This window comes from Salvia miltiorrhiza, chromosome 1 (genome assembly GCF_028751815.1).
Source record: "Salvia miltiorrhiza cultivar Shanhuang (shh) chromosome 1, IMPLAD_Smil_shh, whole genome shotgun sequence".
Classification (NCBI taxonomy): domain Eukaryota; kingdom Viridiplantae; phylum Streptophyta; class Magnoliopsida; order Lamiales; family Lamiaceae; genus Salvia; species Salvia miltiorrhiza.
In genome coordinates, this window is record NC_080387.1 from 66,397,815 (window position 1) to 66,458,762 (window position 60,948).

General features: G+C 37.7%; 11 protein-coding genes across 14 annotated transcripts in view; 5 read left to right on the forward strand and 6 right to left on the reverse strand.

Moving 5' to 3' along the window:
- LOC131005158 (uncharacterized) overlaps window positions 1-2,315 on the reverse strand; it is a 3,326-nt gene extending 1,011 nt beyond the window's left edge. The window contains exons 1-4 of the mRNA XM_057931973.1: window positions 1,804-2,315; window positions 1,623-1,718; window positions 589-629; window positions 110-227 (exon numbers count right to left, since the gene is read on the reverse strand). Of these exons, the coding sequence (XP_057787956.1) occupies window positions 110-227; window positions 589-629; window positions 1,623-1,718; window positions 1,804-1,983 (435 nt within the window). The 5' untranslated portion in view covers window positions 1,984-2,315. The remainder of the gene's footprint in view (window positions 1-109; window positions 228-588; window positions 630-1,622; window positions 1,719-1,803) is intronic.
- A 5,920-nt stretch (window positions 2,316-8,235) lies between these two features.
- Window positions 8,236-14,977, forward strand: LOC131005159 (protein EXECUTER 1, chloroplastic). 2 transcript variants are annotated; one of them, XM_057931975.1, is made up of 12 exons: window positions 8,236-8,930; window positions 9,284-9,400; window positions 9,568-9,633; window positions 9,998-10,104; window positions 11,199-11,280; window positions 11,713-12,414; window positions 12,515-12,638; window positions 12,729-12,898; window positions 13,324-13,398; window positions 13,475-13,567; window positions 13,678-13,818; window positions 14,352-14,977. In XM_057931975.1, exons 1-11 carry the CDS (start codon window positions 8,493-8,495, stop codon window positions 13,768-13,770), a joined length of 2,067 nt encoding a protein of 688 aa, XP_057787958.1. In that variant the 5' UTR covers window positions 8,236-8,492; the 3' UTR covers window positions 13,771-13,818; window positions 14,352-14,977. The 2 variants fall into 2 exon arrangements, with proteins under 2 accessions (XP_057787958.1, XP_057787957.1); XM_057931974.1 differs by having other exon boundaries at window positions 14,484-14,977.
- Window positions 14,978-15,858: 881 nt separating this feature from the next.
- LOC131005162 (nicotinamidase 1-like) lies at window positions 15,859-17,653 on the reverse strand. Its single transcript, XM_057931980.1, has 5 exons — window positions 16,863-17,653; window positions 16,608-16,791; window positions 16,404-16,537; window positions 16,127-16,312; window positions 15,859-16,055 (listed from the first exon to the last, which is right to left on the reverse strand). The coding sequence occupies exons 1-5, from the start codon at window positions 16,986-16,988 to the stop codon at window positions 15,975-15,977; spliced, it is 711 nt and encodes a 236-aa protein (XP_057787963.1). The 5' UTR covers window positions 16,989-17,653; the 3' UTR covers window positions 15,859-15,974.
- A 4,178-nt stretch (window positions 17,654-21,831) lies between these two features.
- Window positions 21,832-27,501, forward strand: LOC131005160 (KH domain-containing protein HEN4-like). Its single transcript, XM_057931977.1, has 7 exons — window positions 21,832-22,820; window positions 24,087-24,518; window positions 24,601-24,873; window positions 25,350-25,640; window positions 25,732-25,814; window positions 26,622-26,736; window positions 27,168-27,501. The coding sequence occupies exons 1-7, from the start codon at window positions 22,212-22,214 to the stop codon at window positions 27,300-27,302; spliced, it is 1,938 nt and encodes a 645-aa protein (XP_057787960.1). The 5' UTR covers window positions 21,832-22,211; the 3' UTR covers window positions 27,303-27,501.
- A 23-nt stretch (window positions 27,502-27,524) lies between these two features.
- On the reverse strand, window positions 27,525-29,348 carry LOC131005163 (costars family protein). Its single transcript, XM_057931981.1, has 2 exons — window positions 29,068-29,348; window positions 27,525-27,932 (listed from the first exon to the last, which is right to left on the reverse strand). Exons 1-2 carry the CDS (start codon window positions 29,284-29,286, stop codon window positions 27,738-27,740), a joined length of 414 nt encoding a protein of 137 aa, XP_057787964.1. The 5' UTR covers window positions 29,287-29,348; the 3' UTR covers window positions 27,525-27,737.
- A 2,383-nt stretch (window positions 29,349-31,731) lies between these two features.
- On the forward strand, window positions 31,732-35,036 carry LOC131005161 (GATA transcription factor 24-like). Of its 3 annotated transcripts, XM_057931978.1 has the most exons (7): window positions 31,737-32,218; window positions 32,504-32,587; window positions 32,673-32,806; window positions 33,463-33,567; window positions 33,745-33,850; window positions 34,283-34,324; window positions 34,482-35,036. In XM_057931978.1, the coding sequence occupies exons 1-7, from the start codon at window positions 31,850-31,852 to the stop codon at window positions 34,557-34,559; spliced, it is 918 nt and encodes a 305-aa protein (XP_057787961.1). In that variant the 5' UTR covers window positions 31,737-31,849; the 3' UTR covers window positions 34,560-35,036. The 3 variants fall into 3 exon arrangements, 2 of the variants coding, with proteins under 2 accessions (XP_057787962.1, XP_057787961.1); XR_009095210.1 differs by lacking the exon at window positions 34,482-35,036 and having other exon boundaries at window positions 31,732-32,218; window positions 33,395-33,567; window positions 34,283-34,330; XM_057931979.1 differs by having other exon boundaries at window positions 31,732-32,218; window positions 33,395-33,567; window positions 33,745-34,972.
- Window positions 34,548-35,664, reverse strand: LOC131005164 (uncharacterized). The gene is made up of 2 exons (XM_057931982.1): window positions 35,382-35,664; window positions 34,548-35,280 (listed from the first exon to the last, which is right to left on the reverse strand). The coding sequence occupies exon 2, from the start codon at window positions 35,270-35,272 to the stop codon at window positions 35,069-35,071; it is 204 nt and encodes a 67-aa protein (XP_057787965.1). The 5' UTR covers window positions 35,273-35,280; window positions 35,382-35,664; the 3' UTR covers window positions 34,548-35,068.
- A 1,271-nt stretch (window positions 35,665-36,935) lies between these two features.
- On the reverse strand, window positions 36,936-38,055 carry LOC131005167 (sabinene synthase 1, chloroplastic-like). The gene is made up of 4 exons (XM_057931984.1): window positions 37,879-38,055; window positions 37,631-37,774; window positions 37,296-37,544; window positions 36,936-37,215 (listed from the first exon to the last, which is right to left on the reverse strand). Exons 1-4 carry the CDS (start codon window positions 38,053-38,055, stop codon window positions 37,081-37,083), a joined length of 705 nt encoding a protein of 234 aa, XP_057787967.1. The 3' UTR covers window positions 36,936-37,080.
- A 335-nt stretch (window positions 38,056-38,390) lies between these two features.
- LOC131005165 (beta-ureidopropionase) lies at window positions 38,391-41,088 on the forward strand. Its single transcript, XM_057931983.1, has 6 exons — window positions 38,391-38,762; window positions 38,904-39,011; window positions 39,595-39,783; window positions 39,852-40,079; window positions 40,154-40,378; window positions 40,486-41,088. Exons 1-6 carry the CDS (start codon window positions 38,643-38,645, stop codon window positions 40,849-40,851), a joined length of 1,236 nt encoding a protein of 411 aa, XP_057787966.1. The 5' UTR covers window positions 38,391-38,642; the 3' UTR covers window positions 40,852-41,088.
- A 1,101-nt stretch (window positions 41,089-42,189) lies between these two features.
- Window positions 42,190-51,768, reverse strand: LOC131005168 (dynamin-related protein 3B). The gene is made up of 20 exons (XM_057931985.1): window positions 51,072-51,768; window positions 49,735-50,017; window positions 49,590-49,618; window positions 49,392-49,493; window positions 48,879-48,947; window positions 48,730-48,789; window positions 48,395-48,508; window positions 47,966-48,014; window positions 47,299-47,408; window positions 46,728-46,820; window positions 46,502-46,594; window positions 46,282-46,419; window positions 45,402-45,512; window positions 45,220-45,315; window positions 45,075-45,117; window positions 44,419-44,567; window positions 44,168-44,314; window positions 43,320-43,372; window positions 42,939-43,038; window positions 42,190-42,825 (listed from the first exon to the last, which is right to left on the reverse strand). Exons 1-20 carry the CDS (start codon window positions 51,435-51,437, stop codon window positions 42,565-42,567), a joined length of 2,466 nt encoding a protein of 821 aa, XP_057787968.1. The 5' UTR covers window positions 51,438-51,768; the 3' UTR covers window positions 42,190-42,564.
- Window positions 51,769-58,088: 6,320 nt separating this feature from the next.
- Window positions 58,089-60,138, forward strand: LOC131005169 (uncharacterized protein C6C3.02c-like). The gene is made up of 5 exons (XM_057931986.1): window positions 58,089-58,316; window positions 58,881-58,937; window positions 59,126-59,209; window positions 59,331-59,503; window positions 59,835-60,138. The coding sequence occupies exons 1-5, from the start codon at window positions 58,295-58,297 to the stop codon at window positions 59,925-59,927; spliced, it is 429 nt and encodes a 142-aa protein (XP_057787969.1). The 5' UTR covers window positions 58,089-58,294; the 3' UTR covers window positions 59,928-60,138.
- Window positions 60,139-60,948: the final 810 nt, after the last annotated feature.

The window sequence follows — 60,948 nt, forward strand, 5'->3', positions numbered from 1 at the left end:
AACAGGCCACATGCTATGTTGAGAGGAAAAGGTTATTATTTCACTGTGTAAACAAAATTACAAAAGCCAAAGACATTTACTACTGACCGGAATATAATCATAAACTTACTGATATAAGGTAAACCACACCACATGCAAGAAGTAGGTAGCTAGCAATGCTCTGAAGAAGAAAAAGCTCTGAATGATCCTTTAAATACTCAGGGTAAGCTCGGGTCATCACTGCAACACTGGAGAAAATAGATGAGCACAAGCCACAAATGCAACAACCTAGAAGCAGTTCTTGAATATAAGAACAGAACTGGAAATGGGGCTTGTCAGTGTAATCTCCAGATGAATGCTACAGATTTCTTGCTAGTCACTATCCCATAAGCAATAACACAGTTGAAAGCTTAGTCTAGTCACCCAACAGGAAAACACAGGGAAACTTTGGGTGATTTTGGAGATTCGATAGAAATCTAAATCTGGAAGATGAATATAACCAACATAACTAGGTATGAGTAATCTAAAACTACATACGAGCATAACCAAGTAGAAGTTCAACCAAATGAGTCGCTCAGGAAATAAATGTATAGCAAAAGTTGGACGTACAAGATCTGCAGCATTCCCCTGCCTGCCCAATACTCCAAGACCTGCAACATGTTCGACAGTTAACATAACATATGAATTTGAACACAACAAATAACAGCTGGAGTGTTTTTCAAATACTATCAAGAAAAGGGTACTATGACTGAACTTCGATTCCCATCATATTAAATTATTTTATGCTTTAAAAGTCTATATTAAAGAAAACTGAATATGGGGAATGAAACAGTATCCATCAGCTACAGATACGTGACACAGATTTTCTTTTTTTATTTTCCACTATCTGCAGACAACTATTTAAACAGTTTTCGAGAAAGCTACATGGAAAGTTTAGCTATACATCCCTTCCGAAGGCCAAGCACAAAACAGGCAACCGATGAGCAACTGTTAGGGAAACCCGTAAAACGTTCAACTCCCAAGCTCTATTAAATCATAACACTTAGGCTCCATGAGTACAAAAGTTGTGCTAAAGACTATCTGAACCTCCAACATTCGAGAAACATTTATGTTCTTAATTTTTAAACAAGAATATGATAGAGATGTGTCGGGAGGGCCGGTATTTTCGGCATGAGAAGGGAGCAATCGCAGCAACTTCAGCGGGCTTGTTGGAATTAATCAATTAGCTTTGGATTATTTAGTTAATTAGTTATTTTTCAAACCAACACAGAATATGTGCTTTTCCAAACCTGCAAGCTTTCTTCAAGTAATGATGTCATGGGGGAAGAATTCTTCGATTTGGGGCTTGAGCTAAAGAACATGTTAAACATCTGAGTTCAAATTAAAAAACCTCTAGAATTGAAAACCATCTCAAGTTACCAAGTTTTCTTAATTAGAAAGCAGGAGGACAGAAAATGCAGATATTATATACTAGGTGAGTAAATTCTAGAAAGACGCCGCGGATAACACAGAGCATTAATTACCCTAAAACCAAGAAATTCAATTCCCAGCAGTGTAAAACTTCGTCATTTGAAATCGTTAATGCATACACACCAAATACAGAACTAAAAGCAGCGAGAGAGAGAGAGAGAGAGAGAGCGAACCTTGGAGAACTTCATGATGAATTCCCACTCGGTCTCGGCGACCACCACAAACACGGCAATAACCACCGCGTAACACCGGAATATCCCATCGAATATCTGCACTAGATCAAACGAATTCAAAATGTGCTGAACCCACTCGTTATCGAACGAATTGAAATTGCAGAGGAAGAGGAGCAAATACATCAGATACGTTCTTGAAAGATTGGATGGCGGAGAGGATGTTGACAGCGATGCAGAGAATGGCGGCGAGAGCAGTGATGACGCTGAAGAATCGGCAGGTTATCAAGAAGGGATCGTGCCTCGAACGGACCCGGGGGGCGGGGGATGGCGGGTCGGGGTCGTGCGAGCTCTGCGCCTCCATTTGCAGCTGAGATGGTGAAATGCAACTGCTGCCGCGTGGCTCAGGACTTGAGTTCCTGCACCTGCTCTGCTGCACCCAACCCAAATTGATGTCTTTAATTATTTATTCAACTTATACGGGAGAATATTTCCTTTCGTCCCCTATTATTTTTCTGCAATTCTAGAGTTTCGTGCCAACTTATATAGTAGATTAATTCATGTGAAAATTTATCGCAGATGTCAATTTCTTTTATATATATATATATATATATATAAATTATACTTATAAATAAATAAATAAAAATTAAAGACTGTACAACGAGAACTTGCATCCAAACCTCAAGCATATCAGCATATGCCAATCTCTTCTCCACAATAATGTACAGATGTCAATTTCTTGTCCACAGTTGAATGTACAATAATAGCCTTCACATGTGTACAATAATAGATGAGTAATGCACGTCGGCGGCGCGGACAATTTGTATCCATATGTAACAACAAATTTTTGTATTTCAATTTAAAAAAATACAAAAGCACGTTACAAAGATAATTTGATAGAATGTGATAGAGTTTTGCGGGTTGCAATTTCTAGGTGATCCTCTGATTCTTCTCTTCCATTTGATTCTTCGACGATAAATCCAAAGGGCTTCAAGCCATGATTTTGAATTGCACGTCGAAGTTGATTTGATTTGGAGAAGAACGTCCTTAGAATTTTGTAAGAACGCCTTGAAGCTTTCGATCTTGAAGATTTGAATGCTTGATTGTTTGAAGATTTGAAGGTTTGATCGCTTGAAGATTTGAAGGTTTGATCACTTGAAGATTTGAAGATCTTGATCACTTGAAGATTTGAAGGTTTTGAATTCTTGAACTCTTGAAACTTTGAAGAATGCTTGAATTCTTGATCACTTGAACTCTTGAAGCTTTGAAGATCTTGAAGAATACTTGAATCCTCCACTTGTTCCACTTGTGACACTAGAGAGAATTCTTGTGCTCTTCAACCTTGCACTCCTCCAAGATATCATTTATGAGCACCCAACACTTCTATTTATAGACTTTAAAGATGGGCCTCATGGGCTTTATGAGCTTTGGGCCTCCATGCATGGGCCTTAGGGCTTTAAGTGGCCAATAAGCCCATTAATTCATTATATTAAATATTAATTATATATATCTATTTAAATTAGGAATAAAATTCCATTTAATAAAATAGAAAATATAATTGAATATTTAATTCATGAATTTACACGTGGCACGATTTCATTCGACAACAAATTTAATTGTCTACACCATCTCGTATTCTCCTCAACTTTAGGTATAAATTGAAGATCGGTCGAAGTATGCATTATAACACAGTTCTCCCTTCGTTTCGTTATAAATATTTCATTATTTTTAAATATGGAAATTAAAAAATATATAATTAATAAATGAAATAAATTAGTAAAAATTACTCTCTTCGCTCCACGAATCTTGATGCATTTATTTTCGGCACGAATATTAAGAAATTGTAGATTAGTATTTTAAATGTGGAGATACTAAAGTAGAAAAGTGAGAAAGTAGAAGTGTGTAGGTAATAAAGTAGAAAAGTGATAAAGTAGAAAAATGTGTAGGTAATAAAGTAGAAAAATGATAAAATAGAAAAGTCTGTAGATAATAAAGTGATAAAGTTGGTAATTAAGAACCCTTATTTTTTATCTAATTGTTACTATATTTAGAAATGTATCAAAATTCGTGGGACGAAGAGAGTATTTAAATATTAAGTATAGATAGAATATGTTGCCAAAAAAGAAATAAGACATTTATAATGGGACATTCTATTATAGAAAGTCGGACATTTATAATGGGACGGAGGGAGTAATATATAAAGCAATTTGCATAAGTGAAATAATTATATAAAATAAGGTGTTTATTATTTATGTGAACTTTTCACACGCACTGGCGAAGCCAGGAATTTAATTCGGGAGCTGAACTTGTGTGAGGTTCCCCAATTTTTATTTTTATTTTTGAACATTTTCGTATATTTTAGGCATTTTTTATTAAAATATAAGAATAATTGTAATAGTAACACAATTTTTTTTAGGCATTTCGTACATTTTTTATTAAAAAAATAAATATAATAATAATGATAACGAACAACATTTTCGTAAATTATATAGTTTCAATATATTATAAACTAAAATTAATAGTAATAAAAGACAAGTATGATAGTAATAATATCAAACAATATTTTCATAGATTATATAGTTTTAAATAACACAAATAATCTTAAATTAAGTATATATGAAGACATATAACAAGCAAATCAACTTTGTAAAATAAGGTTATTTTATACTCCTTCCGTCTCTCAAACATCTTCCTATCTTTCTATTTTGGGTCGTCCTCACAATATCTTCTTAACATATTTTTGAAAATAATTGCATTCACTATTACTCTTACAATCCTTATTTTTTGTGGGGCCTATTCTCCACTCATCAAATAAACAATTAACTTTTATTAAACCCTGTGTCACCCTTCCTTAGAAAGATGTTTGAGGAACGGAGGGAGTAATAGGTTTAAACACACACACACGCGTATATATGAATGAGTTATACTAAGAATGTTATATTTCGTGAGAAATGAAAATGATTGAATAAGCCAGTATATAGTGTTGCATAAGCTGCTTGTAATGATTGAATAACATTTTTACCTGGGTTCGAATCCTGAAGGGAGCGAAAATTCTATCTAATTAATTGAATTTCGTTATTTAGTCATTACAAGCAGCTTATGCAACACTATATGCTGGCTTATTCAACCACTCTCATTTCTCACGAAAGATAACATTCTTAGTATAACTTTTTCCTATATATATATATATAGGGGCGCGCTCCAGTGAGACCCCCTATTTTTCGTGTAACATGAGTACAATGAATAAGACATATAATACTAATGAATAAAACGTATATCTAATGAACAAGATGTATATACTGATGAAAAGTAAAATTTAAAAAATTCGTAATGAATAAGAAATATATACTGATGAACAGGGCCGTATATACAGATGAACAATGCAATATATACTGATGAATAACAAAATTTAAAATATTCTGCTCCCTCCAGGATTCGAACCCTGCGAAAAAAAACCACCCTCCAGATACAATATCAGACATAGGATTGATAAAATAAACGCATCATATCGTGCCCTAGATCTCACAAAAATTAGGGGGTCTCATTGGAGCGGCCCCATATATATATATATATATATATATATATATATATATATATATATATATATATCTCAAAATTTGAGGTGGCTCTAGCCCCCAAGCCCCCTGGTTCCACCACGTATGATTTGAAATATGTGAAAAATTATACTCTTTCCGTCCATGAAAAGTATAGCAATTTTGTTATTTGGGTGTCCATAAAAATTATAATACTTTCCATTTCAAGACATGAACCTATCACTTTTTCTTATCTTTTATCTTTACAAACACCCATTATATACAAAAAAAAAAAATTATTAATTCAATCTCAACCGCTCATTTCAAATTTTGGTGGGAACCTTTCTCCACTACATAAAAAACACCACAAATTTTCTTAAAATTTGTGTCCACCAAAAGTGTCATACTTTTAATAGACGGATGAAGTATATATTAATTGTAACTGTCAAACTAAATGAATCAATAGCGATTATTAATTAGTTATTAGTTTTTATTAAAGATGTAATTATCATTTGATCCATCGCGTCCACGAGCATTTTAGCTATGTGATATTTCCTTCGTCCACGAAATGAGTACTCATTTAAGGGTGACACGGATTATAAGGAATTGATTAAGTGTGTGTGAGTAGAAAAATGGCTCACTTTTATTGTGAGCGGGTTGTGTGGAGTATGCTTACAAAAAAAAATTAATACTTATTTGGTGGACGAACCAAAAAGAAAACACGGGTATTCATTTTCGTGACGAAGTGAATATTTAGAAGTGTAATAGAGCATTGTAACTAGAGATGGCAATGGATCCGAGACCCGGTCCAGATCCGCGGATCTAGACCCTTTTTTTTTCGGATCTGGACCTTACAAATTTTGGACCCGTCGGATCTGGACCGGATCTGGAGCACTCTCTAAAAAACCGGATCCGGATCTGGAGTAGAAGATATAAAACCCAGATCCGGTCCAGATCCGGTCTAAATCCGAATCTGGACCCGGTAATATTAAATATATAATATTTTTATTATTTTATTTTTATCCTAACCCTAAAACATAAACTTCTACAATTACAATTTAAAAATCCATTTCAGATTTGGAAAGTGAAAACCCTACTTCTTCCATCCCACCTGCGCCGCTCGCCAGCCTCGCCTATCCTCCACCTGCACCTGCGCCGCTCAGCCCCTCCGGCCTTCCCCACCTCCGGTCTACTGCAGAGCAGAGCAGCGTGAGCAGCAGCAGCGCAGCGTGAGCAGAGCAGCGCACGCCGCACCTCCTTCCACCTCCGGTAGCAGCCCCTCCGGCCTTCCCCACCTCCGGTCTGTTGCAGAGCAGAGCAGCATGAGCAGCAACTGTGCACCTGAAATCTCCTTCCTTGAGGCAGTGGTTTGAGAGGTAGATCGTTTTGGGATCGAGGCAGACAATCCCAAATCACTTGAATTCTCAAGAAAAAGAGGGTAAACAAAACTCACATAGATGAGAACATTCTTCAAGAGTTGTTAGTTGTCTGAAAAGTTTTTGGCAGATCGAGCAAGTCAAAGGTCTCCTCATACTGCTTTGCCTCAATCCCGAATCCATCTCACATAATGTGTTTGAGAGACAGAGACATAAAATTGATTGTATGTCTCACAGAAATAATCCCAAATACATCTCACAGAATGTGTTTGAGGGCAGATCGTTTCAATATTAGGATTATTATGAATTTTATTTTAATATTTAATTAACTTAGAATTTATTTTGTAAAATACTATGGATCCGGGTCTGGACCCGAGATCCAGTGGATCTCATGGATCTGGGTCTGGATCTCATTTTTTTGGATCCAATGGATCTGGACCGGATCTGGATCTAAATAAAAAAACATAGATCTGGATCTGGACCAAGCAGGATCCGGTCCAGATCCGGCCCATTGCCATTCCTAATTGTAACTCAAGTTTGATTCATTAATTATGGAATGGGCTAACCGGACCCGGACTCAACAAAACTAGCTCAGACCGTTGACCACAGGCCAATTCTGAGCCGGAACCACCAACAGCCTTGGGCCGGTTCAGGTTTAAAATTTTTTGACCCGCGGCCCGGCGGTTCGGGTTAATTAGCATAGTTAGTTATTTAGTTAGTATTAGTTAGTTTACTTATTTAATTTTAAAGATTGTATTATTGTACTCCCTCCGTCCCCAAAATAAGTTCCTCTTTGGGGACGGCACGGGTTTTAAAGAAGAGTGGTAAAGTGTATTGATAGTGGAGAAAAATAAGTTATAATTAGTATTGGGAGTGATGAAAAGGTGAAAAAGTGTTATAATTAGTATTGGAAGTGGTGAAAAAGTGAAAAGTAAGAATAAATAAAGTATTATTAGTGGTGGGGTAGTTGTCCAAAAATGGAAAGAAAGAAAGAGGAACTTATTTCGGGGACGGATGGAGTAATATTTTTTTTGTACATAGAATAAATTCAATAAAGATATCAATTTTTATGCATTATTTTGATTGTCAATGTGTTAGAATTATTCGTAATTAGTAGTAATTTATACTACTAATTAAGATGGAAACAATTCCTAAAAATTCGTAAAAATGGGAGCAGAAGGCGGAATTTGCCAAAAATAAGATGTACAAAAATGTAGACGCAGTAAATAGCAGATATATAGGCTTTTCTCATCTGCTGAAATGAAAATTTTATTGAAAAGAAAGAAAGAAAAGTTGTTACAAAACCGGTGTAACGAAAAGCAGTACAGCAAGGGACCAATGTAAGGCGCAACACGACCTAACGAAAAACCAAAAAACAAAACCACAGTTCAGGGGGACGGGAAATTCGCCGCCACAGATTACGGCCAAACCAAAACCCATCGGCGACTCGTCCCCCTAAGCCGGAAGAAACACAGCTCAAGCACAAAAGAGCCAACAACAAAACCCGAGGGGGCTGCACTGGCCATCCAGAGAAATCTGCATTGGCCGGACCAAGCCGAGCGTGCAGCACAAAAATAAAATCCCTATTCTCATCCGGCAATCCCTATTCTGCAACTCAAAAAATCCGACACAGGGATGGCCACGTTAAATATCAAAAATAAAATGCATAAATAATTAAAAAGGGAAAATCTTACGGAAATTTGAGAACCTCTAAATAAGTTGTCAAATTGGCAGCAGCATAAGCATATATCCAACGTCAGCATAAAATACTCGTATATTATCCTTATCCTTCTTCTTCGTTTTTCTTCCGCCCTCTCTCTCTCTCCCTCTTCCTCTCTCAATTCACAGTAGTGATAGAAACACGGTGTTCAATTTCGTATTGCTTCACCGATTTCGGTAACAACGGTATATATTTCTCTATCTGTTTATCAATTACTTTTCAGTGCAGTGGAAGGTCTTCAACAATGGCGTCGATATGCCCGCCGACGTTCCCGTCGCCGCGTACGGATCCCAATCCCCAGAAGCTTAACTTTGTTCATTCGAGATTCAGCTCCTCCAAGCTCGGGAGAAGATTGCAATCGGGAGTTTCTCTGTCTAGGGTTCCTGATTTCTCTTTCAGCTGCCGTTGCAGCGATAAGAGAAGTGGCGGCGGTGATAGCTCCGATTCAGGTGCTGAGGACGCGTGGCGGTGGGACTTCGGTATTCAGGAGACTTTTAGGAATGCAATTAAGCGTTTTGATGATTACTTGAGTTCGTTGAGGGATCAGAGGGCAGATGGAACTCTGGTTGTGGCAGAGAAATGGGGAGATGAAGAGGAGGATGGAGAGGAGTGGGATTGGGAGAGGTGGAGGAAACATTTCGTCGAGGTTGATGAGCAGGAGCGCATTGTATCGATTTTGAAGGTCTTTTATATTCGTTGGTTTTTGTTCAAACCGGAAGCTTTTATATAGTTGAATTTTGATTTTTATAATGCAAGTGGTTCCAAGAATGTGTATTCTTAAGGAGGATAAATATGTTGAATATCTTCATCAAAATGAAGAAATTAGCACAGTTGAAAGTGAGAATACCTGTATACTATAGACATAGGCATAATTCATAATAGTCTAGTGATGGATGCACAAATTATCTCGGCCCTATGAAAGATTCGGTTGTTGCACATGCAGCATCTCTTTCGTTAATGCAGTCCACCATTTTTTTTTTTTCTGGAGGGATGAACTGTGGTCTTCTACTGACATTGTTATCTTAATTCTAACAGTCTCAGTTAGCCAATGCAATTGAACGAGAGGATTATGAAGAAGCTGCTAGGATAAAGGTGGCAATTGCAGCTGCTGCTAGGAGCGACACTGTTGGCAGGGTTATGTCCCATCTAAAGGTTGTTCCTGCACGCTTTTTTTTTTCTTGTTTCCAAATTTTATGTCCATTACCTATCCATCTTTATTCGCTTAGAAGTATTTTATGTTTTCGTTACTTTTGCATGCAATGTCTTTTCAGTTAATTACTTAACATTTAACTGCTCTGGTATCTTTCAATTAATTACAGAAATCTGTAGAGGAAGAGCGATACGGAGATGCAGCTCTTATACGTGATCATGCAGGGGCTGGTTTGGTGAGTTAGCCTCATAGCACATTGAGCCTTTATTTCGTAAATAAATGTGGCCGACTGTTTTTAAAAGCCATCTTTTCCTTCACTAGTCTTTTACTTGCTTAGTTCAATGAGGAATGTGCAAAATGAAAATAATTTATAGCATCAAATATATGCTTCAAGTGATAATCTGAGTACAACCTGGTCTGTTCAATGAGAATAATTTGTGCAAGTATGTGATTGCATTGTATATGTTTTTATGTACTTGAATTCTGATGTCTGCCTTGTCATTTTGCTATTAAGCAAAAAAGAAAAGAAAAGACCAGAGCGCACCCACATAGTTCTTTTCTTGAAGTATTGGGTTATATAAATTTTTCCTGGCATTCAGGTTGGATGGTGGGCTGGAACTTCAGAAGATTCCAATGATCCTTATGGTCGCATTATTCATATAAGCGCTGAGTATGGAAGATACATTGCTAGAAGTTACAGTCCTAGGTAAATTTACTTCTCACTGCTTGGAGGTTTTGTTTCAGTTATGGGCAGAATCACACATTAACTATATAGCATCCTTCATGATTTACAATCGTTAAAGATGATTTTTCTTTAGTAAAAAATTCTTAGCAAAAAAAGTTGGTCGGCTGTAACATTGATGCAGCCCTTAACGATCCTTGTATGAGTTCTCTCTTCCTCTGTGGATGTTCCTTGTTCTCTTTCTTTTCTTTTTGGGGGCATAGGGTTTCTAATATTTCTAGTGTGTGACATGATCTGTTGTCATGCTCTTGTATTTATTCATCACTGTGGTATGGAGTATGCGCAACTTCTGTATGTACTTTGAAGTTCACTTTTTAAGTTTTGCATTCCCATGCTCAAGAAAACTATGCATATTTCATCTCTGTGGAGTGCAGTATCAGGACATAAATTACTTGTGTTACTGAATCTATAAAAAATATTCTTCCACTCTGAAAAAGTAAACATTTAAAATGGACAAAATTTCTGGCAATGAAGTGAGAGATGAAAAGGAACTACTTGGAATCGTATGTGTTCTCTTTCATTGTAAATTTATCATGAGAAAAAGAGGCATATAAAAAAATTCTCCCTTTAAATCCCTCCTTTCTTTTCCCTCATTTTCTACAAAAGTGAAATTCTATTTTGGTGAAAGTGATGGAAAAAAATGGGGGATTTAAAGGGAGAATTTTTTTTTTTTTTTTTAATCCCTCCATTTCTTATGATAAAGTTACATGTATCAGGACAAGAGTTATATGGTGTTTTCTTCACTTATTTTTTTGCCCATGCCATTTCTAGGTCCCCTAAAACCAAAATGAGGGATCCCGTTTCATTTATTATTTTTGATGTTTATGTTTATATGTAAACATGATGTGCATAAGATGTTGAATATTTTTTACAATCACTCTTGTCGGGTAGTAGTTCATTCCTCAAAATGCTTTGTTGAACCAGAGTGATAGTTGTGCGCTAAAAGATAAGCTAGATCTTTCATGGGGAGTCTGGTTCTCTTCCTTCAAGTTCTACAGTTACCTTTAGGATGAACATCACCATTTATTTCTATGTTTTCCATTTGAACTTCTTGGCAGGCAGTTGGCAACATCTTCGGTCGGCGCTCCCGTGTTTGAGGTGTACCTAAGAGACAATCATGGAGGCGATTATAAGCAGCAGGTGTCTTCTCTTATCCCTCAAGGTTCACTAGCTATCTGTATATTCTCCATGACTATATATGATGGAAGTGAACTAGTACATAACACACATTCTGTGAATGTCAAATGACTTCTGTTCTTGCACTGCTTATATGCTATTTCATTTTGATTTGGTTAATGGATTGTTTCTTTTGAATGCAAGTATGCAACTTTTGTGGATGTATTGATGGATATAGGCTATTTGGATAATTTATCATTTGCTACTTTTGCTGTTTTACCTGTAGGAATTGTAAAATGCAGGACACTTCTGCTGCTCTTTTCTTTCGCATTACTAAGAAGGCAGCATTTGCATTGGGAAGACCTGCTTGATTTCTTACCTGAGATTACACGCTGTATGCAGCATGCACACACATGTGCCCTGAATATGAAAATATATTTATTACTTGATTTGTAGGCCGTTTACTTAAAGCGCAAAGGAGCTCCAGAAGATGTTTATGTTCCATCCTTCAAGTCATCTGGAGGTTCCAGAAGCCTGGACTCTCGTGATGCAAGAGATAACAAAAGCAAGCTATTTGAAAGAAGTTCTGAAGATACAGAGGATGGTGAAGATATGGACGATGATATTGGTTTTGATAATATCCTGCAAGACATGATTCCTGGTGTGAAAGTCAAGGTTGTGAAAGTAACAGCACCAGAGAAGGTCGATAGGGATATCATATCTAAGGTGATTGAACAAATAATAGATGAAGAGGATGAAGAAAAGGACTATGAGATAGAAAGTGTAGATGCTGACAATGAGATCAAAAGCGCTAATGAGGATGAGCACAGTGACACTGATCTGGATTCTGGTAGTGAAATAGCCGAGGAAGATGAGCAACATCAAATAGCACTTCAGGTTGTCGTTGGTGACGGTTTCCTCCAGAAATTGTCTCGTGGTGCCCATGCTAGAGACTTGCTTCGTGTTCCAGCAAGGCTAGAGAAAAAGGGTCGGATGACATTTACATTTACAGTTGAGGAAGATGCCAATGAGCACCAGCCTGGTGGTGATGGGCCGTCTGCAAAAAACAAAAGATCTAAGCTTCCAGGTCAACGTAGCATCGATAATCTTATGCTTGATTTTGTTAAATCCATTGGCAAAGGGAAGATTCCCATGAAGGTTGGTTTAAGTTCTGTAGTTGTGGAGATTCATTTACTATATTCAAGGTGGGTTTGTCCATAGTCTTTCTATTTCAGGCATAATTTCGTCAAATGTGCAGGTTCTTCAAGATGTAGGTGAACTGATAAATCTAACACTCAATCAAGCTCGAAACAGTCAACCACTCTCCGGGTCCACCACATTTAGTCGCATTGATGTTTCTTCGTCTTCAGATCCACTAAATGGTGATTAATTTTGATTTTCAACACTTGCTGTTACTTTCTCTCATGGCTCCATGCAGTTTCAGTAGCTTTATGAAAATATATGTCTATCAGGCTTATACATTGGTGCACATGGGCTCTACACTTCAGAAGTTATTCATATGAGGCGGAGATTTGGCCAGTGGAATGAGGATGGGAGCACAAAGAAACCTTCAAAAATTGAATTTTATGAGTATGTTGAAGCTGTTAAATTAACTGGAGACGCTTATGTTCCAGCTGGCCAGGTAGTTAATTCATTTGAGTGCCCATTAGGTCACAAATAGTTGTTTGTAGCACATGCATGTTATACCTACTTGCATCAGTCGAGGTCGTTGATTGGGTCTTGTCATGATGGTGATTGGAAGCGCAGTCTTCAATTATTTCATCATACTCGATTTGTCAGGCTTGATATTTGTATATTACATGTGTAAATTTGAGTGTATGATGTATAACATAGCATGAATTTCTGCAACCATATCTGGATTCTGGAGTTGCACTTTTCTGCTGAAGCTTCATGTTTATGTCTTAGAGCTTGATATATGTATTATGTTCTATGATCAGCTGGAGACTATGTTCACCGCTCTGTATATATCAGATTAATAATTTGTGGCCTTCTTGCACCAATAGCTTATTAATATCTCAACAAAGCATATAATCTTCTCACTTGCAGGTTGCCTTTCGTGCAAAAGTAGGAAAAAAGTATCAGCTTCCTCATAAAGGGATTATCCCTGAAGAATTTGGGGTGGTATGTTGTATGTTATGCGTATTCAGTTAATATCTATAATTGTCTTGTTACCACTCTAAGTTAAATCAATCTGCAGATTGCTCGATATAGAGGTCAAGGAAGATTGGCCGAGCCTGGATTTCAGAGTCCTCGATGGGTTGATGGTGAACTCGTTATATTGGATGGAAAGGTTAATTTTCTAGCTCACTTGCACTTGTTTCAACCCTGGATATGACTCTTTGGAGGTTTCCAAATGGCTACATTTACTGATCCTTATCCTTTCTTGTGCAATTTGTGCAGTATATCAAAGGAGGTCCTGTTGTTGGTTTTGTTTACTGGGCTCCTGAATATCACTTCTTGGTATTCTTCAATCGACTCAGGCTGCTGGACTGAGTACTTGTCACATCAAATTCAGATGTTATTGTTTTTGTTTGTTCTTAGGTAAGTTCAATTGCTTTGCGTTTGTTCCCTTTGTGAATCAAATTGCCTGAAACATGGGATATGCTTTAAGGGTGCGTTTACTTTGGTGGTAAATTTTTCATTGGAAAATGATAGATAAGAAAAGGTGAGAAAATATTATACTTTTCTCATTTTTTTATCATATGTTTACTAGAGGTAGAAAGATGAGAAAATGTTGGAAAATATTTTCACACCACTACCCAAAGATAATATTATCCAACATTGGAGAGAAAATGAGCTGCCCGAGAAAATATTGCACTCTGCCCAGAGAAATTTTTTTATCATCGTAAATATGTAAAAATGATGGAAAGGGTGAAAATATATATTTTCTTTCCTTTTTCATCAAAGCGAACGCACCCTAACTAAACAAATAGTTGTAAGTTAAAATACTAAACATTCAGTAATAGACTCTTTGCTATGCAAGTGGAAGACCTAATTTGGCGGCCCTTAGTAGGTAACAGTAAAGACAATTATGATGTTTGCTCAGATGAAATATTCTGGTTTCCACTTTCCAGATTAGGATTTGGGCCCAAGGAAATTCCAGTTTCCGGTATCTAGTCGAGGAAGTGTTTGATGAAACCCCACGCAACTCGTCTTCCCCAACAATTTCTGTCGCCCAGGAATAATGCTTTTCTGTACTTGTGCAGTTGAGGTGGCAATTATGGCCCGAGTCCTCTCTCATCATACTTGTGGGGAAGTTGGAGATTTTGAGCAATCAGGCCAAATCCTTGTAGCTGACCCTTTCTGGTTAGCTATGTCAAGCATAGCGGTAGTCGTCGTGACATTAACCTACTACTCGAAATTTTGAGTAGTAATGTTTACTTGATAACAGGCTCATCTAACTTATGCCCAGCCTGTCCTGCTATCTTTCTCCTCAGAATGTATATATCACTTGGCTCCATTATGTATATATTTAGCTTCTGCATCTATTCCCATTTGTCAACAAGTTCAGCATCCAATGTTGTATGGGAATGATGATGGTGATGCATTGGGTTTCCCCACAGGTTCATTGTTTCATAGATGGCAGTTTTATTTTGTACCGTGTGAACATAGTTTATTGAGAAAATAGCCTGTAAATTATTGAATGTTGGCCACAATTATGATCTTGCACGCCATAAAAAGTTTTTATGTAGCACAAAAACTTGGGTGAGGTCAACCTCATACCATGAGACGGGTCGGGTCGGGTTGGGGCGCGGGTTTGACGGGTCGGGTGGGTTTTGGGCGCGGGTTTGGGATACCAGAAATAAAGTACACGTTCTCATTAATAAAAGTAATAATTATTGTGAACAAATGTAATAATTTAGAAACATTACATTTCATCATATCAATAGTTACTTTTCCTCAAGACAATGATTATTTGAATTATTATTTGATTATTTCATCATATCAATAGTTAATTTTCCTCAAGATAATGATTACTTAAATTATTATTTAATTTTTTTTCTATATTCTATTTATTTTCTCCGTTATTCAAAGTAATTGTTATTATAATGAAAAGTAATTATTGACATGAAGAAATGTAATGTTTTTAAATTATTACATTTGTTCACAATAATTGTTACTTTTATTAATGATAATGTGTACTTTATCCCAGACCCGCGTCCAAACCCGACCCGACCCGCGCCCCCGACCCGTCTCATGCTATGAGGTCAACCTCACCCAAGACCTACTCTTTATGTAGAAATTATTGTGTACTTTTAATTGATTTTGATTTCGATTTTGTGACCAAGTTCAGTTTACCACCGAATTAGGATTTTAGGATTCATTATCTTCGAATTTTTTAGTGGGAAAATCTACCGTCTGAGTTTTTTTTTTAAAAAAAAAAAAAAAAAAAACCTTCCAGGTTATCATATTCATATACACATAATTATGCAAATATTAACAGAATTTGATCAAAGTTTGGTACTTTGAGCTACTATTCCTTGATTATTTCATAAGCTTGTTATGTTTTCATGTATGATTGACAGCTTCTATCCTTAAATTGGCATTTTGTCCCAGGAAGAAAAGGCTAAAGGATTAGTATTTTGTTGTGAAGTCGATGAAAGCATGAGCATTTTTATTTGATAGAGGTACATGTGTTTTGTTTAGTAGAGATTGCACAGCACACTGCACACAGTATATATTATATAACATGGAGTTCAGTGATGAAAGGTAAGTTGTGTGGCGATCTTGGCGCCTCTCCCTTTGGCCATGTAAAGCCCTATATGATGCATCAGCTCCTGCCATGCGAAACCATCCCTATTAGCCAGCGCTAGAGATATGTATGGATTGGTGTGTGTGATGATGATACCTGAGGGTGAGGTTGAAGGTGTTTGGAGTTTGCAGCCTGAGAAGCAGGGAAATCGAAGGTAGCACATGCTTTGGAGTAGACAACAACGTCGTTTAGAGGGTGGAGGAGGCCGTGGTTCTTAGCTGATATTGTGGAGCATACAAAGTCCAACACGCAGATGTCTGTGCAGATGCCTACCACCACCAACTGCAATCATCTATTCTTAACACCACTTTTCTAAATGCTTGTGTGTGTGTGTGTGTGTAGACAAAGTATGGATATGAAGGAAAAGACTGACAAGTTGTATCTTGTTCTTCTTGACCCAATCAACAAAGGTATTGGAACCATCCTCCTGGATCGAACCCACGAAGCCGTCGTAGCAATCTTTGCGCTTAATCGTCACGTTTGGCTCTTCTTCGATCCATCTCAGACCTTGACAAACAAAACCACTAGTTTTCACAAAAATAACTTATAATTATATATACAGATCAAAGGTAATTACGAGGGACGAGGTTGGATTCATGGGTGCCGCTGATACAGTGTGAAGGATAAGGGTGCTCCAGTTTGGCAGGATGGTGTGAATCAAGGAAAGCAAGCACAGGCCATTTTTTCTCACAAAACACTTTGGCAACATTTGCTGATTCTTCAATCATCTCCGATATCTGCGTGTTGGCTTCCCTTGGCGCCTGCGACATGCATGCATCATCAATTAATTTACACACAAGAAATTAATGAGAGTTTAATTAATTTCTCTTACTAGGTTGCCAGCTCCGACGGTGCAGAAGCCATTGATGATGTCTACAAGAACCAAACCAGCCTTGCACTCATCAGATATCAACACTGACTCCTCCTCTACAGGAATCTCATCTCTCAAAATCTCCATTTTTGCCCCCCAATAGTTTAGTTAGATTTGGTAGCTGCTCAAAATTGCTGAAATTAAATATTCTGATGCCAAAGACTCGAGTTAAATATATGGACACGGCATAACATATTCATCATCATCAACATCAACGGCTTAGCCACTGACTTTTTCTTTACTAGTTTTGGCGGCTTCTGAGACAATGGAAATCCACTCACTATCACTACGGACTTTATCGCTTTAGATATACACGGCACCTAATGCTTGGATATTCAACATATATAAATATGCTTATCAACTAAATCAAATTAATTTATTTGACTCGGTCTCCCATGAGACCCATCTCATCCATAAAACCGGATCAGATGGAGACGGCGTGACCGTCGGCAGCAGTGCGCCGACGTGCCACAAGGCATGGGCGCAACCACACCTGACAGCGCGAGTTCGGGCACAAGGGCGGCTTTGACCGCAGCTCAGGGCGCGGCCGCGGAGAATTGTGGCACAAATTATTATGAAAAAAGATAATGTAAAATATTTACATTTGTTCGTATCAATGATTAATTTTTTAAGACATTAATTATTTGACCAAATAAATAAAAAATACAAGTTCTCGTAAGTAAAAATAATAATTGTCGTATCTTTATTCATTTCGATTGTTGCTTTTAATTACAACAATAATTACTTAAAATTATCTGTGTTTTTTTATTGACATGTGACCCGCGTCCAACCGCCCCGACCCGCACCCCAGGAATCAGACCCATTTGATCCATACACTTCATTTACTCAAGTATTTGCTAATTTGTTTATGTACAAAGCTAAATGTTATTGATATGGAAGCAATTATACAACATAAATAAAATAGGGTTAAGTACCATTCCCCTAACGTTGATTTATAAAAGAGGGAAAAACACTCCTCTTTTATATATTATATAGATTTATATATATATATTGATATGAAACTTTTAAAGAGATATGAGCGCATACATTTTTCTTAAATAAGTATCGTTTTTTATATTGTACGTTTAAATATTTATGTCAAATATTAAAGGGTTAATGCCGTGAAAAACCACGAACTTTGGTGCCATTTCAAAATTTTCCATGAACTATTTTTTTTATCCAATTTTCCATGAACTTAAGGGGTTGAACAATTTTTCCACAATTTTCAAAAATCCCCAAATTGAATGCTGACATGGCATTTTTAAATAACCTGAAATATGACATGGCACCGCCGGACAGGAACCAAAACGACGTCGTTTCATTGGGGGTAAAACGGCGTCGTTTTTACCTTAATTCCACCGGAGGATTCGTCGACCTCGTTAGCCCAGCCCATGAAGAAGTCGGAGATTATGCAGAGCGGCGGGGCGCCGTCTCTGGCGGTTATATCGCGGATTAGGGCGCGGAAGGGGGGTTGGAGGGAGGTGGAGGCGCGGAAGAGGGTGGCGAGGAGGTGGAGGGGTACGGCCTTCGAGTTCTCTGTGTCCGGAGGGAGGCCATGATCGGCGGCGGAGAAGAGGAGGTCGGAGAAATGGATTTGGGGGTTGGAATTCTCTGCAACTTCACCAGCACAGCAACAACAGAGAGAGATGGGGGATCGAGCGAGGGATAGAGAGGCGCGACTGGCGGCGGCGACTTGCAGCTTTCGTCCTCCCAATCCTCCACCGACTTGCAGATCTGAAATGGGAAAATTTCCACCGACTTGCAGATCTGAAATGAAAAAATTTAAAAACCCTAGGAAGTTTGTAGTTTGAGAATTTGGGAGAAAATGGAGGAAGGAAAGAGGGAGAAGAAAAGGCGCCGGCCTCGCGGCGCCGGATGCGGCGAAAACCGGCGACGTCCGCCGGAGGAGAGCGAGAGAGAGACAAGAGAGAAGAGAGAGAAGGGTGAGGAAGAAGAACAATTCGTGCTTTTTTTTTCCATGTGGCAATTTTTGGTCCACATAAGCGCCATATCAGCTCGTATTGCCTAAAAATTGCCATGTCAGCCCGGAGCTTCACCGGAGGAAAAATTCGTGGAAAAATTGTTCAGGCGTTTAAGTTCATGAAAAATTGGATAAAAAAAATAGTTCATGGAAAATTTTGAAATGGCACCAAAGTTCATGATTTTTCACGGCATTAACCCAATATTAAAAAACAAAAAGAAGTAAAATGATAAGTATAACTTTCGAGTATCAAATCACAATGCACTTCACAAACTTTTGAGAAAAAAAAAATTACTCCCTCCGTCCCATTATTTATGGCCTGTATTCCTTTTTGGGCTGTCCCATGTAACATGGCATGTTTCCTCTTTGGGCCATGATTAGGGTTTAGTTTAACTTTTTAATCAACCTTTTAATTTTCACTCCATTTACTTTTCTCTCTCGTTTCATCCACTGCGCCTCTCTCTACAATCGCACCTCTTCCACCGTCTGGGATACTCCGGCGGCCTCGCCACCCTCTACATCTCAACCCCCTCTCCGACCACCCCACCGCCGAAGAATCCCCCCTCCCCCTTCAGCCGTCATTCGCCGTCGCCGCCGCCTCCACCCACGACTGCCCCTTCTTAAAACCCACTCTACCGCCTCTCCACCGCTTCTCTCCTCCCATTTTCCTTCCCTGCACGGCGAGCAGATCTGAAGCCAATCTGTAGATCTGAAGCTAATGTGTGGCCACCGCCTCCCTCCAACGTAGTGCCTCCACCCTTGTTCAGCCTCCACATTAGCGCTGTCTGCACCCTAGCGCAGCCGGCGAAGAGAGCCCTTTTCAGAGGCGGTGGTTCTTGAAAGCCCCAGATTTTGATTATTTGATTTTTTGTTTGTTTGATTTCGATTTTGATTTTGACACAGAAAGAATCAGATTTTGATTTTTTTTTTAATTTAATTTCAATTTTGATTGCATTTGAATTTTTGATTTTGAAACAAAAAGGGCCAAATTTCATTTCTGGTTTCCTTTGTTTCTCATCCATTATTGGGTATAAAACTCTTGTTCCTGATTTATTGTTGTTTTTCTGTTTTTGATTTATTGTTTTCCTTTAACTATCTGCAACTTGGGTGATTTGTTGTGTATGTGTGTGTGAATAACAACAAAAGTATCGCCACAATTTTATTTCAGTTTCAATTGATTTAATTATCTACTTTAAGTTTATCTGAATAAAAAAATATGAAATGTTGAAGCTAATTATATTTTCGATTTTTAGTAATTAATTATTTCGAAAAGAAAATTACAATGCAAAGTGGAGAAAAAATTAAGAACAATAAATAATTACTTAAACACAACACTAAACAAGTGGGACACATACTTTTACCTTAATTTTGTTCTTCTTAATCTCCGTGCCGAAAAGGCACGTGCCATGAATAACGGGACGGAGGGAGTATTATACTCCCCCCGTCCCATTATTTATGGCCTATGCCTTTTCGGCACGGAGATTAAGGAGAGTACAATTAAGAAGTAATGTGAATGAGCCACGGATTTAGTGTTATTATAATTAAACTTAAATTATTGTTAATTAACTAATCATTTCTTTCCTCAAAACTTTTGCCAAGTCGCCGCTTATCTCAAAACCGCTCCATCATTTCCCTCCACCTTTTACACAACCTCGCCGCCCCAGCCAAGTCCGGCGGAATGAAGCAGTTTGCTCAACAAAGAACAGTGTCTCCTCAAGATAATTAAAATCCCAAAAAAATTCCAAGTAAAATTCCCCCAAAAAATCTGCAATTCTGGGATAGTAAGAATCCTTCAAGCAAAATCCCTAAAAAAAGTCCCAAGTAAAACTTCTAAAAAGAATCCGCAATTATGTGGAACAGGGGAAGTAATAACCCTTCAACTAAATTCCCAAAAATAATCCCAAGTAAAAATACCAAAACAATCCGCAATTTTGAAAAGTAAAAATTCTTCAAGTAAAATCCTAAACAATATCCCAAGCAAAAATCGACCAAGAAAAAAACAGATCCAAAAAATCAAATCTGGTCCTTTTGTATCAAAATCAAATCTATATTCTCACACTTTTAAGAATCGTCACCACCTCTGAAGATGACGCTCTCCGCCGCCGCCGCCGCTGCTACGATCCCGAAGAAATAAGGGTTTCACTTAGAGGATGGAGGCGGCTCTAGGATGAGGTGGTGTAGGTGGCGCGGAGGTGTTGAGATGGAGGGGGCGGCGAGACCAACGAAATAGCTGTGAGTGTTGTAGATGGCGGAGGAGGCGCGGTAAAGGACGGAGGCGGCGCCGAAAATTTGGACAGAGAGAGTTGGCGTCAGTAGAGAAAAAAATTGAAAAGAGGAGAGAGAGAGAGAGGGGGAGAGAGAGTAATGAGCTGTGGATTAAAAATTTTAATTAAACCTTAATTATGGCCCAAAATGGAAACATGCCATGTTACATGGGACAACCCAAAAAAGAATACAGGCCATAAATAATGGGACGGAGGGAGTACTAACTTTCATAAGTAAAGTAATGAAGTTGAAAAATAAAATAATACTCCCTCCGTCCCATTGATCTTGTCTCGTATTTCTTTTTTGTTTGTCCCATTGATCTTGTCTCATTTGTATAAATAACACTCATACTTTATCACTTTCTCTCTCCTACTTTATCTACACACTTAACATTATTAATACTCTCCTTAATAACCGTGCCGAAACTAAATAGGACAAGCCCAATGGGACGGAGGGAGTATAAAAAAAAATCATATAATCGAATGAACACATTATTTTTTGGTCAACTTTATAAAACTTGGATTATTTTTTATCAGACTAACTCTATTGAATTGTCGAATTATTCAGATACCGGCTATTCAAATTGAAATTAAATTGAATTGAAATTTTTTAAATTTAATCCTATTAAATCATGAGTCTATTTGAACCCACCTACAAATTCCAAGCTAGACTGACATAGGTATCTTTTCGTTCTCGAGTGGATGGGATCCTCCACGGTGACGGTGCACAGAAGAAGGAGGAAATTTTGACATTTTTGATTTTATCTTTTTGTTATTTTGGTGTGCAGGGCAGGGGCAGGGTGCAGTTCATAGTAGGGATCTTTTTCCGTGAGACCATGGAAAATAAATAATCATTCATCATTCATAATTAAGCTACAAAATATAGTAAGTAAAAGTTACTAAAACAAAAGGCCTTTTCCACTCCTTCTGCAACTCAAATCCCTTCGCACAAAGGCTATATAATACATGATGTAGTGAGAGAGAGGGAGAGAGCATGTACTAAAATCCCAAGCTGAGTGGAAAGTGAACGAGAAAAAGAGCCCTATCTCCACTCCTTCCACCACTATGCACGAACCCAATTCCAACAACAACGGCGCCCCCAAACGCCCTAATAAGCCTCCACAGCCGCCCCTCTTCATCCCGCCCGGCCACGTCGCCTTCCGCCTCCTCTGCCACGCCTCCCGCATCGGCGGCCTCATCGGGAAATCCGGCTCCATCATCAAGCAACTCCAGCAGCTCACAAACTCCAGAATCCGGGTCGAGGACCCGCCCCAGTCCAGCGACAATCGGGTCATCAGCGTCGTTGCGTCGCCGGCTACCGTCAAGCGAATTAAACTCTGCGCCGCCGCGCTGAATTACGGGGAGGAGAACAATGGGGATGCTGAAATTGGCGCTGATGGTGAGGACCTGTGGTTCGATGTATCGGCGGCGCAGGAGGGGATAGTGAGGGTGTTTGAGAGGGTGGTGCAGGTGGCGGCGGAGGGTGACGCCGTGGCGGGGATTGGTGGAGTGGTGTCGTGTAGACTGTTGGTCAGCAAGTTTCAGGGCGGTGCGGTTATAGGGAAAGGGGGGAAGGTGGTCGAGAAGATTAGGAAGGATACCGGCTGCAAAATTAAGGTTTTGGCGGTCGAAAAGAATTTTTCGAGCTCATCGTCCATGGATGAAATTGTTGAGGTAAGAAAGGGACAATGTTGGTTGGTTTATTTCTTTGTTTGCTTCATTGATGTTGTAAGCCTTTGTTCTTTTTGGATGAGCCCTCCACTGCATTTACCTTTTGAAGCTTCTGTATTTAAATTGTTGTTTTGTCTCGTGAATTGAATTTAGGTGATGAATTTTATTGAATGTGCATAGGTAGAGAGCTAAAAGCAATTAACTGGACCATGATTCATGAATCCGCTATAAAATAAGAAAACACTAGGGAGGAATAGATGATTTCTTGGAGGAAAGGTATGAATTTGTAATACGTTAGGAGGCGTTACTTTGTGTGATAAGATATATAGATAAAAAATGTATGATTGGGTATTCGGAGGATTAGATGATCAAATAAACTCAAAATTAATTAATCCATTAGAGTCAATAGTACATTACTCTATACTTATTTAAACGCCCTGTGTGATCCTTGTGTCTGTGTGTATAGCTTGCTTCCACTGTGTCAACAAGTTTGGTGGGCTTCGTTGTCATGTCTTGATTCTTTTTGTTTACGCAGTCCCTTTGGTAGGGGAAAGAGCTTACTTCTTAAGAAAAAAAAGTTGCCTAATAATTTATTAAAAAATGTCAGATTTGACCACGCAGATGATGTCACTTATTTATAATAGTACTATTTTTTTATTTCCTCTCTAAAAAGTTATGGATTTTGGCTGTATATATAGTAGATTATAAAACCAATGCATGTTGAGCTTGAGTTCCAGAATCTAGTCACAATGCAAATGCAATCATATTCATATATTCTGGAAAATATACTGTATCAAATATGTAACAGACCGACTCTTTAGTTATTAGCTTTGTTAGATATATTACTACATCTATATGGATTCAACTTTAAAGACTCACTGCTGAGGAGTCAGGACATGCATTAATTTTTTTTAATCAGTCAGGACATGCATTAACATTTATATTAAATGTTATAAATTTTCCTAAACTATCCACGGCCTTTTGGTTCTATAGTACTGGAACCAACATTGTGGATATTATTGCTCGGGTCCTGCTAAAATTGTCAGGTTGTGTACCATTTCTAAGAGGTTTTTTGAGTCGTGTTAATCTTTATTCTACTCGTGTGGTAGCTTCTTCTAGTAGTATTTGGTAAAAGATGTACCTCATGGGCTTGATGGGTTGAAAGCTTTGACGTCATGGTAATTTATATCCAAGTAGTTTCCTCCCAATGAAAAAGAGGATGTTATACATCATCTGATATAAAGGTGGTTCTTGTGGCTGTCCTTACAGATTGAAGGTCTTGGTCTGGCTGTTAAGAAAGCACTTGTTGCTGTCACTAGTCGCCTTCAAGAGTTTCCACCTCCCGAGGAAACAAGACCATATCCTGCCAGGCCTCTTGAATCAGAACCCTTGCCACTTCAAACTGTTGATCTACCCCTGCAGCGGAGCCCAATATTGCAATCTACGCCTTCAAACTATATAAATCATTCCTGGGGAGGAGGTACATCATCAGTATCTGAGAAGATCTCCTATATGAACTCTACACTACCACAACTAGAAGTGGTTTTTAAGATACTCTGCCCCAACGAACAAGTTGGTAGCATTATTGGCAAGGGAGGATGTATTGTTAAGTCTATTCAACATGAAACTGGTGCTTCTATAAGTATTGGGTCAAATGTAGCAGACTGTGATGAGCGATTGATAACAATTACTGCAATGGAGGTAAAGTTTGTTTCCACTGTATCGTAATACTTAGATTTCATATTCATTGGTTGATATTTTTCTTTTGTGTGTTATTTTGTAGAGTGTAGAATCTAAATACTCCCCTGCACAGAAAGCAACTATTGTTGTGTTTACTAGGTCTACAGAGACTGGTCTTTTGAAGGGATTCCGTTCAGATGCAAAAGAATCACATGTATCAGCTCGAGTTCTGTTGGCATCAAACCAAGTTGGTTGTCTATTGGGAAAAGGAGGTACAATAATTTCAGAGATGAGAAAGATGACTGGTACTAGCCTAAGGATCATTGGGGGCGACCAACTTCCAAATTGTGCCTCTGAAAATGAAGAGGTTTTACAGGTACGACAGTTTTAAGTGTGTAATAGATCTAGGCGGTAAAAGACTTACAATGGAGTTGGAAAAGTTTGAAAGCTGAAACCTTTTTTGTGTAATATGGATATATTTTCATGATTTGTTAAGAAGAAACCTGCTTGATTTATTGGCACTTTCCATACCATTTGCTATCTGACCTTCCAATGATCTTGACAACGCACTGGTAATGGCTCTTACATGATAACCATATGCATCTTTTCCTGAAAGAGTTGTGGGGTTTCTGGATTGTCCAATTTACATAGGACGGATACTTTTTGAGTGGCTGACTGCTGTTGATATTTTATCATGCAAATTTCTGCTGAGAATTTGCATGAATTACTGTATTATGTCACAACCTTTTAATACTTTTGGATTTGAATCATACTTCTGCCCTTAAAGTTGATATTAGTCCTTGTACCACAGATTGCCACATGCGTGCTGATGTCTCATTATTCTTCACTTAGATTACAGGAGAGTTTGCTAATGTACAAGATGCTCTGTATAAGGTGACTAGTAGGTTGCGAGATAATATGTTCTCCACAAAAATGTTGACTGGAAATAGGAATCGTAATTCTTTGAGAACTGAGAATGATGCCTATGGCTTTGTAAGAAATCATCCTGCTTTTGGATCACATCAATCTTTAGCTGACTCAGACAAAATGAATGAGCACCAGTCCTTAACCCAGAGCATGGATCACCTTGCCATTTCCAATAATAATGATCGATTGTTGACGCCAAGTTCGTTCACATCAGTGGTATGGTTTGATCATTAATATGTTCTCTTCTTTTGTCTATCTTATTTTCTGTCCTCGTAGTTAATGTTGGTCTGGATGAATCTGATTGCAGACTCTCTCTGGAGTAAACCAGGGAAATATTATGGCTACTGGCAGAAGTTTACCTTCAGTTAAAAGTGTTGAAGAAATTGGCAGGTTACTACAACACACAACTCTGCAAAACCCTATTACTTAACTCTGGGATAGGATGGTTTGTTAAAATAGATATGTTTTTTTGCCTAATCTATTACAGGATGAATGGAACTTGTAATGGATAATAGCTTGTCTCCTATTCCCCAGAGTAATTGTTTTGTTGGTATCTTTGATTTAACTCACGTAGCCATTTGTAAGAAATAAATTAAAATAATGTCAAAGTGCATAAGATAATGATATTAACAGTTTGCAAAATCATGATTTTGTGTTGTATAAAGCTAGAAATGCTAGTAACATATCAATCTTTTGTTGCTGTATTGAATAGAATCATGGAATCAACAAGTGAACTCCACTATACATTGCAAAAAAGTAAGACAAGTAGCAAGTTAATATTAATATTTACATAAAGGTAGTCCTGCTCTGCCTTCAAACCTTGATAAATTGTTGATATTGTAGATATATGGACTATCTAAGGTGCTTTCAATTCATAAAATATTGAAGTATTACCATATTGCTCTGTTCTTGCTCTTCCTCCCCCTTGTTCCCTTTCTATGACGGGCTAAATGAGTCTTGGTGATCTGGGTTTTCGCCCATCAACAACATTTATTCATTGTTTGTGTAGTGTACTTTTTTTCTGTTTAAGTTGCATATATTCGACAGTAGACTTTGTTTATGTAAAGTTAATACTTTCTAAAGCCAAGCATGTTATGTTGGCTCCATCAGCCATGCTATTGCCTTTTGTGCTTGTAGAAATACAAATTTGTAGTTAATGAAATATTATTCTGACATTCCTTTTATATGAACAAGCAGTGGAAGCAGACCAACAATCATAGCAAATACTATGACTGTAGAGATTCTTGTCCCTGATGCTGTGATTGGCTCCATATACGGGGATGACAATAGTGATTTTGCTAGATTGCGACAGGTAAATGGATACCTGACCTTAAAAATTATAAAGCAACTTAGATTTCGATAGAGTGCAATTTCTAATAGAAACCAAACATAATTTCTTGGGTGTTATGACTGCCTGAAAGAAAAGAAGAAGTGCTTATTTGTTAAGTTTGCTGCTGAAGATTGGCTTATGAGCCCTTTTAATGAGTATCTACAATATTTATTTTGAATAGCCTTTTGACCTTCTGGGAATTTTTTCTTTCTTATAATGGAGATGGTGGGGTGAAGAAATTTGAAAACTTGAAATGTGTTTAGTTGTGCTTTAGGGAGACGGGATAGCTTGCGAGTTGACACAACATGAACATATCACACTATATGCATTCCTTGTTTTTGTTCTCAAGTTGTCCTCTGGTTAGCTGGTTCAATTTTAATTTCTCTTGTTTCTCGATGTGCATTTGACATCAGATATCTGGAGCCACGGTCCTACTGCAAGAAGCTCATCCTGGGGCAACACAGAGAACAGTCGTTATATCCGGGACACCAGATGAAACGCAGGCGGCCCAAAGCCTGCTCCAAGCATTCATACTATCTGGTTCATAGCGTCGAACATGACAGTTTTTGAAGATTCTTTTCTAGTTTATTAGTTTGCATCTTCTCAAAAAGGGGGGCTGCCAAACTAATTCCTATATAACATTTTCCTGATTGCGTAGCTAGTTTCTTCATAGTGCACAGGCAAACTGTTGGCATGACTGATTAGTACAGATGAAGATTTTGAATTAATATGATATAGTTACACGAACCATATATGTCCACCTACGATCATGAACGTTCATAATTTATTTTGATTGAACGTGTAAATGGTCAAACACACCTCAATTCAGAAACCTGAAATACATCAAACAATAATGCAGCAAGTCTTCTGCAAACAAGGAGTGTGTAACATCCATTTTACATCATGGTAAATACAACATGGATTCACAAAATAAGAAAACGACATGCCCACTCGTCCAACCACAAGGATGGTAGCACATCCTTTTAGCTACTTGCAACTGCATCACTTGCTGTTGCTTCTGCTTTCATCTTGATCTCGACATTGTCATGGACTCCCTGCAACAGCATCTCACCATCGTATGTGACAATTTTTCGTTTCTTTGCTGCGCGTAGAGTTCCAACTAGAGCTTCAAAGATGTTGGCGCACCTATCATCATTAAATAGCACACCAAATGTAACCTGCAGAATTAAGAAGAGATGCCCAGGTAAGATGGCATGCTTCTCCCAACAACTTCACAAGATGCCTCTCTCAACAAATTCACAAGACGTCTTCTTTGTATTGTGTGATGGAGAAGAATGAATTTACTAAACGGCCTAATATCATGTTCAAATGAAACGCAAAGGGGTTAAAAAAAGTTGCAATATATTGTGTCTTCATTAGGACAATCAGGCAATCCAATCTTCCCCAACACTTGCACACCTAATTTTGTTGTTTCTGACTCAACTTATAATGAAAGGTACACCATATTGTCCCCTACAATATGAGAAATTGAGGAAGGAACATGTTCTACATCATACTTAGCTAAAAGCATCTCATGGCCCTTTGATAGATACCCAAATGGTAGACCTTCTTACGTAAAAGTGAGGTTTCAAGTTCAATCCACATTGTATCCCTTCCCCAACTCACAAAAAAAATAAAGTAAAGCATCCTTAAAATAATAATAATAATAATAATAATAATAATAATAATAATAATAATAATAATAATAGCATCTGTAGTAATACTTGCAGAACCACAAGTAGAAGAGACGACATTATCTACTTGTCGATTGCAAATTGCTCAGGTAATGACCATCGATTAGTTGTTATCATGAGAATGGAGGCTGAATACGAACTAGTATAATCCAATCCATGTTTGGTTGATCTCTAGTAAGGCAAGCCTAATAATAGCTCGAATGCTCATCATTGACAATGGATGGCTAGGCCGAGCGAGGGCAAAAACACCAAACGAGCAATACAGAGACGGATGCAGCCATCATTGACAATGGATGGCTAGGCCGTCAAGTTATTTCACTATAATGAAATCTATAGCACACAATTTCAGGTTTTATAAAACTGAAATAAAGTTTTTTGATTTCCTAGCAATCATCTACTGTAAGAAGCAAAATCTAGAAGGCGTGCGATCATATAAATCTCATGAGCAAGCACAAAATTCCTGGATCTAAGAATTCAAAAAAAAAATGATAAAATTGATTATACAAGCTCACAATCTCTGTTGAAGAGAACATCCAGATAGGGAAATTGAGGTGGATCTGAATGAAATAGAAGCATAATCGAAATTGAAAAGAGATGGAGAAATGCGAGGAGAGACGACCGTGTAGGAGCCGTCGGATTGAAGTTTGCCGAGACGCTTGATCTCCTCTTTGAGGCGCTCCACCTCTTCGCCTACGTTCATGATTTGAGTGTGTAGATGGGATCTGTTTTTCTCTTCCCAGATATTTTTGTGCTTGGATTCAGAAATGCGTTCTGGTTTTATAGTTGTATTCCCATAATTCGTAATGATTTTATACACAGCAGCTTCAGTATGTGCCATGCCATGCCATGGCAATTGCGATTTGTAGGTTGCTTACCGTTTTCCAATAAAAACTCAAAAAAAAAAAAAAAAACATATGCAACTATCAATTGACACGATTTTAGTTAGGGTTGGCAAATCGTGCGGGTCGGGTCGTTATCGGGTCGACCTGATATCGACCCGACCTGATAAGGGAATGTTCGAACCCAACCCAAATCCGACTTGATACATCTAAACCCGAACCCGACACGAATCCGATATCAACACGATTTGAACCGGATTGACACGACACGATTTGATAATGACCTGATAACAATACGATTTGAATCGGGTTGACACGATAAAATAACGACACGATCCGATTACGACCTGATAACAACACGAATTTGATTTGATTCATTCACAACAACAACAACAACAATAATAATAATAATATTTATTATTATTATTATTATTATTATAATAATAATAATAATAATAATAATAATAATAATAATAATAATACAAGATTCGTCACATATGCTCAACATACCCAATCAACATAGGAGGAATTTAGAAAGAGACATAAAAGTATAATAAAAGAAACAATAGTTAAAAAATGGAAGATATTGAAACCCTAAACTAAACTAAAGTAAAGATAAACTTGGGTGTGCGGCGGAAGTTGGAAGAATGGAAGATATTAAAACTCTAAACTGAAGTGAAGATAAAAAATTAGAAATAAAAAATTAAAAAATTAAAATAAATACTTCCTCCGTCCAACTCTCTCTATCCACCTAGCCTTCTTTGCACGAAGAAATAAGAATTTAGGGTTTGTAAGTAAATCAGGCTGCTCGTAAGTTACTTTAAGTTCGATTTAAAAAAATAATCGTTCAATTTTTTTTAGTTTGTTTCATGAAGTTCGACAAATAAACAAATTAAATTTGAATTTAGTAGTATTTGACTCGTTAGTTCTTGAACAAGTTCGTTAAGTAATTCAACTTGAATTATAAACTATTAGCAGGTACAATTTATAATTATCTAATATAATTAGTAATAATTGTAGTATAGTAAGAAATACTACTTCATCGGTCCCTCAAATATCTTTCTTTCTTTTTATTTTGGTCCGTCCCCAACATATATTTCTAAATATTTTTTGAAACAATTCCATTAACTATTACACTTACAATCTTCATTTTTTGTAAGATTAATGCTCCATTAATCAAATACACAACTAATTTTTATTAAAATTTTGTGTTCTTTTTTCTTAGAAAGATGTTTGATGGACGAAGAGAGTATATTTTATTATTTTGAATGATATAATTTATTTTAAAAAATAATTAATATTTTATATAAAATACTCCCTCCCATTTTTTATAAATATCGTTTCAGCAATCTCCATGAATTTGGTTTTATATGTCGTTTGAGGGTGATTAACCAAAATTAACCTCATTTATTTTCATTAATAGCTTTCAGTTCCTTTCTTTTACACAGTATTTGAAGAGTCCTCCTTTATTTTCATTAGTGTGAAAGGATTATAATGAGTATAAAATTAATTTCTTAAAATTTGTGTAAAACACTAGAACGACATTTATAAAAAATAGGAGGGAGTAAATCTAAAAGATTTATATAAATTTGATTAAATTCGTAAGTCTTAAAATATTCAATAACAGAACTTTAGATTCGAGTTGATACAAAATGAACGTTATTCGACTCGACTCGATGCGAATGTAGGCGAGATGAAGCCAGCACCACTTGTCTAATCACAAATTTATTTACTAATATTTTAATATTTTTACTCTCTTAAAATAAATAAATAAGTACTTTGAGTGTGGGCCGTCAGTCAACCCCCACTATCGGCCCATTTATTAATATTAATATTATACTCTCTTCGTCCCATAAATCTTGACACGTATTCATTTTAGGCTGTCTCACGAATCTTGACACATTTTAAAATAAGGTAATAATTAGTCAAAAAATAAGGGGTCTTAATTATATTATATCTCCTACTTTATCACTGTATTACCTTCTTTCTCATACTTTATCATTTATATATATTTTATTACCTACACACTTAAAACACTAATGTACAACTCCTTAATTTTCTTGTCGAAACCAAACGTGTCAAGATTCGTAAGACGGAGGAAGTACTAAATACAATATTTAATGCATGCTTAAAATATTACTCACTTTATCTTATTAAATACTATAATTCATTTTTTATTTTATATTATTCCATTATAATTTATATTCATTTCTATAAATAAGATTTAATTTTTTTAAAAATATAAATTCTATCAATTTTACTTGATTTATATATTTCGTAAATTTTCGTGTCAAAAAATCATGTTTAATGGAGCTAGTCTGTGGCATACGGCATACGGCATCGGGCATACGATAGAATATCTTCGACGGACCTAAACCAATCTCGATAGGTGGGGCCCACAGAGGCAAAATCCCACAAAATCTCCTCTTTGTTAATTCATTCGCGACATTCTTCGATTAAATAAATTTTAAAACAAAAAAAAAGGTGTGTATGTAAAATATTAAAATAAAATAAAAAAGTGTTAATGGTGATACATGAGTTGACTCAGGGCAGGCAAATCTGATGTACGGACCACCACACGCCTCCACCATGAATGAGACCTCCATTACCAACGACCACCCCACTGCTCATCTCGATGACGATGACGACGACGACGACGACGACGATAACGATAACGATAACGATAACGACGTCGTTCACTGCCCCAATGCTCACGACAACCCCTCTTCTCGGATCAGGTACGACCCCCCCAACGCTGCCCACTCACCCCACGCCCTCGCCGTCCTCGACACCGTCGCCTCTCACGCCCTCTATGCGCCCGATATGCCCCCGCCCCAGGGCCCCTCCGCCGCCGGCGATGGCGCCGCCGACCAGCTCACCCTTTCCTTTCAGGGCGAAGTTTATGTTTTCGACTCAGTTTCCCCTGAAAGGGTATTCCCTTCTTTTCTTAGTTCTAATTAATTGCCTCAAATTTTTAATTTTTTTTGTGTATTCAGTGTATGGGATTTTGTGTTTGCGATTTGAATTCAGTTTAGCCCTTAATTGCGTCAACTATTGACTGCGTTAGCCTTCATTCCTTTATTTCCCAATCCAAGGGATTGCAATTTTGTGTTGCTCAACTTGTATACTTTTGAAGTTGCTGTAGATTTCTAGAAGGCCTTATGATGTGTTCTGCAAGGATTGTGATTGTTTATTTTTTCTTTATTGTTGTTTCAGGTTCAGGCAGTTTTGTTATTGTTGGGTGGGTACGATGTGCCCACCGGTATTCCTACTCCGGGGATGACACCTCAGAGCCACAGGGTATGATTGGTGTAACCTTCAAGAACTCGGATTTCTCAACTTGGTATCTGAGTTATCTTTTGTTTGCTCCTATTTACTAAAACAGAACTTGGCTGATTATCCTGGAAGGTCGAGTCAGCCTCAAAGGGCTGCCTCTTTGAACCGGTTTAGAGAGAAGAGGAAAGAACGTTGTTTTGAAAAGAAGATCCGTTATACAGTTCGCAAAGACGTTGCCTCCAGGTTGTAATGAGTTTGAGATTGTTCAATAAGTGTAAACTCTTTTTGTTGGATCATGATTCCGGTTGAGCCTTTCTTATGATTATGTGCAGTATGAGTTTCCTGGAACCATTTTGAAATATCCAGTGAAATTTTGCGATGCAGGTTCTTTTAACTGCTTCAAGTAGATATGCCTAGAAGCTCTAATCACTCTGATTTTGTGAGATTAGGGATCTGGTTTCATTAGATATATGTATACCTGCTTCTCTTTATTACCATGAACTGAATTGGAGAAGCAAAAAACTTGCCTTTTTTTTTTTTTTTTTTTTTTTTTTTTTTCTCCCTTTTGTTTGAGCACGTTGTTGCATTATATGGTTGTAAATAAGGGTTTAGCAAAAGAATGAAGGTTCTGGTTGAGCTGCTGCTTTGTTATCTTAAATTCTTTATACTTTGTGTAGTGGATTAAATTTCAAAATGTTTTAAAAACGATTTATGGTTCTGAAATGGTATAAAAATGTGGCTGAAAGAGATTCATTTATATGTTTCATATCTGCATGGTCATGTCTGGTGTAAAAAAATGTGCTTGAAAGCAATTTATTTATGTTTTTGTAGTTTGGACCAACTCAACCACTTATTCGTATCAAAATGTCATCTTTATCCCATGCATATGCCATCTCCAGGATGCAGCGCAAGAAAGGTCAGTTTACGTCATCAAAATCAATGCTTGAGGAACCAGGATCATCAGAGTGGAATGGAAATTCTGGCCCGGAAGAGCAGGAAACCTCGTGAGTGCCTCTATATGTTTAGGGTTTTTATTTTTTGGCTGGTGAATCTTAATGGCTTTTTTGCTTCCTGGTCATTAATTTAATGATTTGAGCTGCCTTTGAATTCAGTAGTTTATTTCTTCAGTTTGTTACCTTTATGACTTTCTATTAAATGCTTCTCTTGCTAAATTCCAACAGGTGTATACATTGTGGGATCAGCTCAAAGTCCACCCCTATGATGCGACGTGGACCAGTTGGGCCAAGAACTTTGTGTAATGCATGTGGCCTCAAGTGGGCCAACAAGGTATGTATGTGTCATTTGAAAACTGTAGGTTTTCCATTTTTTGGCTAGAGTGACAATGAGTGTCCCCATTGTGATTTCTGATTGAGTTTTTCCATTTTCTGATTGTTCAAACTACACTTTGCAACACCTAATAAGAGTTGGAAATATTATTTTCTCGTATGAATGCATATGGCATTTTATAGCTTGGCAATTAGCCATCTTGCTTTCTTAATGCCTGCATTTCTTGGAAATCACTTGAGACTGACTGACCAAATAAATCTGCACAAAATTGTTGTCTGGTAAAATTTACTGATTTTGTAGTCATTTTTGTCTTCCTGAGTTGGATTCGAATGTATATGTCATTGTTTGCCTCTAGAAATCTTTCCATCTCCTTTTTGCCCGTCTCTTAAATACATATGTGGTTTGGTTAAACATTGAGTGCCTGTTTTGCAGGGAGTCTTGAGGGACCTGTCAAAACTTCCCATTATTATGAAGGTTCATTTCGACCCATTGAACTGGCATTTTGTTCTACTCTACTACCGACAGAATATACATTATACAAACATATAGCATTTGGCTCCAATACGATCAAAATCGTGGGGCTGGGCTAAAAGTTCCTTTCTTATGCCTTGTTTTCGTTTCTCCTTGACAGCTCAACAGGGAAACAAAATGCGAGGATACCGGCATGCACCCTTCTACCGCGATCACATCTTCCAGTGGCGACAACTAATCTTAGAGCATTGACAACAAATAAGAAAGCCCATTGCATTTCAAATTGTAATCAATTTGTCTGTGGTGGTAAGGTCGAGACGTCTAGTCACCTGTTAGATACCTCTCAACTTGGGATTGTACATATAACGGTGAGGTGGATGTGCATGCAATGCTAATCTGGAATGTGTTAGGCGGCCTGATTCGACATTGATTATTCCTTGTGCTGGACAGAAATGGATGCTGCCTACCTCCATTCTTTTTTCAGATGTAAATATTCGTTTGGAGACAGATCCATCATAATTGAATTATTGTCTTCAGTAGTAATCTCATCAATATGCATAGAAGTGGTGGAATTAAAGCTTGTTTGAAAGAGGATTGGGAAATATTTGCTCATTTATCTAAACCGTTGGAAACGGTGTGTTGTTTTTGTAATTGATTAGGCACTGTAATGTTGCGTCTCTTCATTCAATTCAATATGGCTACGTTTCAATTAAAATATCATTACATCATCTACAAGAAAATTGAAATCTAATCAGTCTTGGAGGCTTGGAAGAGGAAAATGAGGATGACAGCCATTGAGAGCGGGAAGATGAAGAGCAGCGACATCGAGGGCGGCTGGACGGGGCCGGGCGCCATCCCCAGCGGCAGAAGCAGTAGTAGTATTACTATAAAGAGCATCGCCACCACCGAGCCCGCCCCCCATCCGCCGTACTCAGCCTCCTCCTGCGCCATGCTTTCAACTGCACTAGAAATCTATTCGATGTGAGGGATTGGTCACGTCAAGATAAAAATATTCACATTTATTTATACATTGCATGGTGGCTTTTGGCAGCGGGCACACCTGTTGGTGGGAAGACGCATACACAACGTTTGGATTCGTTTGTACAAATAATCCTTCGCTTCTAAATTTCAAGAGGCGCAACATTTCAGTGCTTCCAAATCCAAACTAAAACAAAAACTGGCTCGAAATCTGAGGGAAAGAAATGGAAATGGAAGAGAAGAAGACTATATGAAAAACTCAGGCCTTGGAAATGGAAGTTTCTTCAACCCTTGGAACTGCCACTAGTAGTCCTGTTTAAGTTGTTCCTCTAGTCAAATTTGTCTCGTCACATATAAAATAGAGAAATAAAATTAATCTTTTGTTAATGGCTCAGAATATTGATTCTTATTTTCCAGGATAACACACATAAAATAGTGTAATAAAATCTGGTTATGTGTTGAGGATCAATGCTTAGGTCGAAATCTCTTGATAGAATAACCTCAAAATCTAGTCAAATTTGTCGTCACTTTAATACTTTCACTATTTCTCAAAAATGAACAAATGATAAAATACCACAAATCCTTCCATATTTCAGAATTTCAAATACTGATTTTAAGTGTAGGGTAATTGGTGTATAAATACATGAATTTTACTCATTTTTTGGTATTTAACATGAACTTTAAATTCTAGTTATAAATACATGAACTTTAAACTTATAAATTTTTGACTCGTTTTTCATTTTTTCCCAAATTAAAGCTGACTTGGAATGCCTGAATTTTGACGAGGACAATTCTCGCTATAAAAATTAATCTTCACCGTTCAATTTTTGATCCATTTTTTGTATTCCGAATTTCTGAATTTGACTTTCTCAATGATGAAATTAGCTTTCTAAAACCCCAAATCTTAAAGGCGAAATTTACTTTCTGAATATGTGAAATTTGTAGACAATTTTTTCACTTTCATATTTTAACTTTGAGTTATTTTCCTCAAACAAAAAATGATGACGCTCTGAATTGTCCACATTAAGATTCAAATATTTCAAGTTAGCTTTAATTTGAGAAAAATGAAAAACATGTCAAAAATTGAATAAGTTTAAAGTTCATGTATTTATAACTATGTTTTAAATTTTATGTTAAATACCAAAAATGAGTAAAGTAACTAAAGTTCATGTATTTATAATTAGAATTTAAAGTTCATGTTAAATACCAAAAAGTGAGTAAAGTTCATATATTCATACACCAATTACCCTTAAGTATAATAAACATTCATTTACATATTATACTTTGTTTACATACGAAGAAAAAAAGAAGTTGATCCTGCAATATACTAGGGAAAAAGTACAACCAAATTCATCGAATAATCAAAATCCACACAGAAATATTTGGAACGACAAAATTGCATACGCTAAAAACAAAAGAGCGTTAACCAGCTGTACTAAAATATGCTGCTTCTTTGTTTACAGAAATGTGAAACTTATGAGAAGATAACATGAAAAAACTGCAAACATTTCCACCTCTTCTTATATATAATTATATATAATCAAATAAAAACGGTTTCAGCTCTCACCGCTTTTCCACCTCTCATAAGCAACTCTCATCTATATCAAGGTAATCAAACTATACCGTACGCCGTTGTTAGTCGTTCTAAGATGTAAGTAAAGAATATTGCCTGTCCACCGCACTAGATCTGCAAAAATATGGATGCGCCTCGTTATAAAATTTGTCCTGAAGCATTACTGGAGACTTATATATCAATGGTTGGATATAGGCCAGCGCCAGAACTAAAATGTGTTCATCTCCTTCCACGCCTCCCGGATCAGAAACCTCACGTGTTCTTGCGCCTCTTTCTCCGAAGCATTTCTCTCCTTCATGTAACACTGGACTGCTTTCAGCACGTCACCTCTCTTCAGCTCGTGCTACATGTAACCAAGAGTAATTAAATCAAATACTAGCTATTTCTTTGGAATATTAATTAATTAATTAGGCAGATACATACTTGAGCTGTCCCAAGATCGTCAGCAAGCCTTAAAATCATTCCTGATAAGTAAAGAATGTGATGATATTGGTACAAGAGATGGATGGCCATTTTGTCGGTGGAGTTTGGGAATGTGAAATAGAGTTGGGATATTATGCTAGGAGCTGCTATTGAAGTCTTGGCGTTGCTCAGATATTCTTCCAGGCTTGGTGTATATCCATTGTGGTACCACTTTGCCTCTTGGAAACATGCTCCACTCAAATCTATCCACTGCCAACTATGTCCGATCATATCTCTCCAACACCGCAAACTAAAACTAAGAAAAAAAATAAACCCCAGAAATGAAAAGCAATTACCAGAAAATGCATGGCTTTTGGTACGTAATCCTGAATGCTTTTCCGCACAATATCATAATACGACCTCAGTAACAACTTTGTAGCAGTAATCTCAATGGTCTTTTCGTCTGAGTCAGGTTCTGACGACCTCAACACACTAGGGGGCTTTCACAAAATTAAAAAGAAATTAATCCATCAAAACATATTACAAATTTTACTACAGATATTAATAGTTTAATTTTGCTAGAAATAATACTTTGACCGAGTACCTCTCTCAAATGGATCATCGACATTCTCTGTTCCATGCTTTGAACAGGTTCATTAAATGGATTGCTGGTCGAGTTCTCTTTAGGTGATGTATGATTGTCATTTCCGCCAAATATTGAAGATATTCCCCAACTCGAACCAGCATTGCTTACTAATAAGACGCATTTAATGATTGTCATTAAATGTATGATTTTATTGGATCTTCTATTAGGTATAGACTAATAAGAAATTGTCAGCAAAGTGTTTGAGTTCTGCACCCACTAAAAGTAGTGTTAACTGTCAAATAAATATCCTCTTTTGACCCACTTTTGAAATGTTTCATTAATGACTCCACCTTTTAATTTGTTTGTAGCAATATCCACATCCCCAATTTTTTAAGCATCAAAACGACCTCGTTTCAGCGGTGAAATAGACATCGTTTCACCGACCAAGTTCGCTGAGAAGATTGGGAGGACTGAAATTGCTACAAATCAAAAAGTGGTAGTCATTATAGAAACGCTTCAAAACTAGCGTCAACAAATATGGGTCTAAGATGGTGATTTGTTTGGCGATTAACCCTTACAATTGTATATAAGCAGTCCATTTCTCTGATCAGAGAATGAGAAAAAGAAACTACTGAGAGAAGATTACCAGACTGAGCAGTTTTCTCGACATCTGAGGCAGATCGAACACCCTTATACCATGTAAAGAACAACAAAGGAAAGTTGTTGATTTGAGTAAAGAACACCCTTCTCCACTGTGATCCCACAACAAAGAACAAGCAGAAATGGAGGACAAAATCACTGCAGAAAACGGCAAAACTGAAATCGAAAAAGACGGTTCCATCGCTGGGTTCGATTCTTTGCACCGCCTCCTCCAGTCCTCCCTTCCTCCTCACCTTTTTCAGGTCAGATCAACACCATATTTTTTTTTCTAATTGCAAATCCCTCCGATTTTTTCGTGAGCCTAATTCTGTTGGATTTTGAGTTGAATATCAACTGTTCGATGGAATTTACATAAATTTTATTGGTACTATCGGTTGCGACAGGAAGCTAGCCGATTGCTTATTGGGCTAAACTGTGGAAGAACGCTTGATTCTGTTGCTCTTCCCGAGCCTGCCAAATCCCTTTCTGTAGAACATGATTTTGATCTTCAGGTATGTGCGCGTGTGTGTGATTCCTCATTTTTTTTCGGTGATGTCAACTTGAAGAAGTAATTTTTCACTCTTTTCATTCAATTTGTGTTCATAACAATTAATCCTACTATTCCAAAGTACACAATCAAACAAATTTGTTGCTGAAGTGATGGTCTGTTAATCATAGAATACTTGATGGCCTTTAAATTTAGTGGCAGAAACTTGTGTACACTCGGATGCACCATCCGCCTAATTAAATACAATTAGGGTTCACTAATCCCCAACGAGGGTTTATTGGTCCTGATTAAAGTTTACTAGTCCCCAATTAGTGTTTAGTAGTCACAATTAGGATTTAACTAGGGCGGATGCACTGAAGTGTGCCTCTAAATTAGTTATCTTGAAAACATGGAGTGATGTTTTGCACTTGATTGGATGCCAAAAAACACATATTATTGAGATGCTATTAGTTTCCTTTTACATCTTGAATCAATGGATGTGTATGGAATATTTAGAGATTATCATGGAAACTATGAGTTACTGCTTTTGTGTCGCTGTAATTGTAACATCAGTTGGTTGATATTTGTTTCGTTGCATATATATGCAGGCATTTTCGTTTCGTGCTGATACTGAATCACTGAGAGAACCTCGCAATGTGAGGGTGGGCCTGGTTCAGAATTCTATAGCTCTTCCAACTACAGAACCATTTCTTGATCAGAAAAGGGGCATATTTCAGAAATTGACACCGATCATTGAAGCTGCAGGCGCTTCTGGAGTCAACATATTATGTTTGCAGGTATTTTTCCATAAACAATCACAAACTCTGGATGGCTATAGGGGATTAACTACAGACCATCAATGCAGGAGGCATGGACGATGCCATTTGCATTCTGCACTCGCGAGAAGAAATGGTGTGAGTTTGCAGAGCCAATAGATGGAGAATCGACAAAATTTCTTCAGGAGTTTGCTCGGAGGTACAATATGGTTATAGTAAGCCCTATCCTTGAAAGGGATGTGAACCATGGGGAGACACTCTGGAACACTTCCGTGATAATTGGAAATCATGGTAATATAATCGGGAAGCACAGGAAGGTAAAATGTTGCATCACACATTTGGTCTACGTATTGTTTTCACACGAACGTGTCTCTGAATGTAATCGTTGCAGAATCATATACCTAGAGTTGGGGATTTTAATGAAAGCACGTACTATATGGAAGGGAATACTGGGCATCCTGTGTTTGAGACAGCTTATGGAAAGATTGCTGTCAATATATGTTATGGAAGACATCACCCTCTTAACTGGCTAGCTTTCGGCTTAAATGGTGCTGAGATTGTTTTTAACCCATCAGCAACTGTCGGTGAACTAAGCGAACCAATGTGGCCCATTGAGGTAGCCTTTCACCCTTCCACTTTTTGTTTGTACTAACATATTACTTTTGCAATTCTTGAGATGTATTGAGTGCTAGATCGGTTAAATTCATGTATGTACTTTTGCAGGCACGTAATGCAGCCATAGCCAACAGTTACTTTGTATGTTCGATCAATCGTATTGGGACTGAACATTTCCCAAATCCATTCACCTCAGGAGATGGGAAGCCACAGCATACAGATTTTGGACATTTCTACGGTTCCAGCTACATATCAGCACCCGATTCCTCTTGCACGCCATCTCTATCCCGTCACAAGGATGGCTTGCTGATATCGGACATGGATCTCAACCTCTGCCGGCAACTGAAGGACAAGTGGGGATTTCGCATGACTGCCCGCTATGAGATTTATGCAGATTTGCTTGCTCGTTACGTGAAGCCCTATTTCGAACCCCAAATCATTTCTGATCCACTGTTGCATAAGCAAACCATGTAAGGAGAACTGAAAGTAACTGGGAATTTGGTTCTGAACTTGGAGTGTGCTTTTGCCATGGGGATTCCAAGCTTCTGTACAAGGTTGTGTTTGTGAATAGTTTTATTTTTACTCAACGTTAATGCTCGTCATAATTTAATTTGTTTGTGGTAACTTTGGGACTTGCAAAGCTTCCATGAATAAATCTCGTGTTGTATTTAAGGTCTGTCATTATTCTATTAAGTTAAGCTTTTTTCTAAATTTATGAATCGAATATGTACTAAACAGATTTTTTACCCTCTCTCGCTTCTTCTAAAATGGCAACTCATTTATCTAAAATGGTTACTCATCATTCCAGTGAAATTTGCCCACAAATTAAACAAACATATAGATGAAGCTTATGTATATTTGTCCCCAATTCTGTCCACAGAAGAACAAATAAGAAGACCTTTGGATACTTCTTACTCGTATAGGCATTCCACCTTACGTCACATTTTCTCTTTGTTGGGCTAAATGTATAGAATAGGAGTGGGCTAGCCTGGCCCGAACTTAAATTGGATTGCAAAAATGCTCAGGCCAACCCAACCATGAACAGGCCATCATGCCAGATTGGCCCAATTTACAAGATCATCATGTAATTGAACTTGAAAACAAACTTTAAAACATTTCAGCATCCACGCACCCGTGCCAAGCTTCCGGGTTCGCAGGTGGGCCGCTCCCTTCAAACTACGGGCTTTGCAGCAATCGAGCCCCATCTCATAGTTGGGTTCATCTCATGCCCCCCCGAAAGGTGTTTGCACGCGCCTCTCTGTACCCTCTTCTACGCCCAGCGCGCAAAGGCATGCCTCACTTCAATCCACTATCCTCCCAGCAGCGGTGCAGGCTCAAGCGATATAAGCCCCTATTGTGAATGCTTTTAGGCTTTCGGCTTTAAAATGTTAAGCTCAAGATTTGAACTTAGCATTGAGGGGGTGATAGGATAAGACCATGACTAAAACACTACCGTCATCTTATAGTCATATTTGAAACCTGTATAAGATATATAGGTAGTGTTAAGTTGAAAATTATGTCAAAAATTGAATAAGTTTAAAGTTCACGTATTTATAACTATATTTTAAAGTTTATGTTAAATACCAAAAATGAGTAAAGCCCATGTATTTATAATTAGGATTTAAAGTTCATGTTAAATACCAAAAAATGAGTAAAGTTCATGTATTCACACACCAATTATCCATAAGTATAATAAACATTCATTTACATATTGTAGCTGTTTACATATGAAGAAAAAAAGAAGTTGATCCTGCAATATACTAGGGAAAAAGTACAACCAAATTCATCGAATAATCAAAATCCACACAGAAATATTTGGAACGACAAAATTGCATACGCTAAAAACAAAAGAGCGTTAACCAGCTGTACAAAAATGTGCTGCTTCTTTGTTTACAGAAATGTGAAACTTATGAGAAGATAACATGAAAAAACTGCAAACATTCTCTTCTTATATATATAATCAAATAAAAACGGTTTCAGCTCTCACCGCTTTTCCACCTCTCATAAGCAACTCTCATCTATATCAAGGTAATCAAACTATACCGTACGCCACTTAGACGAAAAAATGGTCAACGTTGTTAGTCGTTCTAAGATGTAAGTAAACAATGTTGCCTGTCCACCGCACTTGATCTGCAAAAATATGGATGCGCCTCGTTATAAAATTTGTCCTGAAGCATTACTGGAGACTTATATATCAATGGTTGGATATAGGCCAGCGCCAGATCTATGTCCACCACCATAATAAGTATCAGAGTATAATGGTGAGTGAGGCTCGCTAGACTTTCGTGATCTTGAGTTTTTGGAAGAAGGGCTATATGATTCCGTTGAACCACTGTCGTACAACGATGATCTTAGGAGCCCATTGATCCTTGGCAGGCCAGTTGGATCATTATTCGAGGAGTAGCCTCTCTCAACAGTCTCAGCTTCAAGCGGCAGTTCATCAATTGTCTGCATAATCAATTCAGTTCAACCAAATGCGCAATTCGAGGTAATGTCAATTTCAAGGAAAGGCATAAATTTTCACTTTCATGAGCATCAACTCAAAAATATAAAGCACTAACCCGGAAAGCTTGCTCTAGGACCTTAAGTGTATCATGAGTCTGCTTTCTCTTCGTGGCAACCTCATCTGGCTCCCGCAACAACTCTTCAAGCAAGTTTTCTCTGCTCACAAAATTACAAAACACAAGTATAATTTGTGAACTTACAAAGAACTAGATAATCATCAAAGCCTACTAATTAAATTTTAAATGGGATTGTTCAATGGGTAGCAAAATGAACTAACACTATCATCCTGGACACTCAACCTAGCTTCTAGACCATGTTGATTTAGATGTCTTTTCTTTCATTTGCAACATAAAGGTCCAAATTTTACTCTTCATCATCTAAATCCGGTGCCCTATTCATCGCATAACGATACAAAAAGTTGTTAACATAGAATATACCTGTACAATCTTTTTATGAATTCATTATGAAGCTCTCGCTTTGTGTGGTTTACCTGTAAGTTTCAAACGAAAAAAGGGATAAAAACAAATTCCATTAGGGATGGCAAACAGGACAGCCGAATTTCAGACTGCTAAAAGAGCTAAACCATGCATCAGAGAGGAAACCAAAATGAAAAATATGGGAATAGAAGAATATAGATCATTAAGCTATAAAGAGTACAAAAGTTGTTTCCTAACATTCCATGCAGGATAGCCACTTGATATCAAGGGTCCTAATTGGTTGATATCATAAAAGCATAAGGGCCCGTTTGATTTTCAGTATTGGATTAAGCATGATATAAATTATCCTGATAATTTAGTGTGGATTAGTCATGATTTCTAATCTCAGATGGGTGTTTGATATCTTTGGTAATTAATCCCAAAAAGTGTTTGGTATCCATTGAAATAGGTTGGATTAACATATCAAATACCTAAATTAGTAGCCTATGGAGGGGGTGGAATAATTAGTGTGGGTTAATCCCATGGGGGAGGTGGGATAATTAGTGTGGGTTAATCCCACAAAATAAGCTAGGGTCTTGGGATAAACCTGGAGTTGACCATATTAGTAACACATAATATCAAACACTACATAAATTCATATTAATTTAACTTATCCTGCTTTTAAACCCATATCAAACAGGCCCTAAGAATTTAATGAAGTGGGCAAAACAAAGGAGTAGACGACTACTACTAGAAAGAAGTAAGCCTTTCTCCCACTATGTATGGCCAACTATGTCCGATCATATCTCTCCAACACCGCAAACTAAAACTAAGGAAAAAAATAAACCCCAGAAATGAAAAGCAATTACCAGAAAATGCATAATGGCTTTTGGTACGTAATCCTGAATGCTTTTCCGCACAATATCATAATACGACCTCAGTAACAACTTTGTAGCAGTAATCTCAATGGTCTTTTCGTCTGAGTCAGGTTCTGACGACCTCAACACACTAGGGGGCTTTCACAAAATTAAAAAGAAATTAATCCATCAAAACATATTACAAATTTTACTACAGATATTAATAGTTTAATTTTGCTAGAAATAATACTTTGACCGAGTACCTCTCTCAAATGGATCATCGACATTCTCTGTTCCATGCTTTGAACAGGTTCATTAAATGGATTGCTGGTCGAGTTCTCTTTAGGTGATGTATGATTGTCATTTCCGCCAAATATCGAAGATATTCCCCAACTCGAACCAGCATTGCTTACTAATAAGACGCATTTAATGATTGTCATTAAATGTATGATTTTATTGGATCTTCTATTAGGTATAGACTAATAAGAAATTGTCAGCAAAGTGTTTGAGTTCTGCACCCACTAAAATTAGTGTTAACTGTCAAATAAATATCCTCTTTTGACCCATTTTGCAATTTATGCTACTTTTGAAATGTTTCATTAATGACTCCACCTTTTAATTTGTAGCAATATCCACATCCCCAATTTTTTAAGCATCAAAACGACCTCATTTCAGCGGTGAAATAGACATCGTTTCACCGACCAAGTTCGCTGAAAAGATTGGGAGGACTGAATTGCTACAAATCAAAAAGTGGTAGTCATTATAGAAACGCTTCAAAACTAGCGTCTAAATTACAAAAATGGGTCTAAGATGGTGATTTCTCTGGTGATTAACCCTTACAATTGTATATAAGCAGTCCATTTCTCTGATCAGAGAATGAGAAAAAGAAACTACTGAGAGAAGAAATAACAAATATTACCAGACTGAGCAGTTTTCTCGACATCTGAGGCAGATCGAACACCCTTTTTCCATGTAAAGAACAACAAAGGAAAGTTGTTGATTTGAATAAGAAAAACTAAATTTCAGTGTCCATCGAGGGCACTGGGTGCCAATAGATTACTTACTTGCTCTGGAACAATTCCATTCACTTGTCGAGAAAGTACGGTCCGAGATGTGAAATTTCTTTCAAGGTGAGATACTTTTTCTGATTCTCCTGTATCCTAAATTAAAATCAAAACAAATAATAAACCCCTTGTGAACTAATGAGCACATACTTTATAAAAAAAAGAAATCAAAGTGCACTCACCTTGTGCTTTGCAACGGGCGCCACAATTTTGGACTTGATTTGCTCTGATGCAGCCTCTAGAGCTTTTCTTCCACCAATAAAATCTGGATTCGAAGTGTTTATGAAATCCATCTACGGCACAGTACATTCACCAAAATCCGATGTTAAGAAATTCAGTAAGTTATAAACAAAAGCAATAGGTTAATGCAGATAACGATCCTTTAAATTTAGATTATCACACAAACATACAGAAGTAGCCAATACAAAAAAATCTAAGCCTTTACCCCACTATATAGATTATATCTCTCCATCAGTTTCCATTGAAACACAGTTCTCAATAGTATAGTTAGCCAATCTTTTAAATTTATATAATATTTAAACTTAAGATTTAGTTTCCTCCATGAGTTAATCATGGTAGATTGTATTGACACAAACTGTATCATTTTCAGATGCTCCGCTTTCAGTTCCACCCAATCACTACTCCACATATCCAAAATTTCACAACTCAGTGAGAGGTTCTAAAGGAAACATGTGCACTGCATACTTATAAATTAACTAGACATTGTACTTATAATGGTTTAGCACAAAAGAATTAGAGTCGACATAATACAGAAACACTATGAATCATTTCCAACTCTTCATTCTATGGGATGCAGAGTAGAACGCCACTCATTTTCTCATCCATAGAAAGAGAGGAAGTACAGGGAAAGGACATAACAGACATAATATCATATCGCAAATTGTATCATATCATGGCATGGCAGAGTATTAGTACATCATCAGCAACTTCATCCAAAAATCTGGAACTTACTTTGAATCGACTCAGGTTATTTTGCTCATGAGATTTTCAGTATTTCAGAGAACAGAAAGACCTAAACACAAACACCATGACTGAAATTACCTGTGTTTCAACATGACTTTCCACCATTGCCTCCGTTGGCCGAAGACTTTCTTGCAAAAAATCTCTGATAACAATATCAATGCGTTTTCGTAGGACCGGAAACTGTTGGAGCTCATTTACCATACAGCGATGGCTCATCTAACAGGAAACAACCAAGTTAAGGTCAACATACAAAGATGACTGCAGTGAATATCTGAACTCTGTGATACCAAGTATGCACCTTGATCAGCTCATCATAGATAAATCTGGTGCACTGGAGACTTGGATCCAACAAACGTGCTATTTGCCTTCTAACAAGAACTTCAAAAGGAACCTATATGTTCGTATTATTTTGCAAGCTAAAAATTAGTTGGAAGGCTTTAAAAGTGAGAACTGATAGGATTTGAGCTTTCCTCAAAATATCCAAGATAGATAGGAAGAAATAATAAAATAGGCAAAAGACATACTTCTGGCACAAAGAGTGCAGATCTGGTACCAGTTGCATTTTGAATGGCAGTGCGGATATCGTCATCAGTTAAATCCTCACAAGGATCTATATCCTGCACAACATCATAAAAAGTATATGACTTCTTAAGAATTTCAATTAAATCAATTGGTTGCATCAAAATCATTTAGAAGCTAAGGATTAACAGAATTACTCCTAAGAGTAGTCTTAACTTGCCGAGGAAATCCTAGTGGCCATGTCATATTACTCAGTAAATGGAAGAATATTAAATAACCACATATTTTATTATGCATCTTATATTTTGCATAATTCATCTTAATCCCTCCATTTGAGTGACCGAAAACACACAGTTCAATGTGTACTGTTGAGAAATTATTCTTTAAAGAAAAAGGGTTGGCACAGGAAATTATGAAAACCTGGAAAACCTAATTGCATCATGTCACAAACAATACATTAACAAAGTAATGGACTGCAGTAGCCCACTAATGCGAGCTCAGCGTTCAATAAACTACATTAGAATTTTCCAAGACTTCATAGGGCATGCCCATAGCGTTCAGATCAAGAGGACAAACCTCCAAGCACTTCACAAAAATATTTTGGAATATATAATGTATTCTTGCTCCTCCAGAAAGCTCAGATGTTGACATTCCTTCACTCTTGCCTTCTATCATTGAAGAGAATGCTGTTCCCAACAAAAAACTATAAATTAAAAATCAAAATCAAAGAAGAAGAAAGAACAAAGTCTGACAAGAAGCAAGCATTGAGATATCCCTGATCATCCTGCCGTTTCCAATAGAAAGGGTATGATGTTCTGGTAGTAACAGAATATTCCTCCCTGAGGAGGGTTTAATGTAATGTTAAAGATTACCATAATTAAGCAATCAGGAAGGTTTTTGTGGCTGGATATGATTTAACGCAATCCAAAATATTATTGCAGATACTAAAGAAAGACAATATCAGCATCTTCTTCCTAGTCCACTTCCAATCACAGAATAAAAATAAGCTAATTTCATTGATAGCTAAATACAAGATATACAGGGAAGGAATGGTGATGGACAAATACAAATGACCCTAAGGGATAAAATTCCAAACAATCATTAATGCCTCAATTATGATACAGCCTCAGTGCAATGATGTACATGATATTACGATGTGCTTCAAGCAAGTAGAGATAAGCAAATAAATATACATGTTTGAGTCCCACATATATGTTATACATAGAGAAAAAGAGAAGCATACCTTCTGAATATCTGGAAAGAACGTTTAGTATTAGAGCACCTTTGCCAGCCTGTTCACCATGAAAGGGTAACGAATTGGCAATCGAGATAGTTTGTTAGTTTTCTGAATACCCAGCTAAAACAATCAGATCACCAACTTGAATAAAGGATAATACTTAAACTAGAAAGCAAATAGTCATAAATCATCACAAAATCCAGCTTCTATTTGCAATTACTTGTGATGCCATACAGAGGGAGAAAGGGTTGGTCATATAACATAATTTCATAAACTAGAAAGCAAATAGTCATAAATCATCACAAAATCCAGCTTCTATTTGCAATTACTTGTGATGCCATACACAAGGAGAAAGGGTTGGCCATAAAGTCTTGAAAAGAAAGAGCATTAAAGTCTTGAAACAACTTCAAGGACAATGGCCATGGGTTTAAATACCTTTGACTCAGAAACTTCTCCATAGCTAGCATACTCCTTTGCCACAGAGACCAGGGCGGCACTAATGCGCGACTTCAAACCCGGAAGAACATTCTTAATATGTTGTACCAAAATCTGTTAAGAAGTGGAGAGATTACACCATGCAGCACGCATTATGAAAATATCAATATACATACTTAGGGCTAGTTTGATAGGCAGTATGACATAAGGCTTCACATGTTTGACTGTGATGTTTTTTACCATATAAGGTAACCATATTATATTTGCTTGGATGTATTAAAATATCACAACATATGTACATACTTAAGTTGGTACTCATTCTCAAACAGCATTACCTGGTTCAACTTCATGGCCAACTGTGGGATTCCACAACGATCAGCAATATCACTGTACACCTATAAAATATAGGTTAACAAGTGGCCATATGAATTACTTGTGAGGAGGGCAAGAAACCAATCAGTAATAAGAACAATCAATGGCATACTGGACGAGTGTGAAAGAACTTCTCTTCTGCAACAAGTGCATCTTTGATACTTCGGTTCCGCAGAATATCCTGTTGAACACAACATACACATTGTTAAGGAAGTGTAAAAAAGTTGTCCAGTGATTCTATAATCGAGGAAAGAGAAAATATTAAATGACAGCGGTATACTTATTTCTATTTTTGCTCACCAGAGATTCAGAGAAAGAGAATATGAAATATAACTCAAAACTACCTAATGAAATAGAGAAGTAAATGCATGTACATCAGCTTCTAAAATATCATAACAGTTATCAGTATCACAGACATCTCAGCAATATCAGCTTAAAACAAAATAAGGTATAATATGAGAAGGTCTAAGTAAATGAAGAAGAAAGCTTTAAGTAGCCCAAACATCAAAGAGTTTAAACATAAGAGCGTAATTTTTTCATCAAACAACTTCAGCCCTGCTCCAAGTAGATGAAATATAAGGAACTGCAGCGAGTATACTTTATCTATATGAAACTGAAAAATTACCTCTTGACTGCGATTTACAACACCTACATAACCAAGGCGAAGCGGAACCACTTTCCCAAGCAAAAAGTTGCGTGCATCAGTACCTCTATCCATTATATCCAACTGTAGCAACAAAATGAACACAAACAAAGCCAACTTAGATAAAGTGCAAACAGAAACTGGAAGTACACAAACAATCGTCTAGCCTAACATTTTCACCTTTGTAATAACACCAATTGTCCTGTGACCTGAAAATAGAGACTTTCAGATGTGATCTCAAGAATCCAAAAATTAATTTTTACTAGTGATAGAAACTGAGTGTAGGAAATAATATTTTCAGATAAGTAAAACCAGTGGACCTAACCATCAGGATCAACGCATTGTGCCATCTGAAGAGCATCTGAGTTAGCCAGATCGGCATTTGCTGGTGTCACAGCCAGGATCAGGCAACTTTCACGTTTAATGACTGCCGTTATCATATTTCTAATACGTGTTTCAATGTCAGATGGCTGATCACCAACAGGAACTTTCGTGAGACCCGGTAGATCCACAAGAGTAATGTCAAGAACATTTGGAGAATAAATCTTTAAGCTTATTGGTTTATCTGAGACACCTTTGTTTCCCCCTGCTTCTCTCTCTGTTGCAGCCTAAACAGATTGCAACCTCATCTAGCGTTAAGAGGCAGCCAATTCAACAAACTCTAGAGGAACAGAGAACTAGAAGCAAAAGAGTAACATTTAAGGAAACAGAAACAATACAGGCAACAATGATTTGAATTTTACAGCTAAAAGTGAAATGAACTGATGGATCTTGTTTGGCACACAAAGCCACTAGATATCATTCTGTAAGAGGAGTAATCTATGTATAAAAATTGCATAACCAAAATTGACGTTTCATAAGCATGACATTTCAAATATGGAAGCATGATTTACAGAAAAACCAAATATAAGATCTACATTCTACATAGAACCTTGGTGAATGGATTTCCTTTTGCAGTCACTATTTTTTAACTCTGTAAAGAGTTTAGTAACTGTCATAGCATCAAGAAATATTAGTAAAGAAAATTCATCAATTGAAAACCAAGGGATGGGTTCCAAACTACCACTAAAGTGAGCCAGTAAAGTGGTGAAGCTCAGCATTTGACTTTTGAGTCTTCAACCACCCCAACATCTTCTTTGGAGATGACCACATCAATACAAAAACCTCAGGCAATTGTACACATAAACCTCACCACACCATGAAAGGAGAAGGTGATAATAGAATACATCAATCTACTCAGCTAGGTTCGAATCAAGGCAAGCTCATCCAAAACACACACACAAGAATGTTTCTACCACTAGGTACAAGTTATCCTTCATTCAAAGAAAATTAAATTAAATTTAGTACCTAGAAAATGTTCGCATGCATGCTTATTTAAATTAATCGGACAACTAGCTCCAAGTCATTGGCTTGTTCCGAACATTAAGAAAATGCCACAAGACCTTATTGTTCCAGGTTTCTAGTCCAACACCTAATCCACATTTTCGCTAAAAGGCATTACGCCTTGATGGGTTCAAATATCACACCAACCTATATATTACAAAACCAACACGTTAACTCAGATACACATAGTTACACTAATTCGTTTACCATACAAATCATATCATATTATCATCTAAAATGGAGTATAAAAGACGATTTTTTTTCGCATGCGAAACTTACCTGTATCTCCCTCCGGATTCCACTAAAATCAAAAAACTTCTTCCCCGGTAAATGCAAGAACTCCCCCCATTCTTCCTCCTCGTCATCGGCCTTTCTCTGTCTCTGGTGGAGCTGCAGCGTGAGCGGGCGGCGGGTGCAGATGTCACTTCCACGCGGTAGAAAATCACGTCCTACGAGCGCCTCCAACACACTCGATTTGCCGCTGCTCTGGCTGCCGACCACCGCCACCTGCGGCAAGTCGATCGTAGACTGGCTTCCTAGCTGCGCGAAAATATCCTGCAGTTTGTTCGCTATGGGTATAACCGAGCTCCCAAACGGCGTCGCCGACGAGCCGCCGTTCGACGCCGCCGATTTCACCTCCGTCATCAAATTGATCGGTTGAAGATCGGCGCAATGTGAAATTGAATGTTGTATTTTGGTTTCTGGTAGGTATGGATGTTAAAACCCTAGTTAGGGGATTGTGTGAGCGGTGGGGATGAGAGCAGAGTCTGAAATAGTAAGGATTTTAGAGAGAGAAAGAGTGTGCGAGAGAAACTTGCGCGAGGATCCTCCTCCTTCACGTAGCGCACAAGCAAACATTGACACACACTCTTACCGCAGAGAATGGGGGATCCCGGCCCGGCACCGGCCACCGCGCTAGTCTTTTTTTCTTTTTTTAATTATAAACACTTACGTGTTATTCGTTTAAAATAGCGATAATATGAAAAAATAGGGTCATTATTATATGGTGTTAATATATAAGAGTAGCCACTTTTATATAGTAAAAATAAATTTTACCCACTCAAATAAAAATATAAAAAAATACTCACTTTTTGTATTAAATGACTAAATTACCCTTCTATATAAATGGACAAACCCTAACCTCCTTTCATTCTCTCATTTCTCTCTCTCGACACGCTCTCTCTCCTCTCTCTCTCTCTTCTCTCTCTTTCTCTCTAATCTCTTTATACACTCTCTCTCTCTCTTCTCTCTCTTTCTCTCTAATCTCTTTATACACTCTCTCGATCTCTCTCTCTCTCCTTCTTCCCCAACCTGCGCTCTTTCTCTCTCTCTCTCTCTCTCTTCGCCCGTCTGTCGCCGCCTTCATCGTCCGCAACAGAGTTGGCGATTCCGGCAGCTTAGTGGTTGCAGCACCACCGCTGGCAAAGATCTCTCCCTTTCTCTATCTGGCGGACAGATCGGAGCTGCGTGGACAGATCTCTCCGTAAACATCAGATCAAAGCCCCTTCACTCTCTCCCCTCTCACTCTTTCTCTTTCTTCCCGCTCTCTCTTTCTCACACCAAATTCAACATGAACACGGTGGATCTGAGGGAGCTGGCGGCGGTGAGGTACGGGCAGCGCGATCTGCAGAATTCAGATTTGAGATCTCTGTCATCGTCTACGAGGATCTCAAATTATTTCTCCATCTTTGAATCATTGGGATGAGAATGAGAATGATTTAGAGATTCTAGATTTTGGGGATTGTTCTTATTCAATTACTTTAAGAAAATATGCCATTTAGAAGAGAAATTTGAGGAAAAGTTGAATTCAATTTGAATTTAATAGAAAAAAAATATAAGTAACGAAGAAATTGATGAAAATCGCGCAATTTTGTATAAATGTTCTTGAATTCACAACCAGATTTATGAATTCACAACTGAATTATCGGCGTTGGTTGTGAATTCACAATTGAAATGGTGTTGATAGTGAATTCAAATTTTATTGGTTGTGAATTCACAACTTGAAAAAGTGTTGGTTGTGAATTCACAACTTGAAATAGTGTTGGTTGTGAATTCACGCGAATTCACAACCAACACTTCTTATTCACAATCAATACTTGAATTCAGACTCAGTTGTGAATTCGAGTTGAATTCACAACCAGTGAACAGTGGGTATTTGTAAAATTTTTATATTAAGGGTAAAATGGTAAATGTGGGTATTTTTTAAAAATTTTATATTAGTAGCTAATTTTTAATTTTACTAAAGGAAAGTGGGTATTTTCAAAATCCACTCTATTTTATTTATATGAAGTGGTAACACTATTACTAGGACGTGCATGATTCAATGCACGGTAAATATTAAAATTATAAGATATATTCAAATAATTTTTTTATATATGAGCGTGAATTAAAATTTATAAAAAATAATAAAGAGAAAAAAAATACATTTTATTTGTTAATAATTTATTCATTTCAAATTCATTTTTATGTTTTTATATCATATTAAATATCTTGTCACAAACTTATATTTAAAATAAATATTGAATATTTTTCTTCATAATCAAATTTGACTATGTAAGGGTTAATTACGCGAAAAATCATGAACTTTGGGCCGATTTTCAAGTTTGACATGAACTTTTTTTTATCAAATTTTCCCAGAACTTAACCAATTGATCAATTTTGCCACGGTTTTTACCTCCGGCGAAGGTCTGGTCTTAGCTGGCGCCTACGTGGCAATACCGAGCTGACTACGTGGTAATACCGAGCTGATGTGGCGCCTACTTGAAAAAAAAATAAACAAAAAAAATAGAAAATCAATTATTTGCCAAAACCTGCCGACCGTCGCTCTTCCCTCCATCTTACCGCCGACCGCCGCTCATCTTCTTTGTCTAGAAAAAATCCTCCTCCCAAAACCTGCAACACCGCCGCTGCCGACTGACGAAGTGGAGCAAGTGACCAACTCCAGCGCCAAATCACAGACCCAAATCAAAACCCTAGGACCGCGAAGGCGGCGGCGCGTGACCTGGTGGCGAAAATGGGCTCCCCGAAGACGGCCCTCTGCCGCCCCCTCCGCTGCCTTCCCCCACCACCACACCTCTCTCTTCATCGCCCTTCCCCACCACCATCACCAGATCCGCCGTACCTTTCCCCACCACCACACCAGATCCACCGCCTTCATCTTCCCCCAACCACCTCTCAGAACTGCCGCCCTCTCCGTTTCCTTCCCCCCAACCACCTCTCAGATCTGTCGCCCCCTCCGCTGCCTTCCCCCACCACCACACCTCTCTCTCCACCGCCCTCCCCCACCACCATCACCAAATCCGCCGCGCCTTCCCCCAACCATCTCGCAGATTTGTCGCCCCCTTCGCTGCCTTCCCCCACACCACACCTCTCTCTCCACCGCCCTCCCCCACCACCTCGCAGATCCGCCGCCCCCCTCCGCAGTATCAGGTGGTTAGAAGAGCTTCTTTCCGGCAAGCTCGACACAGAGAGAGAGAGAGAGAGAGAGAGAGAGAGAGAGAAAGTTTTGGGCTCAAAACGACGTCGAACGTCGTCGTTTCTTGTTCCCGCCGGCGATGCCACGTCAATTTTCAGATAACTTAAAGAGTGCGATGTCAGCACTCTATTTGAGGTTTTCTCAAAACCATGGCAAAATTGATCAGTTGGTTAAGTTTAGGGAAAATTTGATAAAAAAAAGTTTATGGCAAACTTGAAAATCGGCCCAAAGTTCATGATTTTTCGCATAATTAACCCACTATGTAAAGAGGAGAAATAAAAATAATAGTAGAAAAATTGGTGGGAGAAGAGAGATAAAAATGGAGGAAAAAAACTTTATTTATATAATATGTTGAGAGGATAAAGAAAAATAATGGGAAAATGGTGGAAGAAAAAAAGAGAGAAAAATGGAGGGAAAGAACTCTATTTTATATAGGGGGGTTTTGGCCTATAAATACTCCAACTTCTCTTATTTTCTGATTTTCCACCCCAACATTAAAAATCTACCCATAAATACCCGAACTTTAAATTCTTTTTGATTTTGCACCCGAAATTTTTTTACCCCCAAATCGTTGCTGACATGACAGCCGAATTAATAGGGAAGTTCGAAGTGTATAATGAAGCAAATAAGTTTGTTATCAATGTGAGATCTAGAACATGTAATTGTAGGGTTTGAGATGTCAATCCGACTCCCATATCAGCAACGATTTGGGGGTAAAAATCTATCGAGTGCAAAATTAGAAAGAATTCAAAGTTTAGGTATATATATATACATAATTTAAAATTAAAGTGCAAAACCAGAAAATGGGAAAAGTTCGAGTATTTACAAACCAATACCCATTTTATATATTATAATATTATATAAACTAATATTTACATTCACGCAATGCACATAAAAATATTTATACACACACATATATATATATATATATATATATATATATATATATATATAATTGATACCAATTCAACTATTATATTTATAAGTAAAATTTATAAGTTTAACTGAATATATTTGAATTGAATAGGTAAAAAAATATTTCACTCGTCCCACGAAAATGTGTATTTTTCGATACATCTCACAAAAATGAGCATTTTTATTTTTTGACTTACCCCACCATATAACACTATAATAAAATAGATTCATTTATCCACTTACAATACATTCACCTAATATTTATTAAAGTTTGTGCCAACAAAAGTGGTGCACACTTTTGAAAGGCGGGGGAACTAAAGAAAGAAATTACAAAAAGAAAATTTGATATTATGAAAAAGTGAAAAAAAATTAAAATAAAATAAAAACAAATGAAGATAAAAAAAATAATACATTCGCCGAATATTTATTAAAGTTTGTGCCACCAAAAATAATGCACACTCTCGTAAAACAACGGGAACTAAAGAAAGAATTTACAATAAGAAAAAATGATATTATAAAAAAGTGAAAAAAAAATAAAAAAAAATAATTCAAAATTAGAATTATTGGATATAAGAGAATTTTGTTAAACATTTTAAATTGAAGTAATTGTCTGTAAATCCATAACGTTTTTTTGGAATTGGTTTTTCCTCATAATTTTAAAACTCTATTTCTAAATACATAACATTTTATTTTTGTCTCAAATTTATCCGGTGACCAATTTTTTCTAACGCCGGCGCCGGAAATGACACGGTGATAATCGAAATTGACATTTGGATTTTTTTTTCATATGTGGAATTAAAATAAAAATATATATACAAAAATTCCCCCTTCTTCTTCCCTCTCTCCCCTACTACTAAACCCTAATTCCCCTTCCCCCACTCGCCGCCGCCACCACTGCCGGCGCCGCCACCATCACCGGCGCCTGCGACTGAGCTTGGGCCACCACCAGTTCCTCTTGAGCAGATTCCACGACACACAAAAAAGAGAAACAACGGCGACCACAGCCCGCGAGATATAGAGAATTTCAAACTCGAAGGTCTCGATCTCTAGCTTCTCGTAGGCGGAACATCTAGAGAGCTCGATCTCGGTAAGGAGAAGAGCGACGACGAGGAGGAAGAAGGCGAGCCACGAGAGTGTGGTACGGAGGAGAGTATGCTGGCAGAAGCCCAGGAGGCCGAGGAATTTTTCCAGAGTGGTTGGGGATTGGTCGAGCTCAGTTTCGGGGTAGAGTAAGAGGGGAGGCTCAGGCGACGCCATGAAAGTACAAGCGGACATTTGCCAAGGTACGACAGTCGGTAAATGAAAGAAGATGAGCAGAGGCTTCCTCGCCATGTACCCGATCTCGATCGTCACCAAAATTTTTGCGGTGCCAAGGAGCAGCGGGGGACGGCGGGTGGGGGAGGGAAAATTAGGGTTTGGGAGTGGGGAAGGTTGGGGAAGATGATGATATGGATTTTCTATTTTAATTTTAATTTTATTTTTATTTTTTCCCACATGTCATAAATGTGCTACCGTGTCAATTTCGGCTGCCACCGTGTCATGTTCGACGCCGACGTAAAAAAAAATCGATCACCGGACAAATTTGAGACAAAAATAAAATATTACTCCATGTATTTAAAAGTAGAGTTTTTAAATTATGAGCAATAATCAATTTAGAAAAAGACATTGTGAATTTACAAGCAATTACCCATTTTAAATTCAATAAGTAAAATATGCAGCCCCTATTTACTTAGACAAACCCTCAATTGACTAATATGATAGTGAAGGGCCACCCAATATTATACTCCCTCCGTTCCTGAAATAAGTTCCTATTTTTTTTTTGGAATGTCCTCCAAATAAGTTTATATTTCTTTCTTTCCATTTTTGGACAACTACTCCATCACTAATAATACTTTATTTATTCTTACTTTTCACTTTTTCACCACTCCCAATATTAATTATAATACATTTTCACCTTTTCACTACTCCTAATACTAATTGTAACATATTTTTCTCCACTTCACTTTACCAGTTTTCCTTAAAACCCGTGCCGTCCCCAAAGTGAAACTTATTTTGGGGACGAAGGGAGTAGACAAATTCGGGAAAGGTCCGAGGCCAACCCCTTGACCTTGAGGGAACTGATTGAAGTCAAACCCAAATACAGCTAAGCAAAGCTATGTGATATGATAAGACTGGTTCAACAAATTGTATATATTATGCTATATTAATAATTAAGTTATACTCCCTCCGTCCACGAAATGAGTACCCATTTGTGGACGGCACGGGTTTTAAGAAATGTATGGAATGTAGTGTGAATAGTTTAAGGGTCCCACTTTTTGAGCGTATTAATTAAAGAGATGTGTGGGGTATACTTGCCAAAAAGGGAAATGGGTACTCATTTCGTGGACGGACGAAAAAGGAAATATGGGTACTCATTTCGTGGACGGAGGGAGTAGTATAAAGATAAAATTGTAAATTTCTTTAAAAGCTTGTTAGGCTCGCGAGCTCGATTAGGCTCGCGAGTCTAACGAGTCAAGTATGATGAAACTCGAACTCGGGCTCGATACCTAGTCGAATAGCTCGAGCTCGACTAATACCGAATCGATTTCGAGTAATTTTCGAGTCGATCTCGAGTAGCTCGCGAGCTAGCTCGACTCACTTACACCCCTACAATGAGATTGATACTCTAAAATACTTCCTTCGTCCCTGAAATAAGTTAATCTTTTTCATTTTTGGAACGTCCCCGAATAAGTTCCTCCTTCTTTCTTTTCATTTTTGGACAACTTTCCCACCACTAATAATACTTTATTTATTTTTACTTTTCACTTTTTCATTATTCTCAATACTAATTATAACAATTTTTCACCTTTTCACCGCTCACAATATTAATTATAACATATTTTTCTTCACTATCAATAAATTTTAACACTTTTTTGAGGAAAGGAGGGAGTATTCCTCACCGTGGCTCTCCGCGTCTCACAGTTTGACACGTATGAGGTCTACACAGAGGATCTCTCTCCAGAAAACGCCCCCAATTTAGCTTAAATAGGGTTTTTAGTGGAGCTTCAATTCCAAAACACCACCTCCTAATTTCCGCCGCTCCTATCCCGATTCCCAGAAAACAGAAGGCAAAATGGCTCGCCGTAGTTCCGGTGGTGAGTTTTCTCATTTTCCTGAGCTTCTTTTTCTTCTGTTCGTCGATGATTTTTCCGATCTGTAATTAATTTTATCGTGCTAGATTTGATGGAGTCGACTTTTGCTGTTTTATTGTATCGATGCCAGTACTGTGTTGTTAAGCCTGTAATTTATTCAGCTGTCTTATGCCAGGAAACATTGAACATTTTTTCTTACATGGATCTCCCTTATGTTGCTAGCTGAAATATTAGATTTGTTTATTTGGGATAATGAGATCTAGTAAGATAAACTTGTCGTGCATTTGATTGTACGAGTCCATTTTTTGGGTGTGCTGTTGTTGAGTTGGTTGGCCCTGCCCTTTATTTGATGATAGATTTACCCAAAACGGTTGATTCATTCTGTACCACCACATTGTTCGTCTTTTTATACCTGTTCATGAAATTTGGTTAATGGAAACCTTGTTCTCTTTTTCGTTCAATGTTGTTCTCTTTTTCGTTCAAGGTGGAATGCTGTTGTCAAACTCCTTTGGTGCTTATTATGCTTCTAGTGATAATGTCTCATCACTTGTTGGATTGAGTTTTCAGGAAGATCTTCTCGCCCAGCCCCGCGTCCAGCTGCTCGTAGCCCACCTCCTCAAAAAGGTGCCTGAGTGCTGCATTTATTATATTCTATACTTATGACTGGGTTGACGAACCTCTCTGGACGAGTGCCTCTTGATTCTCATTAGTTCTTTTTAACTTTTCATTGCCTATCTTTTGTCTGTTCATCAAATCATGTCTCAGGCTTACATGTATGTCATAGCTAATGCTTTCTTCATGGCTTTGTGTAGTGAATAGTGCTCCTCCTCCAGCTCCAGTCCAAGGTGGTTCCGGTGGATCCATGCTTGGAAGCATTGGTTCAACCATAGCTCAAGGTATGGGTACTCTGTATGTAATATGAAGTAAATAATTTATATATTTGTGTGCCGTGAAATATGTTGTAGATGTATTCTGTCTTATACTCACTGATCTCCCTCATGTTTTATGCTTCTTTAGGGATGGCATTTGGTACTGGAAGTGCAATGGCACATAGGGCTGTTGATGCGGTTATGGGTCCACGGACGATTCAGCATGAAACAGTTGCATCTGAAGCTGCAGCAGCTCCAGCTCCTAGTGCCAGCATGGGTGGATCTGAAGCCTGTGGTGTGCACTCTAAGGCATTCCAGGATGTAAGTACACGTCTTAAGGAATTTCTTAGCCTAGTTAACATAACATACATTAATTTTTTAACGAATTTCATAGCTTAGTTAACTCTTTTCTTCACGCTATAGTGCATACATGGTAATTGGCATATATCCTATAATAGCTATGTATTCTCAGTTAGGGCACTCGATCTTATAATTGTAATAAAATGGCTAATGCTTGACCAGATCATTATGTTATCATGTCCTACTGAATCACTGATCCTCGTGCCCTCAGATTCCATTATTGCCTTAATATAGAATGCCTTGTCTTCCCTGCTTCTAAATTTGAAGATTGCTTATGCTGATTTTTCTGCAGTGCTTGAATAGCTATGGAAGTGACATCACCAAGTGCCAGTTCTACATGGATATGCTGGCTGAATGCCGTAGAAATTCAGGTTCTATGATATGATCTCCTAAGTCCGCTGCCCTGCATTCGCTTCATCCACTCATTTGAAACTATTGTTATTGGAATATAACTAAGGATTCCTATCATTGTATACTGTTGTTTTTACACACCATTTAAAGTGGTGGTCTGCAGACTTTGGGCTCCTAGCACTTTGTTACCCAATTTGCATGGTGTTCATTGGGAAATAAAGATCTTTTAAACATGTGGTTGAATATGGATGCTCTTGTTCTCGTCGTGATATTTTTAGCTTTGTATGCTCTAATTTTGAAATATTTGGAACATGATGAGTGGTTGAAACTCGTCTACATGGTAGAACTAGAAATGAAATGAACAGAGGATTGCAATATGATGAGTGGTTGGAACTGGTGCGATTTTTAATACTCTTAAACATGAATCATCAGTCAGAAGGTACAAAATTAGGCGTTCTTGAAAAACATAATCCCTCCATCCTAAGAAAAGTCACAATTTTTCTTTTGGATGTCTACAAAAAATAATTATATTCTATTTGTTGACATTATTTCACAATATATTACTTCCTCCGTCCCACTAATGAAGACACACTTTCCTTTTTGGGCCATTTCAATAATAAAGACACATTTTCAAAAAAGGAAATAATTAGGACATAAGATGCACTAATTAATTGCACCTTAATTAAGGTATAAATAAGAGACAAAAAAACCCTAATCTTATTTCTGCCAAATTTCGTCCTCTCCGTCTCTCTCTCTCAATCCAGCTTCTCCGACGAGCCTTCGACCACCGCCGAGCACCCCTCGCCTCTCCGACCACCCCTTGCCTCTCCGGTGAGCCTTCGATCGCTCGCGCACACATTGACGGGGGCAGAGAGCCGAGACCTAGCCCTAGCCCCGCCGAACAGCGCGGCGCCCCTCCCCCTCTCTTCTCCTTCTCTGCCGCCGCCTGCTTCTCCTTCTTTGGCCGACGACGGCTCTGGGGCTGCGCCGCGATCGCCTTCCTTCTTCCCCTCGCATCTCTCTCTGTTCGGCTCCTCTCTCTTCCCCTCTCGGTG

Bases quoted from the DNA above. Each gene is read 5' to 3' on its own strand.
- LOC131005163 (XM_057931981.1), bottom strand. From the start codon at position 29,286: ATGGCACATACTGAAGCTGCTGTGTATAAAATCATTACGAATTATGGG. The intron at 27,933-29,067 runs GTCGTCTCTCCT...TTAATTCTGCAG, and splicing joins AATCCGACGGCTCCTACACG to GTTACATTTGGTGTGCTATT.
- LOC131005160 (XM_057931977.1), top strand. From the start codon at position 22,212: ATGCACGAACCCAATTCCAACAACAACGGCGCCCCCAAACGCCCTAAT. The intron at 24,519-24,600 runs GTAAAGTTTGTT...GTTATTTTGTAG, and splicing joins TAACAATTACTGCAATGGAG to AGTGTAGAATCTAAATACTC. The intron at 25,641-25,731 runs GTATGGTTTGAT...ATCTGATTGCAG, and splicing joins CAAGTTCGTTCACATCAGTG to ACTCTCTCTGGAGTAAACCA.
- LOC131005159 (XM_057931975.1), top strand. From the start codon at position 8,493: ATGGCGTCGATATGCCCGCCGACGTTCCCGTCGCCGCGTACGGATCCC. The intron at 11,281-11,712 runs GTGTCTTCTCTT...CTTGATTTGTAG, and splicing joins GAGGCGATTATAAGCAGCAG to GCCGTTTACTTAAAGCGCAA. The intron at 13,568-13,677 runs GTTAATTTTCTA...CAATTTGTGCAG, and splicing joins TCGTTATATTGGATGGAAAG to TATATCAAAGGAGGTCCTGT.
- LOC131005161 (XM_057931978.1), top strand. From the start codon at position 31,850: ATGTACGGACCACCACACGCCTCCACCATGAATGAGACCTCCATTACC. The intron at 32,807-33,462 runs GTTGTAATGAGT...TGCCATCTCCAG, and splicing joins CGCAAAGACGTTGCCTCCAG to GATGCAGCGCAAGAAAGGTC. The intron at 33,568-33,744 runs GTGAGTGCCTCT...AAATTCCAACAG, and splicing joins CCGGAAGAGCAGGAAACCTC to GTGTATACATTGTGGGATCA.
- LOC131005167 (XM_057931984.1), bottom strand. From the start codon at position 38,055: ATGACAATCATTAAATGCGTCTTATTAGTAAGCAATGCTGGTTCGAGT. The intron at 37,775-37,878 runs GTACTCGGTCAA...ATTTTGTGAAAG, and splicing joins CGATGATCCATTTGAGAGAG to CCCCCTAGTGTGTTGAGGTC. The intron at 37,216-37,295 runs GTATGTATCTGC...GGTTACATGTAG, and splicing joins ACGATCTTGGGACAGCTCAA to CACGAGCTGAAGAGAGGTGA.
- LOC131005169 (XM_057931986.1), top strand. From the start codon at position 58,295: ATGGCTCGCCGTAGTTCCGGTG. The intron at 58,938-59,125 runs GTGCCTGAGTGC...GGCTTTGTGTAG, and splicing joins TAGCCCACCTCCTCAAAAAG to TGAATAGTGCTCCTCCTCCA. The intron at 59,504-59,834 runs GTAAGTACACGT...ATTTTTCTGCAG, and splicing joins ACTCTAAGGCATTCCAGGAT to TGCTTGAATAGCTATGGAAG.
- LOC131005168 (XM_057931985.1), bottom strand. From the start codon at position 51,437: ATGACGGAGGTGAAATCGGCGGCGTCGAACGGCGGCTCGTCGGCGACG. The intron at 49,494-49,589 runs GTGAAAATGTTA...TTGTTGCTACAG, and splicing joins CAATTGGTGTTATTACAAAG to TTGGATATAATGGATAGAGG. The intron at 44,315-44,418 runs GTACTCGGTCAA...ATTTTGTGAAAG, and splicing joins CGATGATCCATTTGAGAGAG to CCCCCTAGTGTGTTGAGGTC.
- LOC131005162 (XM_057931980.1), bottom strand. From the start codon at position 16,988: ATGGAGATTTTGAGAGATGAGATTCCTGTAGAGGAGGAGTCAGTGTTG. The intron at 16,313-16,403 runs GTCAGTCTTTTC...AGATGATTGCAG, and splicing joins AGAAGAACAAGATACAACTT to TTGGTGGTGGTAGGCATCTG. The intron at 16,056-16,126 runs GTATCATCATCA...TTCGCATGGCAG, and splicing joins ACCTTCAACCTCACCCTCAG to GAGCTGATGCATCATATAGG.
- LOC131005164 (XM_057931982.1), bottom strand. From the start codon at position 35,272: ATGGCGCAGGAGGAGGCTGAGTACGGCGGATGGGGGGCGGGCTCGGTG.
- LOC131005165 (XM_057931983.1), top strand. From the start codon at position 38,643: ATGGAGGACAAAATCACTGCAGAAAACGGCAAAACTGAAATCGAAAAA. The intron at 39,012-39,594 runs GTATGTGCGCGT...ATATATATGCAG, and splicing joins AACATGATTTTGATCTTCAG to GCATTTTCGTTTCGTGCTGA. The intron at 40,080-40,153 runs GTAAAATGTTGC...TAATCGTTGCAG, and splicing joins TAATCGGGAAGCACAGGAAG to AATCATATACCTAGAGTTGG.